The sequence below is a fragment of the Dermacentor andersoni genome, chromosome 9 (genome assembly GCF_023375885.2).
Source record: "Dermacentor andersoni chromosome 9, qqDerAnde1_hic_scaffold, whole genome shotgun sequence".
In the NCBI taxonomy this organism is placed as follows: Eukaryota; Metazoa; Arthropoda; class Arachnida; order Ixodida; family Ixodidae; genus Dermacentor; species Dermacentor andersoni.
The window spans coordinates 25861431-25933272 of record NC_092822.1 but is presented as its reverse complement, the minus strand read 5'-3'; the positions used below and the strand labels follow the sequence as shown (position 1 = coordinate 25933272).

At 45.0% G+C, this 71842-nt stretch overlaps 3 protein-coding genes across 11 annotated transcripts in view; all 3 read right to left on the bottom strand.

The window, feature by feature from the left end:
* The window catches only part of LOC126527343 (uncharacterized), a 23730-nt gene extending 17781 nt beyond the window's left edge, over positions 1-5949 (bottom strand). For 2 of the 4 annotated variants that reach the window (XM_050175135.3, XM_050175139.3), the window contains exons 1-2: positions 5171-5948; positions 1972-3844 (exon numbers count right to left, since the gene is read on the bottom strand). In XM_050175135.3, coding sequence (XP_050031092.1) covers positions 1972-3809 — 1838 coding nt within the window. In that variant the 5' untranslated portion in view covers positions 3810-3844; positions 5171-5948. Of the gene's footprint in view, positions 1-1971; positions 3845-4558 lie in introns of all 4 variants that reach the window. The other 2 variants (XM_050175138.3, XM_050175136.2) reach the window with 2 other exon arrangements.
* A 5593-nt stretch (positions 5950-11542) lies between these two features.
* LOC126527345 (uncharacterized) lies at positions 11543-35839 on the bottom strand. Of its 6 annotated transcripts, none has more exons than XM_050175141.3 (12): positions 35562-35836; positions 29556-30921; positions 27659-27840; positions 26004-26044; positions 23403-23839; positions 22255-22352; positions 21679-21710; positions 20014-20144; positions 18614-18711; positions 17219-17250; positions 14538-14686; positions 11543-11822 (listed from the first exon to the last, which is right to left on the bottom strand). In XM_050175141.3, the coding sequence occupies exons 2-11, from the start codon at positions 30797-30799 to the stop codon at positions 14543-14545; spliced, it is 2439 nt and encodes an 812-aa protein (XP_050031098.2). In that variant the 5' UTR covers positions 30800-30921; positions 35562-35836; the 3' UTR covers positions 11543-11822; positions 14538-14542. The 6 variants fall into 6 exon arrangements, with proteins under 6 accessions (XP_050031098.2, XP_050031099.2, XP_054924648.1 ...); XM_050175142.3 differs by having other exon boundaries at positions 18614-18708; XM_055068673.2 differs by having other exon boundaries at positions 27659-27837.
* A 6886-nt stretch (positions 35840-42725) lies between these two features.
* Positions 42726-69155, bottom strand: LOC126527338 (uncharacterized). The gene is made up of 8 exons (XM_050175129.2): positions 68461-69155; positions 64598-66727; positions 57269-57426; positions 55706-55737; positions 54452-54582; positions 52076-52173; positions 51474-51505; positions 42726-43105 (listed from the first exon to the last, which is right to left on the bottom strand). The coding sequence occupies exons 2-8, from the start codon at positions 66700-66702 to the stop codon at positions 42977-42979; spliced, it is 2685 nt and encodes an 894-aa protein (XP_050031086.2). The 5' UTR covers positions 66703-66727; positions 68461-69155; the 3' UTR covers positions 42726-42976.
* Positions 69156-71842: the final 2687 nt, after the last annotated feature.

The following is a 71842-nucleotide window of genomic DNA, read 5'->3' as shown; positions in this document are numbered from 1 at the left end:
AAGTTGTTTATCAAAGAAAGTGCCAGACTGTGGTGTTACTTACTTTGTTACTTACTCTGAGTGTGGTGTTACTTTGTTTATATGTGCCCTACTGGGAGCTTCTCCACACTATACAGTTGCTTTCTGAACAGGTCACAGCACTCGGCGAATTGCAGCACAAGAGGCACATGGAAAGCACACACGCAACTCTGGCTCCCTACTGGAGCCATGTACAGCAATACTTAGTATGACGCATGTTGTTTTTGCACCATAAACCTACTTAGCCTTCAAATTCAAAAGGCAGGGAGGTGAGAATAAAAGGACTCTATAACAGGAGTCGGGTTGATGAGACACGTGTCTTTCCCCTAAAGTTCACTGCCAAAATTCCCAAAGGCAATGCCCTTGGCATTCCCCTCTATTGTACCCAAGTACGGTGGGCAAGCAGTGAGGAAGGACTACTTAATGTCATCATGGCACCAGCACGGCTGCAGCACATGCCCTCTGAACTCTGTGAAATCAGTCTATTGGTTCACAAGTTAAGTAGTTGTGACACTGCTATGCCGCTGTGCCATCTATCTGTCGTAACCAAACTGGTGAAGTGACCAGGCTGCAGCAAGTGGGTGGTGCTTTGTGGGCCCCCAGCAAAATTATTATTATTTTATTTCTTTTGTGACAAGAAACTTTCCACTAAGCAAGGGTTCGCTCAAACAGGGAGTATGCATTAAAGTGGGTTTAAACAGAGCAGATGTTTTTGTGCAAAGGACGCAGCAAATGCCCGACCTTAGGGGCGACTTACGCACAACCAGCAAACTGCAGATGTTTGGCGCATGTGCACAAATTTCAGTCTACATTGTTCATGAGAACCTAGCGTAAACCGAAACTTGTGCAACTGTGTGCAACGTGTGCAGTTTTCTGCACGTCTGCACGCATGTAGAAGGCCATGGGTACTGAGCGTAAGTCGTCGCTTAGGCCTGATCCTCGTAGACATCACACCCCATACCGTTACAGCATCGGCATCTGTCAGGAGAGAGAGCGTTTCCACAACGGTTTTCCTTCAAAAATGGGATGCCAGCAACATTCAGATCATCAGCCAATGTTGTCAATATCACGTTGCTGAGGAGAAACCGACAAGGAAGCACTCTCTCTCGAAAAGCATCAGTGCCAGGATGGGACAGGGTGGATAATGTCTGCACGAATAGGGCCTTGGCGGCACTGCAGAGTGCATGTGTGACATCACAGGGACCTGCAAAATTCTCGTGCCTGTGATCACAGATCCCAAAAGAGTTATTTGCAGAAACTAAGGGTTCTAAGAAAGCCACCCTCACAACTTCCACCCTACAACAGTGCACTATTAGCGATATGATTAGACTTTTCTGCTTCAAAACAAGTACCTTAGGAGTTGTAAATTCAATTCATGCAAACATTAACGGATGTTCACGAGCCAGTTTTGTGACACCAGTCACAAACTCACAAGCTTCTTGCCGGGCTGGTTGGCATATTACAGTGAAGTTGGTTCTTCTTTTACGCCCCAAAGCATGAAAGTCAATGTAATAAAACCTGATGTAAGCATGAAGCTATGCTGTTTTTATGCATATGTGATGCACAGTGATGTGCAAAACATGTCTCGGTGCCCATTTAAAACCTGTGACACAATCGCGAGCAGTTTACCTGTGCCCTCGGCATTAAACAACTAAATTAAGGGTTTCCACAGAAAGGACCTCCTAAGCTATAACAGACTCCATTGCAGGGACCCTCCATGTGAACTCCTGACCACCTGGGACTCTTTAATGTGCACCCACAGCATGGCGAGTACATGTTCGTGCATTCAGTCCCATCGAATTCAGCTGCGAATCGAACTTTGACCTTGTCCTCCGCAGCCATAGCCACTGAGCCACTGTGACAGGTGCACTAAGCATTGCTACACCATCAGTGATGCTAAAATAAGTGAAGATTGTCAGGCCACAGACAAAGGCATAAGGCATGCCAACTTACATTTCCCGCTGAAAGTCCTCATACAAGGACCCTCGGTGACGCACAGGGGGGACCTTGATTTTAAGCCGACGGCAGAACTCCTCCGCACTCATTTGAATGACACCCTCAGGCCGCAACCCTTGCCACACCAGGTCACACCGCACCTCCTCATGCGGTCCGTTGCTCCCCACCATGAAGTCCAGCGCCACTGCATCTCCTTTGCCAAGCACTTGACATAGTCCCTTTGTACACAGCGCCCCATCACGATAAAAAACACTACTGAGGAAATCCACCTTCATCGACTCCACGGAACATGCTTGGTCGTGGACCTCTACAGTAGCACTATAGTCTGTGACGTTTGTCACAAAACCAGTGGCACCACGGAAGATGACAATGGATGGCTCAACTGCCTGGGGCACCTGGCTAAAGCCGTCATCCTTGTGAAAGTCGTTGAACAAATGTTTGGGGTCCTTTGATATTGGCAACAGATCAGGGCTAACAGGACCCTGCAAGTACTGCTTCAGTCCATCAACTATTGTGTGCGAAGAGGCACAAGGCAGCTTCGAGCCGGCACCTAGAATGTCATCCTCCGTCTCACTGTCAGTGTCAGCAGCCAGTCGCTCCTGTATCAGCTCCATGATGTCCGACTCATCATCCGAGAGGAAGACCTCATTACCGCTTTCATCGGCGGAATCAAGGCCATCGCCTTTAGACCCAAACTCACTAAGCCAAACTGTCGTTGCCTGCCACTTGACCTTCTCAGAAGGCTTCTGGCTCGGCTTGGCTTCAAAGTGCACTCGGTCATTGATGGCAAACACATCGGGCAGGCTCTTGATGGTGTCACGTGGAGGCATCACTACATTGTTGAGGTGAAAGAAGGCACGGTCACGGTAGTTAGTACCAAACTTGATGAAGCCAAACTCAGGTTTAACCATTTGTATCAGTCCATCTCGCTTGATGATGGTGCCTGGAGCGATTTCACTGCCTTCAGTCTCACTTCCAGAATTGCATGGAGGCACATTTTGTATGTTGTGTATGGTAGTCACCACCCACTTGGCCCTCGCAGTTGTGTTTTTGTTGAGGTCGGCATCGAAACGAATCTTGTCCCCAACTGCCAGCACTTCTGGCAGCGCAGGCACAGCTGTCCCTAGATACCTTTCTATTTCGGCTGCGTGAAAAAATGCACATTCCTGTTCCTTTTCCAATTTGATAAAACCAAACTCATCTTTTAGGGTCTCTATGGCACCAATTCTGTTCACAAGCGGTGTAAACACTGTAGTCTGTGGTGCTGGTGATGACGAATCAGACGGCGAAGCTGCGCTTCCACCCTTAATACGCGACACTCGGCTAGCGCGAAACTTGGCCTCACAGTCATTGGGACCCACCTCCGCATCAACAACAACACCATCACCAAGCTGAAGTCCAGACGAAAGTAGACTCGAGTGCTGTCCGTTTTCAAATGAGCGCAGGCTGAAGTAGACGCTTGTGCTAATTGGATGCTGCACAGAAATGAACCCGTAAGTCTTGAACAGCCGATACACTTTTCCTTTCGCGCTAGTTAATGTGGTGGTTTCATCGTCACTACCCCCGGCAGACGACGACGTTCCAGCCTGTTTGCTGGAGGCCTTCGAAGTCGAGACATGCACCTGATCGTGGTTGCGGATTATGAAGATCTCGGGGAACTGTTCGAGCACCCTGCGAATGGAATCAACATTGCCACCGTACTTCATGCGGATGTCGGCGGGAAGCTGCGACAGGTGGCCGGTCAGCTTCTGGATGGAGATGCCCGGGTGCGACTCGACCCGCTTCCGGAGAAACTCCTTGAGCGTCTCACGTGACTTGCTGCTTCCGTTGAGCATGGTTGGCCAAGGTGTCTGTAGCACACTTTAATGTGCTGGAAAGGAAGATGACATTGTGTCAGACAGTGCAGAAGAGCTGCTTTTTGTTTGTTTTTCAAGTTTAATCCTACATGAACAAGAAATTGAAATAAAAATGACACTGCTGAAAATTACACAACAAAAAAAAGATTCCGCGAGGTTAACAAGAAGGCACTGAAAATGAGGATGCAAGCATTGAAAAATCATCTGCACCTGAAGTAGATGCAACAAAACTGGCAGCAACAATGCCAAGTGCATTAAGAAGTACTGTGCATGTAAGCATGACATACCAAAGAAGGGCACAAACACCATATTACGGACAGTACCGCGTATATATAATTTTTTCTCCCTTCGTGTGTTGGCCACTTGTAGTTTCAGTTCAGCAATCACAGCGATGCCCTAGCTTGGTTATGAATTATGTGTGGCTACATGTGCCAATCAAACACGTGCCAGTGTCAGAGTTCCAACATGCAGAGACGCAGAGTGCCGAGACGAACTAGTTATTCGTTCCAATAAGTGCACGAGTGATCGCACAGTGTTGCTATATGTTTACAGAAGGTCTGTTTTCAAGTAACCACTTATGCACGCCCTACGGTAAAAACACCGCACTTCTGTCCCCTCTTTTCAAATCCTTTTTTGGCACTTTCATACGAAAGTTATTAGTGATTAACGCTGTCGTTCTTGCTAGCTAGAAGGGCATTGCAGCGCTTGTTTAACGGAGAGTGACTTACCCGAGTAACGACGCAAGGGAACTTGAATAACATACACTGGCATCGCATATTCACGGTTCGAGAGAAATTTCAGGCGAACAACTTGTCGCAAAATTTAGTTCGGCCAGGCAGGACACGTTTTATTAGCTTAAATGAAAAAAAAAAAAAAGACACGGAACGTCACGAACGACGTTGAAAACAAAACGGCGTACGCTAGTGGGTTACGTAAAGGAAGGCCGAAACGCGATTTGTGCCGATCGGCGCAGAGAAACGTCGATCAACAGCAAACGCTCTCTTATACTGGCCTGAAGTCGTGAGCAAGCCGCCTCGCAACATACGGCTCGCGTTACAAAAGAGGAACCAATTTGAATTTGCGCGGCCCACCACGCATCAGAGACGTAAGCCTGAACGCAACAAGTGGCCGTTCGTTCGCCTGTTGTGGTTTCTGCCGAGCCAAATATCCTTTTTTTACTCGCCGGGGCCAACATAAACGGTATCGCCAGCGGCCGAAAGCGGACATATCTCGACTGCGAGAGATCTGCACGGACTGCAACGTGTTAGGCACGGCGGCAGGCGATACCGAGCACGCAGAAGATAAGGCGCTGCGTAGCATTCGTTCCAGTGCGTGCTTACCTGCGCGATGGGCGCCAGCCGAAGTAGTCATGGAGGGGGCCTCGAGCGCCCACGTGTTACCAATAGTACTTTTTTTTTTTTCGTGGACACGTGTACCACGCGGAATCGGCGACCACGACGGGCTGGCCCGAGACGCCACAAGTGTTCGCTACAACTTTCTACAACTGCAAGATAATGCAGATTAGCTTGAAGGGTCTTGAACCCATCGCCAGGCGGATGTGTCCGCTTACGCGTGTAATTTCCGCCGGCGCTTTGATCGGTCGATTTCGCCAGGTTGCCTGCACACTTCCGGTGCGTATGGTTCTGGTTTTGCTACGATATGCCGTTGTGCGAAGAAGCCATGACGAAGTTCTACGGGCTTTTTTTTTTTTAATTCTTTATTTAGTATTGCGATGTGCCATGCGACGTGCAGAACATAAAGGTGGCGTCATGGGGCACTGTTATCTCACGCACGATCGGAACGTTTAGAATTGTAGCGGTCCTGGTTGTCCTACATGGTTCGAGTCACGCGGCGAATGTATTGATTGGCAATTTTAGTTTTCGCTTTTCACCTCTCATTTCGGTGTCTGATTTTAATGTCAAAAAATGTTATATCCAAACAAGCTGTTCGACCACAGCAAGAGCCCGGCAAGCCGACCCGTAAACATATATCTACGCGTTTGCTTGAAAAATGCGACACCGTAAGGTCAAGCAATGTGTTGCAGTGTTTTCGCTACCGTGAACGCCTTCGATCAGAACTAGTTTATGCACCACGGCACAAATAATTCTACCAGTGCAAGTGCATATGCTACAATGAAAATATACTTTCTTTTTTCATATTAGAATACAAACTGTACAGGCTGTGCACTTCGTGATGCAACGTGTATATTATATACTTAATGCGCGTCATACAAACCGGCGCTCGAATGTTCATATGGCTGTGTTTGTTCTTTAATTGAAGTGTTGGGACGACAGCGAACCTACCGCGTACTGCAAATGCATCGATCCTGAAACGCAAGCGCATAGTTTGGGACAGTTTTGGAGACCGATTGGTATAGTTTAGGCTTCGCTCACGCCGACACCACGAAGCGCACGGTCGTACAGTACATAGAGCGAAAAATTTAAAATCATGATTTTCCTTGCAGCCGACGTACCACAAGCGACAATTAAAACAAGAACATTTTTTGTAGCAACACCGGGCAGCTAGAGCATGTTGTATGCTGCAGAGCAGCCAAAAGTATGGCGATCAGCACCAGTTTTCGCATGCATTTGGGCAATTTCAAAGCGATAACGCCAACTTACAAACAATGATTACAGTTTCTGCCCTAATGTAATGCACGACTTTCTTCCCACGTGAAATCACGTGAAACCATTCAGAGCGTTAGCAACGTCGATCCAGCGTCATCGCCATTGCCATCAAAAAAAGACGACGCGCCGCTTTCAGATTTCGTTAGCCTCTATCGTTTTATTCGCAAATACTGATTTAAACGAGGAAGTTATTTTTCATGCTAAGCTAGCAGCAAGAAAGTCTCGTCACGTGATTTCGGCGCCTCGGAGCCTTGCGTGCATCACAGAGCGAATCGGCGAAGTGGTTTTCAAAAGATGAAGCGCCAACAGTGACCGCACACTAGAAAGGAACAAACGCCGGACAAGGCGCTACTTGCAACTGTTTAACAAGCCTTGTCCTGTCTTTGTTCCTTCCTAGTGTGCCGTCACTGTTGACGCTTCATCTTTTGAAAGCTATGCACCAACTAGCCCCACAACGCGTTTTACTGGCGAAGTGGTTAGTCTAGGCCACGGTGGTGTAGGCGTGAGCCACCACCTCGTTCGCGATGGTTGTGGAGTCGTTCACGAAATGCCGAATGCCAAACACAGTGGACGGCACGGAGGACAAAAACGATAAAACGCTGTCGTGCTTTACGACGGTGAACATTAACTGTAAATAAATTTCTATCCTTTGAAGGTTAGCTCTACAGGCCTTACATTATATTGCATGCGCCCCCCTCTTAATTCGGCCTGCCGGATAATTCGGTCGATACTGTTGGTCCCGTAGATATTACCGGAAGTTGGACTATTAAAATAGTGCGGCTTTTGCCCTTAACGTGAAGCAGTGACGCGATTTAGCAAGTCCCCCACTTCTTTGGAGAAGAAAACGTGATTCAGCTACGACTCTGGTGCAATTTAAACTCTTTCAGTTGTATTATTACATTACAGTGTCCGTTATGCTCATTATCAGTGTCGCTAGTTTGCTAATCAGGTGCACTGTTACTTTTAGATGTTACTGTAATAGCGTAAGAAGAAAGGAAAGCGGAGTGGCTGATAGAATCTTCCAACTGTAGATATGTGGATCGAGAGTGCAAATCCTTACAAGGCATTGCGACTATATTATAATGTTCTTGCAGTGCACTTTGAGAGAGAGAGAAAGAGAGAGACAGGAAGTTAGCCAATGTAGACAGACTGGCTACTCTGCTGGAGTAAGTGGGTAAAAGAAATGTTTAGATTCCTGCATAGGCAATGTAAAAAGTGACAAATCCAGTGTCCCGCATGTATTTTTGCCTTAGAGAGGAGCTTCAGCTTCGAGCTCTCTGTGTTTTCTATTTTCCACAATTTCCGCAATCAGTGTCAAGAACACTGTGGGAAGTGGTCCTCTGCAATGAGGGAGCCAAACCCCACCCAGCAACTGGGTCCTGAATGACCACGTCGTTATGCTCCCGACGTGAGTGACTGCTTTGACCCAGCATGGTCCCAATCAAGTGTCTGATGGCTCCTCCACTGAAGATATGAGCTCGGACAGCAATTTTGCCTTGGTGTCAAGCTGACGTGTGAAGAAAAAAATAAGAAGGACATCACCAACCAGTCGGGCGACAAAAAGGCAAGTGGTAAGCGGTCATATGCTATCGCATACGTACCAACGACAACAGACAACCTCAACTCACTGCATGAATAGGTAGAGCCTGTCGAAATACTTTGAATGAAATGCCTATGTTCAAGTTGAACAAATACATATAAATGCTCGAAAGAACATCCTTTGGGTGGAAGTCAGTACACAGCTAGACCATTCTCGAAATACTGAAAACACTCACTCAAATGGGAAGCATCCCTGTCCCTGCATTCCCCATGTATAGCACGAAAGCGACAACAGGCGCCATCTACAATGTGGCCATTGAGATTACAGACACTGACTCTCGCGAAACTATTGTCATCGTTGACTCCTGTGCCCAGCTTTCACCATTTTGGACGGTCCCAATGTCTGAAGCTAGAGTTTTAGTCGGAAACTTTGCCAACGCATGTCAAGGTTGGATATGTGAGGCAGCCTTCTGTCCTCAGTATGCTGATCAACAAATGCAGAGACTCGTGGTAGTGACCACCTACCAACTTACGTTCAGTTTACCTGGTTTCGCTACTCAGCCTCACGTTGCATCCGTCAAACAAACTGGACTTTATTTAAGACTGGAGGTGTAATGCAGAGCATTACACCTCCACCCAAAATAGAGAACATAATTACACCTGCTGTGTGGGACAAAACCAGAGAAGTTAGTGTGCCGAGACACAGATCATGTGTCGACACACAATATGAGGCACTTCGTGCAATCCATCACCGCAACAGTCGCCATCAGATCTTTTGAACAATATCCAAGCTCAACGACAAGTTCTTCAACATCTCGCCAAGCCTGACAGCGTTAGAGCACATTCTGTGGATCCCCACACCCAAGGCAATCTCTAAGACCTGGCAGGTCATACGAAATCTCCAGGGAACTTCACAACAAAAACACCCATTCCATGCCGTGGCTCTTCCATCAATGCCAGACTGAATTGGAGGTAGCAGAGGACTACTGTAAACTTATTGTGGACACATCTGATGCAGTGACTTCATCTCTAGTAACCATCGTGCCTCCGTCACCTGATGAGCGACTCGAAGTACCTTTTACGATGCAAGAGCTTGACACTGCAATTGTTGTTTCCCAACGCTCATTGGCACCAGGACCTGACAGAATCACATACGCTGCACTCTGCCATCTTGGCACAGAAGCACGACGTACCTTTTTATCTTTTTATACCACATGGGAGTCAGCAAATGATAGTTGGAAATGCAGTCGCATTGTAGCGTTGCTTAAACCAGGGAAGTGCCACAACAAGCTTTCCTCCTACAGACCAATTGCTGTAGCCAGTTGCGTCGGCAAAGTAATGTAAAGAATGGTTTTGTCAAGGATGGAGTGGTTCCTTGAGAGCAATAATTGCTTTCCTCATTTTATGAATGGATTCAGAAGAGGCAGTTCTTCGCAATGACGGCGTTGTCGACTTGGTCTCCACTGTTGAACAGGAAAGGAGTCGCCGCCGATTAGTGGGAGCTGTTCTTCTGGATATTAAGGGTGCATACAACAGTGTACTCCATTATGCAATTATTGATGTGCAGGAAGATCTAGACTTCAGTGGCCGACTATATGCATGGATTGTGAGCTATTTCAGCGGCCCCATCATGTATATGTCGACAAGTGATGGCAACACCAGCCATTACCCACCGAGGTATTCCACAAGGAGGAGTTCTCAGTCCAACTCTCTTCAACGTTACATTCATTGGCCTTGCATCTGAATTTCCTAACACAGTGAAGATTAGCTCACATGTGGACGACAAATGCATATGGGCATCTGGAGCCATCAGTCTCCAAATGCGTGCTAGGCTTCAACCTGCAGTGACAATCACAGCCAAGTATCTGTGGCGTGAAGGCCTCCAGCGCTCAACAGAAAAATGTTCGATGATTGCATTCACATGGAAATTAATGACCAAGTATCCCATAATTGTTAACGGAACAGCAATATCTACAGTAACACACCACAGAATCTTTGGCTTGGCCATAGACCAGAGACTACCTTGGTCAAGACACGTCGCCACACTAAGTCAAAGCTGCGGAGTTTCATTCACGTCCTTCGCGTCATTGCAGGAACAAGATGGGGACCCTTGGAGTCGTCATTACTTCAATTGTATCACGCACTATATATAGGCTATATGCTGTACAGCATACCAGTGCTCTCAAGCATGGGGCCTAGCTGTATGCGCATGCTGGAGAGCATTCAAACGCAATCATTGCGGGCATGTTTGGGCCTCCCATGATGCATGTCAACCAATGGAACAATAGCAGAAACTCGTGCTTGTCCTATTCCTGTATACCCAACACAGACACCATCCTTTGTCATCACTCCCTGCCACCCACATTGCAGCTTTTCAAGGACTCTATCATGTCGCTGGAATATTCTCCCGCCTGTATTCAGAGAATACCTCTGTGGGTCCTGCCTAAATGTTTTGCTACCCTGCAGACGAGATTATTTGAGGTCCTTGGCCTAATGCAAAGAGTGTAGCCCAGATAAAAGTGCCGCTATAGCCTTTCTACAAGCCACTGGGCTGGACGCACGCCTTTAGAGATGCCACGTTTGAACTTGTATATACGCACCTCCTCCTCCTATCATCATCATCATTCACCAGCCCTTTTCCACCCAGTCCCTTTTCCCCAATGTAAAGTAGCAGGTCAGAGCAAGTTACAGCTCAGGCTGATCTCTCTGCCTTTCTGTAACTTAAGTTCTCTCTCTTTGCCTTCAACTTATGTATTACTAACATCAATTATTTTTGTAACAAGATCGACACAATTGGCTTTCTTTCCTACCGTTGTTTCTCCTGTCTTTACAAAATGCTCCTCATATTTCTGTCCAGTAAGCTAGGATAAATTTTGTCAATGTCAAACCCATCATCATTTGATGCATGTCAGCCACAAGTCCGTTATAGCAGCTCTGCATAAGTTCATTGCAACGGCTGGAAGGTTATGCTGCTAGGGGTGCCTGTTGTGGTCAAATCCTTTTCTTCTTTGTGAAGTATGCCCTATCGAAATTCTGCTGTGCCCATGTTACAAAAAGTTTCCTTTTTGAGTGTTCCTTTCTTGATTAGTGTGTAGCTTTCACCACCAACAGCGAGGCAAATCTTCCTCATGGATATGAGCCATGCTTTGAAGCCACAGTATAAGAACGACCAAGAGATTTAGACTGTAACCACTATTACTGTAAAACGGTTTTAATTTGTTGAGTGACAGCAGGACGTAAGTCTCAAATTTTTCTGACGCTGCAAAGGACTGGAAAAACACAATATTTGAAAAATGACACATGGCTGCACTGAGCAATCCTCAAGTCCTCTACCACAGTAACTTTTTTTTTTCAAACTTCTTTACAGCACTTCATAATCTAGCTCAAATACCCGTTCTTTACTGTAAGTGCAGATAAACGAGCTGTTTAGACACTCAAGTGACCTCGTTAATTGGATGACCGACCATATTACATGTTTCTCCTGAACACTGGCTGCAATGTTAATCCTGTAATGCCCAAACACAGTTCCACATCAAGAAAAATTGGGACAGATTGGCAACATTTATTGCAATTGTAGAAAATGAAACAAGAACATTTTTCTTTTTTTCATTTATAAATACTGTACTTTGCTTTTAAGGTAAACAACCTAACAGACACAAATGGCATCATGCAAGAACAACAAAAAGAAAGCTGTTTATCACAGAGCAGTGGTGGTAGTCGCAGCAAAGCTTTGGAGCAGATTTGAGGCACTGCAAAAGTTCATGCTGAAGTGCCACTGACTGCTGTGGAACAGACCACTCCAGCTTGAGTTGTCACTCAAGTGTACCTGAAAGTGAACGGTCAAGCGTTACTGCTTTCACCACATGAAACGCTCTGCTGCATGTCAAAAAGTGTATGTATGGTGCATTAATGTCCTGCACATAGGTCTACCTTTATCTCACGTATGTTCTGCAGCCTACAAAATGTCAACAGATGGAAATTGTCCATGCAAATTTAATTATGGGGTTTTATGACAAAGCCATAACCTGGCCATCAGAAAGTGAGGGCAACTGTATATATATTTTTTAAAGACTTAAGTTTCTGCATTTCCCTCGGCATAATGTTACGGGAATTTCAGAAATTCAGCCTATAACATCATGCTTGGCAGCAGGTAGCTTCACATCTGCTATTAACAGCCGAACTATTTAGGTTAGGTTGGAGTTGCGGGTCGATTTCGGTCAGCTGGAGTACTTATACACACAATGAAATGACGGCTACATGGGTAGTATTGAATTCTGTACCCATCAGTGACATGGTGGCTGTACCCATTGATTCAAGCTCAAGGCGTTGTGCCCGACAACAGAACATTGCAACCACCGAGCTACTTATGAGTTAACATTTGCTCTGCTAGTTTTGGTTGGTGCTGCCAAATGAGGACAGGAGAGAGTGCAGTTATCCAGACACCTCTCTAGCTGCTCACATTCATGACCCAAAAGTAGCGCATCACATGTGAAAGAAGGATACAGAAATGTGTCATGTAGTTCAAGGTAGCTTTAAAAGGACATTAAAGAAAGTTTACACCACCTGTATTAGTAAATCACCCTTCAACAATACCAAAAACATCACTCTTACAATGTGAAGCATCCTGGTAAGCCAGAAAATGCTCAAAAAAGAAATACTGATGGAAACGACAACTTGACATTCCTGCACCAGCTAGCGGTGACATCAGGGAGTTTAATGGCCCCTGCTTGGGCCTACGTAATCGTTTATCAGTGAAGCTGGACTGCACTGTGTTGTAAAGGAGCCAAAGACTGAAGATGGAAATATGCAGGAACTTTTACCGAGCCAATGTAGCCCAAGCAGGAAAACACGTTTTGAATTCCGCTACGTCACACTGACACACCAGTACCGAGGCGTTGGTGTGACATTCACAAAATAATTTTGACCTTCATTTCCTCCTATAATCGACCCGTTATTGCGAATCTAACAAAAATAGAGCTTTTAAAGAACACGTTGACTTGAAAAATTATTTAGTCTCCCTTTGTGCTGTGCCACTGTCTCGTACGTTCATGTTGCATAATATGATGTATTTATTGCCTGGAAGGTGTTGCAGACAGAAGCGTATTTACTACCTAATCATCATAGTGACACTTTTCTTTGAGCAGCAGCCACGGCGCACAATTTCACCTAATGACCAAAACCTAGTGAGTCTCCTACTGCAAGCTCAAAGGTGCACAAATAATGTGATTTGGCATAACCTTACATCTGTAAGTTCTAAACGTAATATATGAAACAGTCATTCTGTAGAAAGCTTCACAAATCAAAAACAGCTTCTCTGTTTGGCTGCCGGCACTTAATTTAATCACTGCACAGGTTCCCCCTACTGGATGTTTCTGCAACTGCCCTCAATATTACGGATATTGTTTTCTGCTAAATTAAAGCTTATTTAATGGACTGTTGCTTCATAAGGTATACAAAAACTGAACACGTATGAAATTTATTACCTTTGTGGCAAATGCTTGGAGATAGGCAGCTAGCATGCAAATACACACCAAAACGTAACGAAGGGATGGACACAAAAGTGCTTCGTCCATGCCTATTCACTTTGTCTTACCGATTTTCACACCAAGCTGGCTATAATGAATCACTTATTCGCTCAATTAATCGCTTTATCAAAACATGATGGAGATGTCAGGCTCCTGAAAAATTAGGCATGAACTAAGCCAAAACTTGCAAAGCTGGAGAAATGTCAATGACGTAACAGCAACACCAAGCACCAGAGTACAAGAATAAAATAGGAGTGTGGTTAAACATAAGAACTACAAACACAGATGCTGACTACTGAGTGAACCTAATTGGTCAAAGATCGTATTGGATAACGAGCATACAAGGTGAGTGGGTTTATTGGATACTACATCGCAAGCACTTGGCCACCATCACAGGTCCAAGAAAGTTCAGAACAGAAGAACCTAAGGGCAAAAAAAGCAACGAAAGTAGGAAATAAAAAGTCGAGAAAATGTGTCTTCAGTCCTTTCATTTATACACGCTTCCCAGACTTGGGTGCTTTGTGCTGTTCTTTAATCATTACCTTCAACCAACTCACCCAAATTTCTATGCTGTCCAGTGTACCGGTAGGGCAAGGTGAAAATACCAAAATGCTACTCTTAAATTTGTGCCTTCTGACATTTCCACATATGCTGCATGCACAAGGAAATGGGGCGGAGGCTTGTGCCGTGAATATGAATTTCATAACGATGTTGACGCTTGGTTGATAAAGAACTATTTAGGCTCAAATTGATATTTATATCAAACAAAATTTTCTTTCAGTGAAGCAAGTAAAGTGCAGATTTTAGTGACTTCTTTTTGCAATTAAACCTTGATATAACCAACATGGATAAAACAAATTATTTGATATAACAATCTAAGCCTAACTTTTTTTGCCAATCATATCAGCATGTAAGAAATTTTGTGTCGGATGCAAATTTGTTATAACAAGGTTCAACCAGCTGCATGTTAAAAACTCCCACATTTGGCAAGGATGTACACTGTTCTGAAGGCTAACCTCAGTTAACCGCTGTAGTAACCGCTGTAGTTTTCTGTAGCAATCCCCCACTGCACCAGGAACTTCAGCCGGATGGCCTGCAGCACACTGTGAATGACTTTTGGAATTTCTTTCCAGAGCTGCGTAGACACCCTATCCATTATTTCTTTCTGAAAGAAAAAAAGACCCAATGCTTGCTTTCAACAAATATATCCCTATCGACGATAACACTAGAGATATTGTATTAGTCTAACACATTGTTCTATTAATCTTGATCACTGCACTGGTCTAACAAATTTGTTCCAGCTTAAATGGTTTTGTCTTAGCTTTGAGGTGGTGCTCATTAAAATGTCCCTGAAACGGTTTGGACAAATTTTGTAGACGCATAGAGTACAGCTACAGTAAAACAGTGCCACAATTTCAGTGAAGCGTCCTATACAGAGTTACAGATGATTACAGGTTATCCTCCTCCCTAGCCATGTTTTTCCTCCTCAACTCGTTCGCCGAGTGACCGGAGCTAAGCTCCGCCTTCACTGGCTCCGCGTCATGGGGAGACATCGTGTCATCTACTTCCGGTGCCTTGAAGCCAGGCCGCAAGCCCTCTCCAATCTCTCTGCTAGCCACCTGGCCCTCGATCCCACGCGAGAGCTATCCACACGGCGCGTGTTGCGAGCGTTCTGTTGCAGCGCTGCGCATGTCCGGCACTTCGTGAACCACAAACGAGCAGGGTGGTTTCGTGGATGGGTGGAGGCGTGAACTAAGCCCCTCCATACTACCACCGCTGTGAGGAAGGGGTTTTAGCGTAAACGTGAGTGGCCTGCACGGTGCAGTCACCTGGTGGCGCAGAGCTGCTATTGCTGTAACAAAGTGTAAAGCATTTTAAACATTTAAAAAGACAGCGTGTTCACAATTAGGCTCCTGCCGAAAATTTACACCAGCAGCAAAGTAGAATGCACTTGATTACTGCTATATTAGCTCTGTGTTTGTCTGGGTGAACTCTGTGCCAATAGATGGCTGCACCGAGCAGGCCATTCACTCATGCGCCACCGCTCATCCAGTAAAACGCCCAGTCCGCTTCCACTTGCGTTTACCAGAATACTGGACACGCTAAATCTCTCTATTACGGTAGTAATCTTCGAGCGTTAAGTGACTGCCGCAAACGCGTAAATCCTGGCGCCGATCGGATACCGACAATCCTATGCACTGCAGCCCCTCTGCTCCGTCTGTTGCCTTGCAGAAGGACACAATGTCGCAGCTTGACATGTCGCCCATCGCTACGTTCACATCCCACAACGCAACAAGGGCGAACCATGATGCTTGAGAAAAGAAAGCTCGAGACCAACACTGACTGTGCAGCTCGCGTCAACATGGAGCACGTTGTAACACAAGCAGACGACACTTGCTGTGTGCTGGAAGCACTTGAGCGTAGTGATAAATTGTCGTTCTGTATGCTCTTTCTGCTGCTTTTTTTTTTGTAGAAACAAATCAACCAACATTGCAACTATTACGAACAACCTTTATTTACCATAAAGTTGAAGATGCTATCGATGACACAACCTGCGTAGCTATTCGGCTAGCTCGCCCAACTGACGTCAGTTGGGCCAAGAGCATCAATTGGGATTGGGTGGCTGAAAACTCAGGCGAATGGTGCTGCGGCAATCAGTAGCGATGCACATTTCTAAGACCTTATGATAAATTACCGGTGTGCTTAAATGTGTCACTTAATGACCAGAAGGAACTACCCTAATGACTCAGTATGTTTGTACAAAATCAACAAAACTGTTTCAGGGCTATCTGGGTTATGCAAGAGTTTATACAAGATTTTTCAAAAAAGAACGTATTAAAATGACAGAGATAACGGGACGATTTCTTGGTAATGCATTGTTTGTTATATGGTGGACATTGTATGGTTATATAAATTACAAGCTCGCTAGTGAGCAAAAGCATTAATTCAGTTTGAATTACCAGTGTTATTTGGTGCACTGTAATTGCAAAATTGAAGCTATGCCCATTGTGGTGTGCTAGGACAATTAGTTCTAGGTGGCCAGAGCACCTTCTTGTCAATGTAACCTCCTGTGCGAGTGCTAATAGTCCTACTTGGTTAGTCTAATTATCTTAAGTCTAAAACCAAATAAGTGTGGACTATTTGGTTAGTGACATTCTGAAATGTGCAAGGGAGCTATCAGGGAACTATTAACTGGAACAATGTAGTATTTCACAATTTTAAGAACAGATGTGTCGAGACTGCTGCTAGTTTCAGAATTTTTGCTAACCAGTCACGACCTCGCAATTGCCTAGATTTGATTTTTTCAATTCCAATGTGTGCCTTAAAGTGAATTAATCATTAAATTTGTGGTAGTTAGGTAGTTGGCCACCTGAACTTCCTCACAGGTGATTAAAAGAAAGAAAATCAGTATTTATATTGGGGATAAACCTATTCCTGATTCACATTCAGTACCTGAGAAAGTGCCAAAGCACACATACAATTCTAAATAAACATTGAAGAATAACAGGAAAAAACCTGATATTAAACTCCAAGACAATCATGACAAAGTAAATGAAAGCAAGAATTTCTTAATATATTCTATATTGTTCAGGAAATTAATCTTTCCCATCGTGGTTCTGTGCCTAGAGCATCAACAATTCATCAAAAGGAACTTTTTTTCTTATAAATGTACCCGTAGCAATGCAAGATTACTCACCTCAAGAGCCTCTTCGTCCTCGTGGCCAGCTCCTAAGAAAGATTAGAACAAAAAGATAGCACGCCATTTTACAGGGGAGCAAACTTCTGCATATCGTAGAAGGTTTCCAGTCTGAGGCAGAGTTTCGTTTATACCTAAGTAATATTGTTTAATAAGGAAGTTGTTATGCTTTTTACTTCAAGTAAATTCTGTCCGTGTAGCATCCCAGTTTAATGTAAAGTTCGTTGACTTCTAAAGAATATTGCTTAATGAATGTGTCATGCATTTATTTTGTTCTTGACGTAATAGTTCTGCGGAAACCCGCAAGGTGGAAAGGAGAAATTAACAAAGGGAAAATGAGACATCCACCCAAACGTAGCTAAGTGCTACAAAGGAAACCCACACGGGTTCCTCGAAAGGAAAGCTTCACAGTTGAATAAAAGCACTTAGCTACGTAAGGGTGGATGTCTCATTTTCCCTTTGTTAATTACTTCTCTCCACCTTGCGGGTTTCCACAGAACTATTACGTCAAACTCTTGCCTTTGCTTCAGAGTTGTTGATAAATACGACTTCGCCTGCCATCCGCTACCCGCCTGGTTAGCTCAGATGGTAGAGCGGCTGCCCCGGAAAAGTGGTGGTCCCGGGTTCGAGTTTCAGACCAGGACGAATTTTTATTCAACTGCGAAGCTTTCCTTTCGAGGAAACCGTATGGGTTTCCTTTGTAGCACTTAGCTACGTTTGGGTGGATGTGTCATTTTCTCTTCATTAACTATTTTGTTCTTGTAAATATGTTATCTATAGGCGCATGACTTTTGTTTTTAGGTTTTGTATATATGTTCTGTATGGGGACATCGGCATTACTGCCTTCATGGTGCTACAGGTTTTTCAAATAAAAAAGAATAAATAAAATGTGACAGTGAGAATAATCAAAGAAATATGAATATTGCCAGCTTCTGGATGGAATGGTAATGCATGTCTAGAAATGCAATTAAAACCAACATTCGGGAGCCAGTTAGCTGGCACTCAATAAATACAAAACACTGATGGGAACACAGGGATAAAGAAAGAGCAATACAATTATAACGGCCAGCAATAACGATCATATGACACACCAAGTGGCCAATTTCAGTTGACACTAAGGCATCCGAAACATGTATGAGGCGATGACAAAGGTCATAAACAATGGAAAATGATATGAAACGTTAAAAAATGTGCTTTCCAGTGTTCTTTAAACAGGCACCCAGTTCTTGGGACAAAAGCATTTTCGCACTGCGCCTTCATTGGAATGCTGCTGTGGTAGCTCGGAATCAAGCCTATGAAGCTTTCGTAATGAGTAGAAGTAGTTCATATCCACTGAGCTAGTGTTGCAGGTAAATTGCATGCCTCCTTTTTTTTTTTTTTCTTCTTCGTACTAACCTGCAGCTGTTCCGGGTGCTTCCGCCACCTGCAACGGCAGCTGCTCCGGGTCCACTATTGTTTTATAGCTCTCCACTGAGGGACCGTTGTGATCACTGCTGTTGGTGAGCAGGCAAATACATTAGCATGTATAAGCATGTTGCAACAAGAACAGCAACATCGGAAGACAGGCTCTAAAATTTAACTCCACCTAGTCTGCAAGCTCCGCTGACACTATGGGAATTGCAACAGCACACATACTGTAGCCTGCTTGGAGACTAGTAGTCTGTTACACATTTGTGGTCTGTTAGACTGTGTAATCATTAGCGCTATGCTCCATGCTAATGACAGCCAAAAGCACAAATGTTTACAGTAAGTGCAATTCATCATGCACATTATGTTGACATTTATACGAAACGAAGGTTTCGCAGAAAAATAAACACATCAAGAAATTACCAGCAGTGTGTGAACAATGGAAACCACCCGCTGGAGTTAAACCTTTTTTTCATCTACTGCTGATATTATACGTCCAAGTACATATGCGTTTCGCACTGCGATTTGTGGTGTGTACTAATGCAAAAGGACAACACTCATTTCAAACATGAACCAATGACTATACTGTCCATGGTCACTCGTCACTTGAATGCCAGCTGCAACAAAACTTCAATTTGAATGAATTGGTCATGAACGAGTAATACAATTGATCTCGGAGATAACGAAATCGAAGAGGATAATGCAATAGTTCGATATATCAATAATCTAAAATATGTAAATACGCCTGTATGAAGCTTATCTGAAAACCCTGCATGTCTTGGACAGGCTTCCAAGACAGTGAAAAGTGGGAATTTGCCGAACAGGTTCTCTAAGGTCATGTCAAAGACAATCTTTCTTGCATGCAAATGTCACAAGTCACTTGTGCTGTGGAAATGGACTGATCGTGAGGCTAACTATGCTAACCCTAAAGCCCTTGTCGCCCGAAATGCCACAGTGCAGTTCACCTTGTGCTTTGAAGTGTTTGTTGCATGTTTTCTTGTTTAGGATAGCTTGGAAATGGACGAAATGTGGAAGCAAACAGCCTGCATAGATGTGTGCCCAGACACCCTTCTTGCTGCAAATCATGCATGAACATGCCCGGCCATGCACCTGCTGCAATATGTTCGCCGATAGCAGCGTAACCTCTGGTCACCCTGGATATATATCCGGGATCAACTTGCAACGGATATAACGGAGTAAAAAAAAATATTCAGGACGATGTCAGCATGCAATGAATATATGCTTATAACGAACTTCATATATAAAGATTGTATTTTCGTGTTGGATGCAACTTCGGTATAGTGACGTTAGTCTCGTGACCATAGATTAACTGCATGTTAAGGTTCCCGCAGTTGGCAGAGCACGCACAAGCCGTCCTGAATGCTGACCTCACGCCAATTGCTTCCTCAGGGATGCCGAAGCGCCTCAAGGATTCAAGCTTCACCCTCTGCATCACTTGGTGAATCTGGCCTTGGACTGCCTTCTTCATGTGTGTGGCCAACCTTTGTAGGGTTACTTCCTAAAAGAAAAAATAAACAACACTTGCTTTCAGCATGTATTCCTTGCAAAAAAAAAAAAGAATACTACTGCATCGGAGCCGTCAGTGAGCACAGCCAGCTATGAGAATGCAGCAGCAATTGTATTCGAGTGAGACTGTGAGCGAGACCCCTAGTACTTCTGAAGGGTTATGACAACACGCTTATGACAGTTTTGTGGTTCTAACACATCATTCTATTATTCCTTAGTCCCCTGCAGTGGTCTTGCAGAAATTTTGAACTAGCCTATAGGTTTTGTCTCAGTATTGCTATGGTGCCTAATAAACTAACGAGATTATGCAAATTTTTTCAACAAAGGAAACCTATTAAAATGACATTGTGGGAGATACGGGAACAGTTTTCTGGCAATGTGTTATTCATTGTAGCAGACATCGGACACGTCTTAAATTACTAATGAGCTCGCCAGTCCACAAATTCACTAATTAGCTTTAATTATTGGCACCAGGAATTTCACTGTAATTGCAGAATTGAAGCCATACTCATTGTGGCATGCTAGGATGATAGTTCTGGTCGGCCAATGCATCTGCATGTCAACGTAGCCTCCTTACATTATAGTGTCAGTGCTAATAGGCCTAGTTGCCTAATGAACGCTTGGTGTAGCCAATACAGAATGCCAATACAAACTTCAATAACATAGTAAACTACCGTACTTTCCGGACTACAAGTCATACCTTTGTATATGTCATACCCCCTACTTATCGAGAGTAGGGGAGAAAAAATTGGCATGTAAGTCACGCCTGTCTACAAGACGCACATATTTTAACTCGGGTGGCATCATGAAACACAATTATGCACACTTGTACACTTCATCTTAAAATGGGACCCTTACCCATTTCAGGGCACTGAATTTCCATAAAAGAATATTTTTGTGTGCCCCGCAAATTCTAGCAGAAAAGGTTCAACCAACACACCTCTTAGGCACAGAAAGCCCACGCTTATCGCACATCACTCGAAGCCATCAAAGACATCATCCTTCGATTCAGTCAAAAGTTTAGCCACTTTGGCTAAACCACTTCGGTGACCCAGCATCACTGGGTCAGCACAGTCAGTCTTTGAATTACATTTACGAAGCGTTGCAGGTATGTCACTTGCATAGCCTCAGCATGCGTGGCACCACTGGGACAAACACACAAACTGTCACAACACTGTACAAGAGACTTTAACTGCAACAACTATCTATTTCACCATGAATTTTGATAATGGATCTCTCAGAACTGCTGCTCGTATCAGGATTTTTGCTAAGCAGGCATGGCTTCACAATTACTTAGATTCAATTGCAAAAAAAAAAAAGAATTTGCAATTGCAACTGTGCTTTAAAGTGAACTAATAAGTTTACTTGTGGAAGTAGGTAATTAGCTACCTAAATTTTATTTTTATGTTATTTGTCAAGTTAGTAAGGTTCATGACGTCGAACATCAATGCATGTGACACATGATTAAGAAACAGTATTTGTGCTTATTTTTACACAACTCCACACAGCAAAAGAACTCTACTCACATCAAGAGCCTGTCGGTCTTCGTGGCAAACTCCTAAGGAATATTAGGAAAAAATGAAGAAAATGTTATGCAATCATAACTATCAGTGCCAATAATCAAAGAAATGTGAATGAGAGGTTTTGATTTGTGCACGTGTTCGTAATATATGTCTAGAAACTCAATTACATGGGGCGTGGGAATGGAATAGTTGGTATTTCATAATTGGTAAACAGTGATGGGAGCACAATTAACCTTTCATGTGACCATAATCAGGAATAACAATCTGATGACAGAATGAGTGACCAATTCCAACTGACATTATGGCATGCAAGGCATGTCCGAGGCGACAACAAAGGTCATAAAGAATGTAAAATGACACAGAATGTTAAAAAATATGCACCCCAGTGTTCTTTAAACGTTTAAGTGTGCACCCAGTTCTCGGGACGCAAGCATTTTCACATTGCGCCTTCATTGGAATGCTGCTGCGGTAGTTCGGAATCAAGCCTATGAGGCTTTCGTAATGAGCAGTAGTTCATATCCACTGAGCTAGTGTTGCAGGTAAACTGCATGCACTCTTTTTCTTTTTCCTCGTACTAACCTGCAGCTGTTCCGGGTGCTTCCGCTGCCTGCAACGGCAGCTGCTCTCGGTCCACCATTGTTTTGTAGCTCTTCACTGAGGGACAGTTGCGATCAGAGCTGTTGGTGAGCAGGCAAACACATTAGCAGCTAGAAGCATGTTGAAACAAGAAGAGCAACATGGGAAGACAGGCTTCAAAATTTATCTCCACCTAGTGTGCAAGTTCCGCAGAGACTATGGGGATTGCAACGTCACACATACTGTAGCCTGCTTGGAGACTAGTAGTCCGTTAGCCTGTGTAATCATCAGCTGTAATTACCATGAAGTTGTGTGGCCTCCTTGAAGCATATTACAGTGTACTCCATGCTCATGAGAGCCAAAAGCAAAAATGTTTGCAGTAAGTGTAATTCATAATGCATACTATGCCGAGATTTAAACAAGGCCAGAAAAATAAATACCTTGAAGAATTATTTTAAAAAATGGAAACCACATGCTGGAGCTTAAAACTTTGTTTTTCCTTTTTTTCATATACTGTTGATATTACATGCTGAAGTAAATGTGTGCTTCATATCATGCTTTGTGGCATGTACTAAAGCAAAAGGACAGTACTCACTCCAAACACGAACCAATGCCACTACTTCCCAGTCAGCCCTCACGGAAAGGCCAGCTGTAACAAAACTTCACTTTTGCTCTATTGGTTATAAACGAGTAGTCACTTTTGCTCTATTGGTTATAAATGAGTAGTACATATTACTGAAGAAATATCGGCAAAGTTCCAGGGCTGTTAACTGTCTATCCTTATTAATAATCCTTAAACAGCATCTGAACAGATAGCATGAGCACCTGGTGGTTTGCGCGGATACTACACAAATCCCCAGAATGTGGCTTCCAAGTTCCAAGTGCCGTCCAATATGAAGGCAGGCCAAGGTGCCTCGTTGCGGGCTCTTAACATTCAGAGTTTTTCATTACTTTTGGTGAAAAGTAATCTGAATTTTTTTTTTTTCGCTTTGATATCAATTATTTTTTTGCTGAATTTTGTGATGCACAGTATCTAGAGTATAAAAAACTTGGCCGCTTAAGCGGTCCAATATTTTATAGCACTTGGCATTCAATGATCAGCGATGGCACCTTCATGCTGCAATGAACAAGAAACAGTCTGTGGGACTTGCCTCCGCCAGTCAGCAGATGGCAGGGATCCCTCATCGCTGGCCCTGTAGGCATACAGCATCTCTAGAAACTCTTCTGGAGTGGCGTAAGGCACTCCCTGTGGCTTCTGCCCCTGCCAGGCCGCATTGCAGTGGATTAACAGCTCACAACCTGTGCTTCCAATCATGTAGTCTAACATGATCTCGTCACCCTCAGATAGAGCGCAGCGGAGGTCACCCGTGATGTTTCTGCCATCCCTGTAGAGACAGATTGCCATAACATCTATGGAATTTGAGATCCCCTCCAGTTCAAATCTGACTCTTGCAGAGCGCTCTTGGACTCGCTCAACCACTGCTTTCGCATTACTGTGCACAGACACGCGGCACCCCGGGGAGGATAAGCTTGTCTCAGTGGATGTCCAGGGAGGTGGACCACTGGAGTTGCTGCTGTTGTGGCTAACCTGTAAAATGTACAGTCAGATAGTTCTTTACGCAAGGCAAACAAATCAGCATTTGGTCAATTATAGTTAAATGTCAATATACCTAAGTCGCTAAAGTTGGCAGTTTCCTTCATTACACAGTAGACTTCCTTTAATACGACTTCAGTCAATTCAATCCCGATCGAAGGTCCCGGCTGGTGCCCATGCCTTTCTATGGGCCTAAACTTTCCTTATTTCGATCATGACCAGTAAGCACGTACGCGCCTGGCCCCTATGGTGATCCCAATAACGACTCCTTTAGTGGCAGTGTCTGTCTTGGCGAAGCTGAGGGGACAGTGAACGCATTGAACACACCATCTCCTGTCGAAAACGTCTATTTTCAGCCTGCCCTAAGAAAATTTTCATGCAATAATGGTAGCTCACAATGTCTGATTACGGTATTTACTCGATTCTAACAGGCGTCTTTTGTTTTCCAAGGAAATTGGGCCGAAAATTATCTGCACAGTGCAATCTGATATGAAACCAAAACCGCCTTCACGGCGTTTGTGCGTTTTACCTCATAGCACAACTGTAAAGCGGTGAAGCTGACTCTAAAACCGTGCGGCGAAGCTGACTTTAGAAAACCAGCCGCCATTCTAAAAAAATCGGGTGCGCATTAGATGTAATTTACTTTGGTTAGGAGCTTTATGTCTTACGTTAGTTTTCTATTCTGAAGACATAGGCAGTGGGCACGCGTTTGATTCGGAGGCGTGTTAAACTCGAGCAAGCACAACCAAATGAATCAGCGGTGCGTTTGGAGTTTTTTTCTTTTTCTGAACTTGTTTAATTCGACCCGCCGGATAATTCGATCATTTCGTTATATTGAAATTTCACCTTTTAGGCAAATAAGTACAGTCGCATGCAGAGTCTTCTTACTCGTACGGAACTGGCCGCAAAAGTTTCCGAATTATTGGGCAATCGGAAAAAAATTTCTATGAGAGAAAAAAATAATTTTTGTTGAATTTGAAAGTCGGCAGCCAAAGATGCGATTTCAAGCTGTGCCGACGATCTCTTCACATAGGCAGTACGAAGCCTGTGACGCTTTCGCGTCCACTCCACCCCACGGCTGATATTGTTGCCCACAGAGGGATGACACTGGTCAGGAAAAGTGAATGCAGGCAGAGGGGAGCGAACGCTTCGTCTGCCTGTCGCTTCAACGCATCTCTGGAACTCGAGATTACGTGACCTCCAGGTACTGAACTCACAGGAAAGACAGCGCACACGACGTCTCGGATGGCCCAGCTTTTGCACCCACCACAGATTACCTCCAAGGTAGCGTGCGATAACCGCGCATTCGCTCAGCCGCGCCGTGCACAGCGACGGCCAGGCAGAAGAAGCGTGCGCTCGCCCCCCCTCCCTCTCCACCAACTCTCACAACAATACCACGCACTTGATCGCATTACCGTGTGCCACTTCCCCTGCGTGCGCATCAAGCCACTATCCTTCTCGGCTCACGGTCGCATGCTTTCCCTCGCACCCAAAGCATACGATGCACGATAGGATCTTAAACGAGAATAAAGGGGGTTAACCGAGGGGCCCGATTTTTATTAGTCATATTATGATATGAAGGTATAATATCGCAATATGAAATGCGAAGGTTGTGGGATTGTTCCCCACCTGCGGCAAGCTGTTTTTTCATCCACTTTCATTCCCATTAATTTATAGTTTCTTTATTTCATTCATTAAGCACAAGTAATTTCCCCTATGTTGTCCTTGGTGTCAGTGTTTGTTGGCTTCTTATGATACGATAGGATCTTATTGCACTTGGACTTCCAACATGTCGGCGAGAGTGTCTTGTTACTATGTTGCTCCACTTCGGCAGCCACTCTGTCAGCGCGCGATTTGAGAATTGCGTTGGCAAGCAACCACATGTATTTTAATGATTTGATCATCTGTGCCCGTGGCAGTTTCCATTTACTGCGTCAGTAATTCTTTGCGGTGGCCATTAAATTGCGTTGTATTGAAATCGTGTATAAACATACTTCGTTTCATTGGGGTTCCAAATACGTGGTATTATATGGACAGGAAGTTATAAAAGCTTTAATACTTCGTTATATCGAGAATTTCGTTATATTGAGGTTTAACAGTACATGGTAAACATATACAGTGTTATATACTTAACAGACAAACACAAGCAGCTACTTACACATCCACTGTCCAAGCCAAGTTTTTCTAATGCAACAGCATCTGTAACACACCCAAACAAAACTCACTAACTTCTCACACTGATCTTTGCCAAAGTCGGAGAAGACTTATCACTGCAAGACAAATGTAAAGAAGGCTGGTGCAAGGATGCACTAACTTAACAGGTATAGTAAAAGAAGCCAGAATGACTGCGAAGTGACGCAATGCGGATAAAGAAACAAGATGAGAAAGCATTCCTCTCTGTATCGCCCCAGCTGACATTAAAACAGTGAATTTATCACAATCCGCTCCACCCATGTTTTACATGCTTAGATGCTGCAGATAACTGCGCTGATTTCAAGTTTTTTTATAAGTGTGTCTTTTTATGGAGCAATGCGCAGTCAGCTCAACTACAAAACTGCAAAGAAGCTATGTGGATGCATCATTATGTTCTACTCAATCAGTTGAGAAACTTATGGGGCTAAACCAGGTGCCACATTCTCAGTTTATCACTTTCAGCATCAGTAGTTTCACCTTTGCATAATGTGGCATCCAATGCCATGGCTCATTGAAACAATGGGCATTCTTCCCACTTGCTTAGCCATCAGGTTACACTGAAAGCCATGCTCCCCGAAAGCTATGTCAAGAATATGGCCCCAGCAATGGTAAAAAATAAAGAGGTGTGGCACCTCTTACTCTGCAACTAAACCTATCTTCGGGCTTACCATCATCAAAAGATAAAAATATAATACCGATCATATTAAAGACAAAACTGGAAGAACAAGAAGCAGCTTACATGTCTGTTCTTGTCATTCTTTATGTTGATAGCATTAATCATTTACTTTTACTTACGCAATACATTGAATTTAGCTATGTGGCTGCACACCGGAAAAAGCCTTTAACTGCACTCGTAGATGAGGAAAGAACCAATGCAAGATGAGCACTAACCATACCAACTGACCCTCTTTATGAATGATGCACCTAATTTTTTCCTTCTTGTCGAGTTTTGGTTCTGTGCTCCAAATTTCTGGCCAAATGTCTTCAGCCAAGATTGATTGACAGGCAGCAAGTGTCATTTGTAGTATCAGAGCAGGAACAGAGGATGAGGAAAAAGAGGTTTGGTGTGCAGTCAGAGGGAAAAGACTGGTGCAAGGTCCCCAATTGCAGTGCTATCACAGGGAATGTACGGTGCAAGGTACCCAATTGCGGCGGCATCACAGGGAATGTAGAGTAAATGCAGTGTACATCTCCATTCGACATTCCAACAAGAACTGTACGTACAGGTTCCAAATGAACCCATAGGTGGCTTAGGATGAAGCTCACTTCCAGTGTTCTGGCTAGTGTTGCCAGAACACCAGAACAGTGTTTCAAACAGTGACAGACTTGTTTCCTTTGGCTGCACCCGTGTGTGGCAGCTGCAGCAATCTCGATAATGGAGCGAGCTAGTCTGTAATGAAATCATCACGCACCGACCTCCACGACACTGGAGAGTAAAACTAGTTCATAAAAGCAAGTGTTAAAGTAAATTATTTGGAACGGTGTGTCGCCTGCCAGTGTTCTTTTATTTTAGGGTTTCAAGGCTCTGGTTCTTCATTTAAGGAAAAAAAAATTATCAGTTGAAAATCTCCTGTTGGTGCTTCTATAGCACACTGCAAAGTACATGGTTCCTTTGCTTACCATGCTTATTGCTTGCGTTGCCTTTCGTGGGAACAGCCACAGCTGCCTGCCTTTCATCAGCAGCGGTGGTGGGCAGGCCGTCACTTGCTCGTGTGACCCACTGCTTTTCGCCGTTGCTGACAAATGTGGTGTCAAAGTGGAAGCCTTGTCCAGCTGTCCTCTCGGAAGTAATTGTGTATCTGCTGCAGAAAAGAAAAGAGAATGGTGGTAGACAATGCTGTCAGATGAAACCGAGCCATCAAGTGGGTCTGCCACGAAATCCCACTTAGAAACATGAACCTCAATACAACACTAGAAGCAATTTTGGATTGCAAAAATACTGTATATAAATTTGTGCAAGCATCCATACCTGCACGTACTTGCATGCATTTGTGTTTGTTCATGCACAGAGGTGTGTGTGCGCGCTTTGTCATATGTAGGACTAAAGCCATTAAAATCTGGCAGACTAGCAAACTAGGGTGCCTAATGTAATATACGAGGAGCAAACTGGACATGCCAGAATCCATAGTAAAACCAGCTAATGTTCTAATTATGATTAAGCCACCTTGTAATATTTCTATTTATCTGCACAACACTGATCTCCACGCCTAAAACATCTACTAAGGTTTCTAAAAATTTAGTGAAGTTCATCTCAGCTCAGACTAATGAGGTAAGAAGCGGAGAAATCACTACACCAAAACAACATGTTCCTAAAGGTTGAAGTTAGAAACATGGAATGGCTCAATGAACTTGAAATGTAGTACCTCAAGCTACAGTTTTAGTTCTAAAGATTCTAGTTCAACCAGCTCTTCAATATTTTCTAATGTGAGCCTTTATGACTGTTTGGTTGTAACCATTCCTCCATGTCTTTCCTTATTCTTGTGAGCTGTCTCTTGTGCTAGAGCACATGTTTGTCAATACAACAAGCCCAACTTCTGTTCTGCTAAGCTGCATGTCAGATGTAATTCTTCATTACAGCTGAGCAGTATTCTTCGCTGTATCCTGTACACACACTTTGCTTCACACAAGGCTACAAAAAAATGGATTTCACTTGTACCGGATATTTTATATATGGGACGGATGATTTCTCAATGCAAGTATTGTCCATCTCCTTGTGAAAAGCAGCCATCACATATTGTTTGGAATGCTCGGCTAGAATCTGCATGACAGTCAGTTTGATCCCAGTATCTTTTCTATGCTATTTGATGCCGTTATGGTTAATGAAGAAGCATGATCTGCCCATTTCCCCATCTTATAACTGCTGCAAAAGGAGCGGCGTCCCCATATGACTGCTTCTCCTAAGCATTTTATGGCGCACAAAAAGAAAAATACCATGTTACAGCCATATCACACGACTATATTTAATAGCACTATGCATGAGGTGCCTTAATTCGGAATGCGGTTCAAGCACTGCCAAATGAGTTCATTTTAGTGCTGTCCAAAATTTCAGCCATAATCCAGAGTTCTAGCAACTCAGTATGGCGTCAAATTTGCACTCATTTCCACTTGTCCAAAGCACAAGGTTCAAAATAAACATGCAGCGAGATAATTGCAGTCACCACCTGTGCATTCTTCCTCTGTAGCTTTGTGCCACTTATGGGTTTGATGACAATGTTTGTGTTTATGAAACTTCGCTCATTATGAAAATTTCTGCGGAGCATGCTTGCTATATTTGGTGATCCTATACTTCCGAGTTGATTAATTTGGCATCAAGCTATCTGCCAGCCTTCTGGTTAAACTCAAGTGGTAGAGAAACTTCTCCGAAAAGTTGCTGGACCAGTCTTTTGTATACCAACCAGAATTTTTCTTTGACAGCGAACCATTGTCTAAGTTTCCTTTGTTGCTTCATGCTACTCAAAGGAGGATGATGATTTTTCGCTGCTGCGAGACCAACCTCTGTAAACATGAATGTACTCACGGCGGCCGATCAGTGCTGGCAGGAGCAGGATGGTGGCTTGTCGGCACAGGGACGTTGTGCTCCCAGGACTCCTTGGAGGAATGGCCGTCATCGAGTGTGCACTTCGGCTTTTCAGGAGGGTTGTTGCAACTAGGTGGCAGAAAAATGGGCTTGTTCTTCGTCCCATTGCCCTGACTTGCTGGGGCACTGTGTTCCATGGTGGAGATTTTTCTTCCACAGTCGACTAAATTCAGCTCTGCTGGAAGCGCTTCCCTTTTTTCAGTGTCACTGTTCTTTACAGCTGGCACCGACATCGTTGGTGCAACGTCAGTATGGAACACCTGACTGTACTTGCTGCTGTTAGCAATGATGGGACCAGGAAGGACATTTGCTGAAGCAGGTAGTTTGGGGTCGTTGGAGAGTTGTGGCCAGGCTGAGTGCATGGCTGATGCACCATTTTCAAATGTGCTCCAAGGATTCTGAAAAGGCACACGGGGGTCGGATGTGAACGGCACAAAAATGAGCTGATTTGCGAGGCCCTTGTTCACACTGGAGCACTCGTTGGCAGTAGCAATGCCTCTCCAGTTGGAGCATTCATCTGCATTGCCCCTGTAGCTGGTGCAGGTTACCTCTTTCTTTACATTACTCACTGCATATCCTGTAGGCACCGTGTCGTACACAAAAACTTCACTAGATTCTTCTCGTCGGACTGTGGTCACCGATGTTACCTGAAACTCTGTGCAGTTCTTAATAGCCCGCGCATGAAAGCAGACCTTGTCGCCGACAGAGAAAATATCTGAAACTTTCTCGGATGGCTTCAAAAGTGTTCCAGGAATACAGCTTCTGTCAAAGACTGCACAGAGTACATCTCTTGGACCAAACTTCAGAGATCCACCGTCTCTGCTGACGCAGCAAATAGTGCCCACTTTATTCTCTAATTTCACATTGCTATCTGCACAAGGCATTGACACACTCATGGTGCTGGCGGCAGCTTCATTCTCAGATTCAAGACGTCTTACGCGAATCGCTTGGTAACGTACTTTAAAGTTTTCTGGACTTACTTCGGCGTCCAGGATTACTCTGTCATTTTCCTTTAGGCCTAAATTCTTCATGTCATTTGGCCTCGGGTTTAAAATAGTTGACCTGTGTACAAACACAGATCTACGTGGTTGTTCTACTGTGATGAACCCATAACCGTTCATGACACGTGAGACGGTGCCTCTGAGATTACATAGGTGTGAATCTGTGTCGCAATCTGTGGGCATTTTAGGCTTTACTGCCACTCTCTCCTTGTTTCCAGCGCTGTAGACCTTGTCAGGGTACACCAGAACAGCAGGAGCAGCAGCTGCAGCACAATGCAGGCATTCGATGACTTCGATGTGGCTCACTACAAAAGAAGAGAGGATCACGAATGCTGAGCATTGGAAGCATATGTGAACATTAGAAGAATAGGTTGTGCGGTTCCAATAAGCATGCGCTGGTCAACACTACTTGTTGCTAAGTGCGTCATCAAAAATGTCACACTTTTGTGCTGCAGTGCTGCTACATGAGGAGACTTCATAAGGATGACTAGAAAACAACGACTCAATGCAAATTAATGTTCTTGTCAAATGGGTACATCCATTTATTGTGTGCATGGTTGTAGGCCACATAGAAAAGAAATCGTTTTTACTAATGTCTGCCTTCCATGGTCAAGCTTAGTGTGCAACAAGAGGTGTGGATGGCTGTTGACGGCCACCTAGCTCTTTCATACGTATGGCTTTGCTGCAAGTGTATCAGCTGTACAGTATAATCTAAATTTCAGTACAACTTTAGCCAGCTCTGCTCTATCTCACAAGTAACTTGCACCATTGTTGAATGTACGATGCATACTGACCCTTCCTCCGCAGGGCATAGTTCCAGACGTGACAGCCTTGTTATTGGCACGGTTGACTGCACTTTTTGAAAGTTTTGAGCATCTGCATTTTTGAGTTTGTTGAGCATTAACATCAAAATACTCTGTTGTTTCTCTCTTTATTGTTTATGAAATAACCATGAAAATATCAATACTATTGTGAACTTCTTAGGGTGGGTACATGCAAAGCATGATAGGTGACCCTGTCCAATGGCTGTAAACATTAGAAGAGAGAGCAGTCATAACACGGAGGAGGGTTGTCGTGGGTTTAAGCATTGCATTTGCGAAAAATGGCTTTGACTGGATGTCCTAAGAGATCAAAGATGCTACATTTTTCAAAATAGGCAAGGATGCTGGCTGGCTCTGATAGTGTTTGGCACAGTCAATAATAACGTCAATAACAGAGCTAATATGAATGCAGTTATCACAAAAGAACCACATTGTTTATAAAGGCCATCTAGCATTCCTTGTACATGTGGGTTTCCAAACATCATAGATATACTAGTAGGGCAGCAAGGAGACAACAGGTGTGGAGCAGATCACACAGTGCAGATGAATATGCCTCTAGGGGCATAAATTGTGCCTGCTGTGTGCTATGGAGACTGCAAGTAGCTACTGAATATCACTGCAACACTTTCGCATTAAAAGAGTACTGGCATTAAATGTGATGCCTTTTGTTACTTTCCTTTTGCATAAAATGATACAACCCAACTTCGAAACCATGAAAACCATCCTATTTACTATAACTATTTTTCCAGGAACCAATACCGGTTGCGTTTATTAAGGTCTATGTATCATGACACAAAAGGTGTTCATGTATGTGGAAGGTATTGCGACATTTTGACACACGCACGTACACTCCACTCCAGCTCGCTCCACGGTCCATTTTAATCGGGCTGCTCAGTGAGTAGGGCTTTTTTTTTTACCTACACTGGCTATACGAGTAGCTTGTGCAGGAAGTTGCCATTTTTTTTAACTGGTGTAGAAAAAAGTGTAGCTCCCACCACCTACACGAAGCCATCTTTTATAGCGGTAGTATCGCATGAAAACTACACTTTCTACAGAGCAGCACATGACAGCATGGCATCTGCCTGACACTACACTCAACTGTATGAACCTGTGCAAAGTGTAGGTAAAAATTATGATAACTCCACTCAACAGTTTTAGCATTGTGCCACTTGCTCATCTCCACGTATATCACACAATGTATGTTGTTTACGGCAATCGACAAAGCAGACAATTCACGAAATGTGTGCTTTATTGGCCTTGTAATTTGCTTTGGTTCTTGATGCGACCAGTATAAACCCTTATTAACCCGTATCGGTCGTTATCAACCTGATCAGACTCAATCCAACTCTTATCGACCCTTATATTAACCCTTAGCTGTCGTCATGAACCTTATCGGACATGTCCGACCCTTATCAGCCCGTGCCGATCGTTATCAACCTTATCGGAAGCGACCCGACCCTTATTAAGCCTTATCAACCTTATCGGACTTGATCCGACACTTATCAATCCTCAACGATGCTTATCAACCTGATCACAATTGTTCCGACCTCTATAAGCCCTTATCGCCTTTTAGCACTTTATCCATCCGCGTCGAACCATTATCAACCGCGATAATACCCATATAACCCCTCATCTATCAACTCACTGACCACTTATGTGTCTGTGCTGCGCGACAAGACAGAACATGCAGTACAACACATTCATATGGCTCATATACGTGGGACGTTCTGAAAGTCATCTTTTTTAAAAGAGAAGTTTGTACACAGGTGAAACAAACAATCAGCATAACAATTCACGCCTGTTGCTGGTTCAATGACAGAAGGAACATCAGCGGAGGAGGAATGACTCATGCCGAAGAAGAGAGAGCATCAGACGGCACGTATTTACAACTGCTTGTAGGTACAGCGGGGCGTGGCACTTGCGGAGACGACGGACGTTTGCGCGCATGCGCGAGTAAGAGCGGGTGCGAGAGAGGAAATGTGGGGAGTTTTGCTCCTTGAAAAATACAACTCTGCCTAGGTACTACGGAGGAGTTTCTTGGCGCGCCTTGTATGCGCTTTTCCCTAGGCGTGCCGGGAAGTCGCAGGGCGCGGTAGTGCTGAACTTAGCATCGCAAGTTGGCGGCTCGACGCAATCATGTTTATTCGATCATGTTTTTACTAATGAAAACAGCGTGTCATTTCGCATTATTGGCGGCGCCTCCAGGACACCAAAGCGGCAACGGGTACATCAAAGCTGGAAGCAGGGCGGCCCGTGGGTTGGGGCCGTAGAGGCCGAACCGTGCCAGGGAGTGTTCGCATAAAAAAATTGGCTGTCCGCGAAAGCGGACAACCGATCTTATACTTCCCTGGCACGTGCAGGCCTCTGCGAGCCCCAATCCACGGACCAGTCCGGCTTCTAGCTTTGATCCCCCCGCTATTGGGTGCCCCGGAGATCCTGCGCCACCTGCTTTAATGTAACCTCAGATGCTCTCCTGAGGCCTCCGTTTGCCGGTTACGTGTGCCCCCCTGGAGCAGTGCTTGTAAAAAATCCGATCTATCGTCGCAACGAAAAAAGCGACCCGCGACTTATACAACACCAGTCAGAACATTGTCCCTTCAGACACAGCGATCACCAAGCGGCGTCCGCGCCCACTGCCTCACCGCGCGGGCAGCCAGCGGCGGAGTGTATAAACCAACTCGACCGCACTACGCAATGCCGGCATGTCTAGGGGACAAACGAATACAACGCGCTCTAAGAAACCACCTCCGTAGTGCCAAGACCGAGTCATATATTCAAGGAGCAAAAGACCCCAGATTTTCTCTCTCGCGCCCGCTCTTACTCGCGCCTGCGCAGAAACGTCGAGCTCCGTCAAAAGTGCCACGCCCCGCTGTACATACTAGCAATCCTAAACACGCAGACCCCGGCATGCCCGAGATCGAGAACAAATCACGATGGCAGACGGGCGTGTGCTGACAACGTGGTTGGAAGTGCATGCTGTTATCCGGTATGAATGGGCACCTGCTCCGGCCCTGCATTGAAAGCCGCACTCTCAGGACGTCGCTTATCAAACAATGCTGAGGTGGAGCAGGCTAGCTGTGCGACAATTCATTGCATCGCAGGGCACAGAGTTTTACTAGAGTGGTTTCTTCAAACTGATTGCACGCTACGACAAATGTCTCAATGTTGGTGGTGACTTTATGGAAAAATAGCGCAAGCCGTACAGTGCACGATGCCATGGCGTACTTATTTATTTATTTATTTATTTATTGGTAATAAAGTTTCCGTGTGAAAATAAATGACGAAACTTATACTTTCGGAGTATCCGTTGTATGTTCGATCGTCTTCTGCAAGACACTACTGCTGGGCGTCACCCGTCAGCGACTGTTTTCCTCTGTGAGTAGACATAAAATGCTTACCCATTAAAAAACCTATATAAAAAATAGCCCTATTACTTAGGGGCCCAGGGGGCTACCATTAAGCGAGTCGGGCCGATCGAGTGTCGAGAAACGTCGCGAGCTTCCGCTTGGCCACCTTGTGCGTCATGACGTAGAAACTGATTCGCCAAACGAATGCATATACATGGCCAGTGCCTTCTCTATTTATAGAGGAGGCACTGACATGGCAATACCCAAGCTCTATGGCAATACCATAGAGAAAGAAATTGCGATGCTGCGCGGTTGGTAGAAAAACGTTCGCTCCCAGGCACACCAGTATTTAGCCTGTAGTTTCGGCGTCCAGGGCCCCCATCACTAAAAATAAATTAGATGTATAATGTTATGTTTTTAGTCTAACGCAAACTCATATGGCGCCATGCAGCGCTGCAATGATCTTCGTCCGATAAGATAGCGAGCCGGCCGATAGCACGATGCACCGAAGCGAGAGCTTCGCGTCGTCGTGCGCGGCAGCGATATTATAATTTCTCTGCCGCTTTCGACCCTCATATATAGAGCTCTTTATGCACTGAAACTTTTTCGACTGTGCTTCGAACAAGGAGCTTTATTAGATGTGTTCTTTAAAAAAAGACCGTTAGCAGCACGCTCGATATGCAGCGGCTGAAGCATTACTTCTGCGCAGCATCATGCATCAACATATTAAGCCGGCTGGCACATACAGACAGGCTATGTGTGAGCGATATATCTTACCTCTTATCGGCTGATGGCCCAAGACGGTCGACCGAGCGAGCTAGGCAATCGAACTGGAGGCGCGTTCCCTGGCTCGCGACGTGCAGCTGCTGCGCGCCGAGCACGTGACCTCGATCCTTGCATGCGCGCGGGTGCTCGCGAGGCAAGCATTGCGCTTGGGCATATATCGTGCTCCAATGAAGATCGTGAACCCCACTGCGGCAAGACAACTGCTGTACTGCGCCATCGAACAATCCCACAACCAGACATCGGCGCGGTTATAGATGTCAGACAGACAGACGCTCGTCGTCTCATGGCCAAGAATGATCCCCTTTACTGTATCGTCGTGAAATATATACAGCCAGAATGGTCACATGACTTGTGTGAGGACTGGTCCAAGAAATGAAAGCATAGCGCTTATCTCACCGCGTGTCTGTGGCTCAGGCACACACAGTGCGTATCGGGATGACGTCACAATAGATAACTATAAGAGATCGAGGTATATACCTGTAGAATATCAATGTCACAAAGAATGCATATATGCTTGCCCACCCGTCGAAGAGTCTACGATTGTTTGAATAGATGTTTTTTCGTAAATTCTTTTAATTCTTTGTTGTTTTCTCTTCCTTTGATTCTTCCCCAACTTGGTCGCCTCCTAATAGGAGATATGCGAAATTTTGTAAGCAGGCTTTCCGACACAGCTAACTTGCCCTAACCAAGGTGGCCGCGTTCCAGGTAGTGAGTGTGTTCAGGACCCCAGACAAGTTCCAGGCCTGCATTTTTGACACTCAAGTTAGCCAAGAAAGAAAAAGAAGTACGTTAATTGTTGCATAATATATACTGTAGGCACATATATTATTGACGTGTTCAGATAAAAATAACGTGCGCCAGGCGTCAAGCTCATGTATGGACTTTCTTTTTGTAGTACTTCACAATAAAATTCACTTTCCGAACACTCCAACTCTACAGCAGAACTGGTGCCCACGTGTTGGTACCTTAATTGCGATTCTAACCGGAGGTCCGCCATCGTGTTAAGGTCAAGTAAAATATTTGGGAAAGCGTGCTTAGGCAATTTTTGCGTATATCTCCATCCGAAGCTTGTCCCATCTGAAATAGTGGGTGTGAGCCAGAAGCCAAAGAAGCTGAACTATAGGCCGGCTCTTAGTGGTCCACTTCTCCCGATCCTTCCTGTATCAGCTTTCATAACTGCCGCTAAATTTAGGAGACGTGTAGTCATGCAAGCCTCTTAGATCCTATCATTAACAAATTTAACTGCTTATGGTTACCGACACCTCCTATTTCGTTGGAGCACAAACTTCTGCCGTAACAGAAAAGTTGGTCCTGTTTACCAAATTCCGATTTCGAATAGTTACATTAAACTATCACCTGCATCGATATGGTCTGGCGCCCTCCTCCTTGTGCTCATACTATGGTGACGATGAGACATTAGAACACTTGTTCCCCCTGTCATGTCGCAGTTTTTCACCATTAGGAAAACAAACTGATAGAAGGACAATTTCATGGTGCTGGATTGAATATAACGATTACCGATATACTATCTTAGGGAGCCTCTTCTCTGGGACATTATCATAGGGACGTTGGTGCAGCTGTTGTAAGGCACAAGCAGTCGAACCTCGATCATTCGAACTCGAAGGGGCCCGAAAATTGTTCGAATTAAAAGAAAGACTTGTTCTTGAACTATACGCGTGCACCATAGCCCGATGCGCGAATGGTGCGAGTCGTGAAATATCGCAACGCGCAAGCACACAGCGAGCGAGAACCACGAAACTGCCCCCGCCGGCCAACGCTCGCTTCCCCCCGACAACGGCAGAAAACGAAACTTCAGGGAGCGGGCAGCTGGCGCCGGGCCGTCAGGGCGGGCGCGCGCGGAGACGGTCGAAGGTGAGGGAGTTGCGAGGGAGTTGAGAGAGAAGGCGAGGGGAGCGTAGTTGCCAGGAAGAGCGGGAGGGAAGCGGATTTGCTTTCCCGCCTGCTTGATGGATGGCGCTAGGCTTTACTATGGTTACAGTGGCCACTATACTATGGTGTATTATGGTGCACTATGGTGTAGTATTACAGGAACGCTACTATGGTGGCTATAAGGGGGCAGTGTGACGGGCGACGTCTCTGTGCATGCGCCGTGCGAGAAAGATGCGCGATGAGCGATGAAATTTTCAGGCGCCGCTAGGGGCGCTGAAGCGCGCTGGTGTGCAAGGACAAGCCGCGGATTGGCCCTTGACAGTTGGCTGGTTCTTTATTCTATGCTATGAGTGTAGCGTCAGCGAGGTCTGCCGGGCAAGCGTAGGCGTGTTTCCCGCGCTTTCTGAAGGTCGATCGTGATCATTAGGATCATTAGCTGGGAAGCGTCGCACATGTGCCACTGTGATTATTTTGAGGTGCCTAGCGCGTGATATATATTGTGCTGTACCTGTGTTATGTATTATGTATTAGATAACGCGATGTGCATTCATGGCGTCAAAAGCGCAAACATGTTTTGCACCCGGGGGCAGAAGCGGGTACAGAACGTGCAAAGCCAAAGGGCCTCCCTTTCCGACTGCCTAAGACGCAGCTCGGCGTGAGTTGTCATCGCGAAACATCAAACGTGCTAAGGCATTGACAACGGAGCGTGTCGTTTGCGAACGGCACTTCGAATTGAAGTACATCGAAAGGGCCTTTCGACCGGCATGTGATAAATGTGGAAGTAGTCGAAATTCCACGTGATCATCCGCAGCTGACTGACGACGCTTTTCCTACTGTCTATCCGTATGCCCTCCAATATACTTCACCAAGAAAGTGCTTGTCAAACGGAAAGAGAAGAAGTTGTGCGACCAAACCACGCTCATTAAAGTGCTAGAGGATGCATTCACATTACTTTTTTTTCAACAGAGGAGCTTTATGCTTTCAGTGTGCATTATTTTATGCAGTTCTTGAGCAGTTTAACACTACGCCTAAGAGGGGCGTGAGCTCCATCGCAAAGAGCTCACTGCAAAAATTATCCAGTTTGTGGTGTTAACTAGGCTGCGCACTTTTTCACAAAATCTTTGAACAAAGGCAAGGCTCTTCAAAGGAATTGCGCCAAATATATTTGAACTTTAAGGAGAGTGACGTAGAGCCTACGGCTGCGTTCGATCTGATGTGTGCATGTGGATTACCGTGCTATGTAATGAAGTGTTTCCTCTCGTCTTGTGGACCTGTACAACAAAAGCAGAGATGGAAAATCTTTAGTGCATGTTGAGGTTCGCCAAAGCGCCCGCATATGTACATTTTTTTTTTTTTTTACAAAGCTAAACCTTTTAAAGGGCACGTTGGCGTTGCATGCGGACGCGGAGAGCGAACTGAATGACGCAGTGATGCGTGCAGCTTCATCGTTGTTTTTGTCTGTTGCGTGTACGATTTTCTCTGCGCCTACTACAGGCTATATTTGCGGCGGATGACCGAATTACAAAAGTTGAAAGTCGGCGTTTGTGTTTGAGTTCACGGTCCTACGTTCGCTTGCGCTAACACCAAGCCTTTTAGTAAAAACTAACTCGTCCAGAGTGGCCTCCAAATGTGACCTCCCTCGTTTTTTTTTTTTTTTTTTTTTTTTTTTTTTTTTAAGTCGCATGGCTATAGATATATGCTGCGCCTTCCGGTGTTGCAAATAACACATCTTTCCATTTTCTGCTCTCCGAAAAAGTGCCACCGTCTTAATAGTGCATCTCTGAGCTGCAAACATTTCGTGATGTTTGCACCGCGCATCATTTTAAAAATTCAAATGCGAGGCAAAGTGAACGCAACGCGCGGGCTAGCTGCCGTGTGCTGCAGACGACAGTGTGTGGAGTCTGAGCATTTCTAGCGACCACTACTCCGGACGCGTATGGTAGGTCAATGCCTGGCACTTGCGCAACGCGGGAAGTTGGCGCGCATGCGGGGGGCCGGTACGACAGGAACTGTGGGGACTTTAGCTCCTTGAATATATGGCTCTGCCTTGGCACTACGGAGAAGTTTCTTAGCGCGTGTTGTATGCGTTTGTACCTAGGCGTGCCGGCAGAACTTATATACGAAGCTGGCGGCTGGACGTAACTATATTATTCAATCAAGTTTTTTTTTTTTTTTTTTACTATTTGAAACACGTATCATCATTACGCATTATTGGCGGGGCCTCCAGGACACCAAAGCGGCAACGCGTGGACACCAAAGCTAGAACCCGGACTGGTCCGTGGGGTGGGGCTCGCTGAAGCCTGCGCGTGCCAGGGGTGTTACCCGGGTGTATAAGAACGGCCGTCCGCTATCGCGGACAGCCAATTTTTGATGCGAACACGCCCTGGCAATCTTCGGTCTCCGCGGCCCCAACCCACGGGCCTCCCTGCTTCCAGCTTTGATCCACCCGCTGCACCTTGGGTGCCCCGGAGATCCTGCACCGCCTGCTTTATTATAACCTCAGGTGCTCTTCTGAGGGGGCTCCGTTTGCCGGTTACATGTGCACTCCTGGTGCAGTGCTTGTAAAAAATCCAATCTATCGTCGTGATGAGAAAAGCGACCCGCCACTTATACAAGACCAGTCAAAACCTTGTCCCTTCAGACACAGCTATCACCAAATGGGGCGTCTGTGCCCACTGCCTCACCGCGCGGGCAGCCACGATCGCACTCCGCAGTGCCGGCATGTCTAGGGTACGAGAGAGAGAAGTGGTTCTTGTGGAGAAAGGAGGAAAGGCTAGCACTATCTTATGTAACCCATGCGGGAGCACGGCTCAGCGCCAGTAGGGGGGACAAACGCATGCACACGCGCTAAGAAACCTGCGTAGTCGAATATTCAAGGAGCAGAGGCCCCCAGATTTTCTCTCTCGCACCCGCTCAAACTAGCGCCTGCGCAGAAACGTCGAGCGCCGCGATAAACGCCCCGCCCCGCTGTACTTACTAGCAATTGTAAAGATGCACTCCTGGACGCGCTGCTCCACCTCCACTGGTGATGCTAGAGAGTTAAGAAGCATCTGGTCCCAGTAACCTCGCTAAAGTCAGCGTGGGTACTTGAGAATATGCTTAGTGGCGTAAATGGCGAGATAACTGCATTTTTAAAAATTCCTATATACTTCGAGAAAGACTAAATCCCGAAACAGACCCTAAAACCCCTAGATCTAGGGATAACTCCCTAGAGTTTGCGCTACCAGTACGAACAAAGCGGTTGGGCGCACGATACAATTTTTCGGCGCGTACGTCACTGTAGAGGCCGCTCTCATTGGTCTCCTCCGCTTGCAGCTCACTTGCCGCCGTGGCGAGCCACGAAAAATCGGCCCAGGGCTGATCCCTCCCGCGGCGCCCATTTTGCCGCTAGGGTGGCTGGGGCATTACGGCGCGACGCAGAAACGGCGACCTTGCCGTTTGAGCAAGGCTGAAATTTTCGCCACGGTTCTTTTTTTTTTTTCTTAGCGTGCGGCGTTGAGGGGTCTCGCCTAAACTTTTCCTCTACTCAGAGCAATGCTGGTCAAAGGCGAAGCCGCGTGATTTGGCGCGCTGCTGAGAGCATTGTCGGAGCGCGGCATGTTCGAATTAACCGTCGCAAATGATTGCGTGTTCGAACTGCCGGGCGTTTTTGCCCACTGGAATACACATAACTTTGACGGGGCCACGGTGTCAGCTCGAATAAACCGGAAGTTCGAATTAACGAGATTCGATTGTAATGGAATCAAGACGATTTCCTTGCTAAATTCTAAAATTTTTATTACACTTCTTTCTTTTTAGCTATGGGATATTTCTCAAAAGTGTTTCTTTTTAGACTCGTTTAGTTGCTTAACTCACCCCGATTCTTGGCCAATACACCCCCCCATAGTGGGTATGAGTCACTCTTGGAAGCAAACAAACAAACAGCATAATTCTGTTTATATTCTAGTCACAAATCCATGCCGGTAAGTATCGGATACCCAAGAGCATTTCGTCATATATGTAATGGATTCTTTGACATATTTCATTTTCTTTGATACTAACTACTCAGTATTTGGCACTGGGTGTGTGTCCATTCTAAGGAATACCTTGTGTCGGTGCTGTCTGTGTGGGTGTATTTATTTTGCCATGTTCATGCTGTTTGCACAAGACCTTATTTACAGAGTAGCATACAATCTGTACGACGCATGCAGTGATTATTGGAGCATATCAAACACTTGAGAGCGCTTAATTTCTCATCACATCAGCTCCCACAAAAAGAGAAGACAGACTGCTACTCACAGCGTTCAGACTGTAAGGCGTGCGATGCGATTAAAAGCCATCTCGCAAGCATGCAGTAGTCGCCGTACGTGGGCTTCGAGTTGAACTTGTTGCATATCGCAGCTGTTGTTCGTGCTACAGGTTCGACAGTGGTCGTCGCGCTTGTCACAAAAGATAAAATTAAGAGATTGGTTTATTACACTAACCACTGTAGCTGATGTAATAAAATTGATTGATTAATTGATTGATTGATTGATTGTCTGTGCCACCGGTGGCAGCAGTGCGCTTGGGCTGGGTGAATGACCAGCCGGCTTCACTTCATTGCACCAGCCGTTAATCTTCTCGTTGTGCAGGCGCTTATCTGCTCTTGTGAGGAGAAATTGACATATTTTGGCACCTAGCGCCTAAAAAATGGCAGCAACCAAGGTACCGTGCCATGTGGTTGCAGGATTACCTTATAAGCTCATTTATCTATTATTTGTTTTAATACTGATATTTTCACTGTTTTTGCAATCACCCTCGGTTTATACAGCGGTATATGCGAAGTTCCACTATTTTGCAACATATCGTGGCCATAATTTTGGATAGAATGGATTGTTCTCACTGGATTATTATGGTAATGAGTGTCAGCAGTATGTGTGATAATACGAAACACATGTGAAATATGACAACTTCGTGGCAATGGGCTGAACTGTTATAGGGTGCACAAACCTACACACGGAGACAAAGACAAAAGGGCAGACACAATGATTATAAAGGTGCACTATTTGTGTCTACATTTTGTCTTTATCTTCTAGTGATTTTCGAATCACCTTGCTACAGTGAATTGGCAACTCGGTTAATTATTCCTTTTATCATTAGAGGATGGAGCTGCCAAGCAACACGGAAATGAAAAAATGACCAGAACCAACATTTGCAAGACTGCAGAAATGTTCGTCACATTAAAAGCAGCACAAGGCACCAAAGTTCGGGTATAGGAATGTGATCAAGAACAGCAAACACAGGCAATTTCGACCAATAGAATTTTATAAGTCAAACAATGTACAGGTGTGCAACGTAGCATACGCGCTAGTGTGAACGCAAGAGCCCGTGGCAGCGCTCCGCCGAGCATCGCCATCGGCACCTTGTGAAGGCTTGGCAGACAGCTCACTATAGCGCACGACACCCCGGGCTTTTTTCTAATCGCCTTGGTTACGCCTGCGCCGCAAGTCATGGGCTTTGTGTTGCCAGTTGACTGAGGTCTGTTCTGAATGCAGACCTCAGTCAACTGCTCCTGCAGCAATCCCCAACAGCCTCAGGAACTTGAGCCTTACTGCCTCCAGCACCTGGTGTATGACGGGTTGGACGTCCTTCGTGATGCGTTTTCTAAGCTTCTCCGCAGTTTCCTCCTGAAAGAAAAAATAACCAGCACTTACTTTTAACCCACATATATCCGCAAAGAAATTATAACTCTGGACATTTTTACTAGTCCAACACATTATTCTGCTAGTCTTGGTGACTATTTTTATTGCTGGAAGCTGTACTAGTGTAGGCGGTTTTGTTTCATCATATTTTCTGGACTATAAGTCCAGAAAATATGAGTCCAGTCTTTGTATAAGTCACACACCCCACTTTTTGCGAGCTTCAAGGGGAAAAAAATTGGTATTTAAGACATACCGGCAAGTAAGGCGCACTTATTTTAACTCCGCCGGCATGATGAAATGCTATTATGCGCACTTGTACACTCATTGCAAAGTACCCTACTTATCCATTTCAGGGCACTAAATCTCTGGAAACAAAGTTTTTACAAGCCATAAATTCTAGCAGAAAAGAAACTTAAACCAACACTCCTCTCAGGCACAGAAAACCAACATTTATTGCGCTTCACTAGAAATCACTGAAGGCCTCATCCTCCAACACAGTCAAAAAGTACAGCTACTTCGGCTGGCAGCATCGCTGGGTCATCGTCATCGGTTTCTGAATAACACTTACGAGCTGTTGTAGGCACACAGCTGGCGTTGCTTCGGCGGCATGGCGTGCTCGGGGAAAAAAGAAAACACTCATATTGGTCGCGCCATATTACATAGTTCTATACATATATGTTGCACCATTGTACAAGACGCACCGATGAAAATTTGGGGGAAGAAAACGTGACTGATAGTCCTGAAAATACGGTAGTTTTGCTATGGTGCCCATTAAGCTAACAAGTATATTTTTTTAATAAAAAAGAAAATATTGAAAAAACAGCGCCAGAGGTAAGGGGACAATTTGCTGGTAATGCATTATTCATTATGATAGACATCAGATGTATATATTAAATCACCAATGAACAAAATCACTAATTATATTTTACTTATCAGCTAGACGATGCATTGTAATTTCGGAACTGATGCTGTGGCCATTGTGCTGCGCTATGAGGACAGGTAGTTAGAGTTCTAGTTGGCCAGTGCATCAGCTTGTTGACATAGCCTACTAATACATTATAGTGCTGGCGCTGATAGGCCTGGTCGACTAATAAACGCTCGGTCTGGTACTGGTAGTCTAATAATACTAGGCCAATAGCAGCAACAGTAACCTAATAGACTATTACATTAGTGACACCCCCAGCTATATGAGGGGGCTTAGTGAAACTATTAGCTGGGCCAACAATGTACTGTAAATATTTGCTTATAAGGTGAGGATGCAGTTGAGGGACCCTATAAAATTAACTTAATTATGCACATTAATAAAAGGGGTTACAGAGTAGCCAAGGAGTAATTCAGACTCGGCAGGGATTGCCCAAAATAGCAAATAACCAGAAGCCCCCGAAATAGTCAATGTGGGTTATAGGTTAATTTTGCCTTGAGGTGTGACTTCACAGCTACACACGTTTCGCCTTATGGTGAGGCTTTACAGCGGTATCTCGAGTCTAAATGCGGTGAAGCCACACCAGAAAGCGAAATTCCCACTTCTGTGAAGTTACACCTCAAGGCGAAATTTTCATGTAACCGCGCACCGCCTTTGCTGTTAAATTCATCTCATTCTCAATGTGGGTTATACCTTCAAAAGATACGGTGCTACCTCAGCTGCCAAGTTTATTAGTTGCTACGGTTTGCACGGACATTTAAAATCTGCATCACCGTAATTGTGGCACTGCTGCCGCCATATAGAAACAATAAGTCAATCTATCAGCCTCGCAATGAGGCAGGCTGGGTGACTTCGAGGCTAAGGAGTCTGGGAAAAAGCCTCGCCTTATATTCGAAGAAATACAGTATTTCGCAGTAAATTTTGAGATGTTTCGAAAGCTGTTGCTGATCTTAGGATTTTCACCTTCACGATTACCCAGCTTTAGTTTTGCAAGTGCAACATGTGCAAACAGTATTTTTGAGACTGAATCTAATATGAATTGAATAGTGTCAGAGCAGAATCAAATATTGAACACTTTTCAAATTGTTTCTGAATAATGAGCAGCCGCCATCACAATATAAAACAATGCTCATGTCCTAGTATACATAATGTTAGCAAGTCTCTATCATTTCGTTGCACATTATGAAGCACTGCTTATTAAAAGCACAAGTGGAACATTAGGAACAAATAAACAGTTCATTTGCGGACATGGGACTCTTCAGACAGTACGAGTGATCTCTGTATAACTGGCAAAATCTTCCTCCCTGAATGACGTAGTTTGCTCCACTAATAAGTTGTCATGACTATAGTATGTCCATGGGTATAAACATTTATACTTTCGGTAGAGATTTATGTTTATTGCACACGATGACAAATCGACTTAAAGACTGAATTTAACAGGACACTATTTGATTGGTTATTTGAGAATTTTGAAGATTTGCATATCCCTATTTAACTAATACCATACAAACTGGAATATAAGTTGAGACATGTTCTTAAAAAAATAAACAGGCTAAAGTCACCCCTGTCTTATTAGTGGCCCTTAGCAGAATTTATCCATATTAAAAGGCTATGGCTGGCACGGCTTTTCTTTCTTGTCGCTGTGTATTGCTGTGTGCACTCTTCCAATCAGCCTCGTGCATGGTATGGTTTCTTTTTTTGTCTAGTGAAAAGAACACCACCTACGCTCATTGAGAGCAGACTTGCCGAACAACCACTCCAAGACACTGCAGGAGAAAATTGACTGGCGCCCCCTACTGAGGCCCCTGAGGCATTGGCTGTTTGCACGGTTAGCCTCGTGTCCTTGGCTGCTTCGGCTTGGAGCCTAATCGGCGCTGATGGACCCTGCCTGCTCTCACCCTAGTTGTAGTTGCTTCACACTGTGTTTCTTCCCAGGCGGTTCATGCATTGAGTATGGCTTCATCTGCTGAACAGAAAGTTCATTGACCCTTCGCCAGGTCTCTATGCAGCCCAGGTGCAGTACATTGCCTCTGAAACGGCGAATATCACGAATATGCCACCAGAAATTACAGATTCATCGATGACAAGCCAGTCATCAAGGGATCCTAGCAATGCCAAGCACAATGAAGCGGATCCAGGTTCTTCCCCACCACCAGGAGACCTCATGGAAGAGAATCCGACTATGACAACCACTGGCGGACAGGCTAGACTTGGACAAATTTGACGGTGGCAAATCCAAAGTTGTGTGCCGCAAACGGCAGGCAAGTAAGGCCGGCTGCGATGACTTGAACTCTGCCAACACTGGGTGAGTCGAGGGCTGTGCACCGAACGATCATCGCGACAACAGACTTGCTCGCCTCCCCCACTACCGCTGAGAGACGAGAAGGTTATCCTACAACCACTGGGTGACCTTAGCTAGCATGCTGTGGACCAAGGCAGGCCTGGAGATGGAAGATTGGGGGTACCTCATCCTTCGGACTAGACTGGATCAGGATCTTATGGTTGTTAGTACACCGTTGTTACAGGTGGCCAATGCCCTACTTAATAAAGCCACGCATGTTGGGCACCTCAGGCCCTGGTCAAATTTGAGGGCCTCTGACTGCCTCGGTTTGTACGCTTCTTTGAGGCGGAGATGCACTGCTATCCGCACAGTCCTGGTCAACCGGTGTGCAGGACATACATGAGGATGGGTCACCACACTGACCCCTGCTCCACACCGGACATTGTGCATTGAGAACTGTACGGAGTCGAGAACTTTACTCCCTCGCATTAATGTACCCCTCACCACAAAACCTGCGACAGGGATCATCCAACCAGTGCAACCGGACTGCCCAAATTGACAGCAACAGCCCTTCAATAAGACCTAGGTTCAGACCTAGGAAGGCGTTCACATAAAAGAAGTGGATACTCTGATCAAATCCACTGGTTTCGCTCAGCTGACCAAGTAGCAGCAGCAGCCACCTCATGCCTGCTCGGCCTTGCTGGCACGTTCAAAATTCCAGGTCCGAGTCCAGGCACTACAAAAGGCCAACACCTATAGCCGACCCAGGGTCAAGCGCCAGATCACGGTGCAGCTCCCATACAAGACCACACTCGCGGATGCCAGTCACCCACCCTGCAGTGAAGTGTCAAGCTCCACTGATGCCACCCCAGCCATGCAAGCAAGCCTTGCTTTCTAAATCTCTGGACACCCAGCAGCTCATAGATCAGCTGTCCTTGCAGGCCCCGGCACCTTCCACCGCAAAAATTGCACCCCAGGAGGTAAGCGGGGCAGAAGGCACTTCACAACTCAACACACAATTTCTCCAAATTTCCACCCTGTCCTTCCGAATGTGGGTGAATACCGAACCCCTCCGTGCACTCAATTACCTCTTGCGAATGCACAGCAGGAGACTCAGTCACTCTGGCAGAAGATTACACAGGTTATTGGCCGACATGGTAACACCTATAGAGGGTTTCACCACTTCGGCCACAAATACATGCACTCAGCTCGCCCCCAGCCATAGGAGAATAATCCACCCCTATTCGTGACCGCTACTTGGCGATGATGAGGATGGAGGTGACGCATAGCGATGGCCAACTAACAGTGTAGAAATGGGATTGCAGGGGGTTCTGTCAAAAGCGGGGCTCCCTGCAGCAGTTCGCAGTCACAATCAAGCAACCTCCCGATGTGATTGTACTACAAAAACCCAATTGCACCCTAAAGCTAACAGTATATAACGTCTAAATGAGGAATTCGTCCCTAGTAGGCGCTCTGGTATCAAAAGACTTGCGTTCCTGATACTTTAGACACAGATATCCTCCTCCAGATTCTAGGAATCATCACGCAAGGCAGACTTAGCCAAAGGCTTTACATCCTGAATGTACTGTATAAAGTTTTTTTCCCTTTATAAAGCATTTTTTTCATCGCCTATTTATTGAATTAAGACGCCTTGGATGCGCACTGCTGGTGCACGGGGACTTCAATGCACGTCACCCGGTGTGGGGCTACCCTAGAGCTACAGCCAAGGGGATGCCTCTCTGGAGTGTCATCTGTGACCCCCGCTTTACTTTGCATACAGAGCCAGAGCTTCCCACACCGGTGGGAAAGAGTGTTTCATAACATGATCTATGCCCGGGCTTTACCTTCTCTAGGTATGCCGGATCAGCCATTGCGCACAGCCCTCTTGACAAGCACTTGGGGAGCAACCACTACATTGTGGCCACGGTGCTACCTCTCCGGAGGGTTTGGCAACCTGAACACAAGGTCCAGATCCCGAACTGGACATTGTTTTGGGTACGCCGTCAGGATCCCTCAGTCGAGAACGGGTATAAGCAATGGCTTTCTGATCTTAATGACGATAAGGAAGCTGTCAGGCGCAATAACCACAACTGAGAATGCAGAATCAGGGTGTGGGCCCCCACCTCCTTCATTTGTGCAAAGCACGTTGCAGGCTTACACGCAGTGTTGGATCTGGAGGACGATCCCAATTGCTGTCCCCCAGATATTGGACCTTGTCGTTGGGTGCAGGAGTTGGCTGAGGTTGAGGAGGACTTTGAGATGAAAACTGGAGGTTTATTTACATTATTTACAGTGAGAGTACAAAGAAATTAACAGTCATAAAGTCATTACGGGCCGGCAGTAACTCGGACGCTGCGGCCCGTGGCAAGAAGCTCGAAAGAGATGAATGAAGGAATGCTCTAGGAATGCCCTCTTGCTGCTCCCGGTCTCTGGCTTTTAACCCTTTCTGTGTCTCGAAGTCACGTCACGTTCGGCCAATCGGCGACCCCGCTCAGGTGGCGTCATTTTTGGCCAATGGTAGGCGCCCGTGCGATTGTGTCACACCCGGCGCACAGAGTCGCTCCTTGGGCCCCAATTGTCCGAGGGCTTACTTCTCTCTGCGGTATTGCCTTCCCTGTCTGCAACTGCCTTCAAAAAGGCGGATGGGCGGATTGCTGCCAGGGCTTCACGGTGCATTACAGCCGTCTTGCCTCAGGACCCACGTTACCTGGAACAGTGCCAGGCTCTCGCTACACTTTCGGGAAGTGTCAAGCAGTGAATAGCTCTACCTGCGGTGCACCAGGTGGGGGACGCCAACTCGTTTGCACATGCCACGCTTCGGGAACGGGGTAGATGTGCTTCTGCGCTCCTTAATTAGCTGTGGCACGATTCGATGTGGTCTGGTGAACTCGAAGGAGGCTCAGGAAAAGGTCCCGTATCTAACAGCAGGTAGAAATGGCAACGCCTCAATAGAACGCTTCGCAAGCATGTTGATCTTCTATCAAAAGAGGCCGAGGACTGTGCTCACATTCTTACTCACAATAACTGCCGTGGCTCTTGTGACCGGCTAATCGGGAAACCCAAGTGAGGCCAAGACTTGGTCCTCCTGAGGGCCCCAATAGACCCTATTAACAGCAAATCGCACTCCTCCCAGCAACTCTGCACTCTCATTCACGCCTACCACGACGACCCAGAGTGGCTCCAGCAGCATTCGTCTCCATTAGTTCCCCGCTGACCTACTCAGATTACCGTCATTCTGAGAAAGCAGATAAATTCTTGGAGGATCACCGCTGAGGAGGTCTGCATCATTCTCCAGGATTTAGTGAGCAATGAGCAGCGGCATGCAGAGAGTTTTCAGCAGCGTTCAAGATAATATGACTTTGCCAGAGGGAATGGCAACATGGCCGCTTTGCGCCACTTCTGGATTTCTTTAAAAAAAGTGTATAGTATTGGTGGGGAGGGGGGGTCATGAAAAGAAAAACTGCTGGTAAACGACAAACAGTCGTCTTATGAAGACACTTCTGCAAGTTTGAATGAATGAAACTGCAGTTCCAATGATGGATGAGCGATACCATTGTGGAAATAAACATTTATCGATTTTTTGCTTACTTTTAGAGAACAGCTCTCAGGCGCCCGTTCCTGCATTTAGTGTCGGCGTCCATCGGCGTAACTGAGTGAATGAGCGCGGTGGGGAATAAAAGACGGCGATAGTGAAGATAGCGGGAGAAGAAAAGCGCAACGAAACCATGAGGCGGGAAGCTGAGGAGGAAGGTATGGCGAAACTGTGAGAAGCGTAATGCCGCATAAGACGGGCTCTGCGGCGGCGACCGCTACGAGATGGCACCAGAGTAGTGCACCGTCATCTGTTCACCGATGGCATGCGGCAAGCAAGTCCACTGATACCATATCTAGAGACAAGATGCTGCATGAACAGAGGTCTGTCTGCAGTAGCAACTGTTAATCGCACCCACGCGTCACTCATGCGCTGCCACTCGAAATCTCCCAATTAGTGAGGCAGTCGCGCCACACCTCTCTCCATTTGCAATGTGCTGCATGAGAAACATTGTCTGCGCCAGCCAATATATCGCGAAATGAAAACCCGCATAGCGCTGTGCTCAAATTTCACATTAGGGAGTATTGTAATCGTAAGTAATTTTTGTCTTTTTTTCCTCCTTAACCCTTTAAGACGGTGAAAAAATGAAAAAATAAAACTTGCGAAAAAGCGATTTTTTGTGTGTGTGTGTGTGGGCGAGTGAGTCTTATGATCATATAATGCATGACCATGCAAAAAATTTTTGTCAGCAAGGTAGAATTCGCTAGGATTATTAATTTCATTACACTAACAAAAGCGGGCTTCACAGCACACAAGTTAGTGTACGCTCCCAACATCACATGCAAATGATTCTCGTGATCATATAAAGCAAGACCATGCGAAAAAATTGCCAGAAAGGTGAAGTTTACTAGGAAAAACAAAATGTTTTACAATGTAATAAAGGTCGGCTTCACTGCACACAGGTAAGTATATATGCTCCCAACTTCACTCTTCAACAGCTTCTAATGTTATTTACAACAAGCACAAAATAAAGCACGCCACTTGGAAGAAGCAGGAAGCAAAACAAGAGCTCAAACCATTGAGCGTCTGAGAAGCGCTCGACAATCCGGTCTCGTCCGTGTTCTTGGCAAGTTCTTGCTTGATGAGCTGGGGTCATCTTTCGTCTTAAAGGCTTAAGGTAAAGGGTTCACCTATATTCCAGTTTTTATGGCAAGTCGACTTGTGGAATTTGTTAATGAGCCGCCTGAACGTTGCTATTTGTCGTGTTAGTAATGTTCATGAGGCCAAATATTGCTATATGTCAGAGATGATTTTAAAAAAAAACAGTATTTGTCCTGGCAATAAACATGTTCCTGAATCTTAGACAATCAACATCTGAGAAAGCCACAAAGCTGGCAGTCAACTCTAAATAAACTTGAAGAATAACATTAAAAGACCCAGAAGTATTTCAGAAAAAAATTTATTGCTACGTAAAAGCAAGAGAAATATCTCAAACATTTTCACTTTTGTTCAGGAAATAATGTTTCTTATTGTCGTTGAGTCACTGCAGCATCAACATTTCATCAAAAAAATTTTACTTGTTTGAAAGCCCACATAGCAAAGCAAGTTGACTACTCACATGAAGATCCCAGTAGTCCTCGTGGCCAGCACCTGAGATCAGAAAGAATAGAAGGCTAAATTGATGCGATGAATAACAATCACTGCAAATGATCAAACAAATATGAATGTGAAAAGCTTCGATTTGCAAATGTGTTGCTAATGTACATCTAGGAACACAATCAAACACTGCAATGGAGACCGTATAGTTGGTATTCCATAATCACCAGACACTGATGGGAACACCCTGTGGCTACTTTCCAAGAGAATGAGAAATAAAGAAAAAAGCAAAGCAATGATAACGATCAGCGATAATGACTATATGTGGTGCGCTCAGTGGGCAATTCCAGTTGGCACCATGGCATGCAAGTCATAACCGGGATAAGTGACAAAGGGTGAAGGAATATAAAATTAAGTGAAAGACTATAAATACGACTCCTGGTGTTCTTTAAGCATGCACGCAGTCCTCGAGGCACAAGCGTTTTCATGTTGTGCCCCCAGTGGAACGCTGTTACGGTGGTTCGCAATGAAGCCTGAAGTGTGTGCCCAGTAGCAATATGGTCATAGCCACTGTGCTACAGTCGCGAGTAACTTGCATATGTGTTTAGCCTAGTCAGTACCAACCTGCAGTTGTTTCTGGTGCTTCAGCTGCCTGCAATTGCAGCTGCCCCGAGTCCACTGAAGTCTTTGAGCTCTCCACGGAGGGACCGTTGTGGTCGGAACTGGCGAGGTGACGAAAAACTAACATCAGCAGGTGCAGGCACATTGCAACATAAACAGCAACACTGGCAGACAGGCTCTAAAATTTAATGCCGCACCTTACAAATTCCACTGACAATGAGGTTTGCCAACACAGCCCAACAGGTTGTAACTTGTACGGAGACTAGTCTGTTTGCTTGCACATATGTGGTCTTTTAGCCCATGTAATTGTTAACAGTAATTTCGATGAGGCCATGTGACCCTCTTCAAGTGTACTATTACAGCCTATTCAGTGCTCATGCCACTCAAAAGCGAAAATGTTTGCAGTAAGTGTTATTCGTAATGCATACTATGCTGACACTTAAACGAGACAAAGGCTTCACAAGTAGATAGAGCCTAGGAAAAATGATACACAGCGACTAAACGAGGGAAGCCACTTGCTGGAGTCTAAGGCTTTACATGACACTGTTGATATTATATGCTGAAGTAACTAAGGTTTCACACCATGATTTGTGGTATGTACTAAAGCAAAAAGACAGCACTCGTATCAAACGTGAACCAATTTCACTGCTCAACAGTCGGCCCTTGCTTAAAGACCAACTGCAACAAAACTTCGCTTTTGATGAATTGGTTATCAATGAGCAATAAGTTGATGCCAAATGTACTGAACTGGAGGGTGTTGCAAAACAGTTTGCAATATAAAATATGCCTAGCTAAAGCTTACCTGGAAACTCCACACGTCTCGGACAGTCTTCCAAGATCAAAAAAAAAAAAAGGAAATCTACTTATTTGTTTCTCCAGGGTCGTGTTAAACACACAAGAGTTCACATATACTTTTGCACAAAAATTGTGCAAGTCACTTGCGCTGCGGAATGATCTTTGTTATACTGATTGCAATGGTAACTACGCTAACCCTGAGAGCCTGCGTCGCCTGGACATGAGACCACCGTGGGCCTCACATGTGGTGAAGCGCTTGTGCATTTTTATTCAGCCTAAGGTCGAAATGGACGCAGCGCGGAAGAAAACCAGCCTGTACGGATATGCGCCTTGCCACCATTAGCGCACTCCTACTGCATATTACACACGCAAATGTGCCCAAACAGTCTATCGTCATATGTTGGCAACGAGTCAACCAGACAGGCTGTTGGCTCATGTTTCAGTTTCGGAACTGACTGCCTGTTTGAACCAGTTTTCCTTGCTCCTCGTCCGGCCTAAGCCTACCCATCCCTTGTGCGTCGCAAGGCCCGCTGACACCTCACCATTCCTTCGTCCTCGGGCCTTCCCGTCTGGCCGCTGTGTCAGTGACTGCGAACACTACATAGATGCTGTTAGATTCAAAAGCGACTTTCAGCTTCCAGAACAAGCAAGTCTACCCCACTTACACGTAACCCTGCGAGCACAAATGAAACATGTCCAGCGCCAAATGTGGTCCCACGAATCACAAAGCGAAGAGTCCTGCCCCCTGCAACGATGGTCTCTCTGCAAAGTGCACAAAGTGGTCTTCTTAACCCAAAATGTAAGGTGGAAATGCATCTTAAGTGGGGTTTCTAATCAAGCATTAGTTTCCGCTGCTAGCAAAACCCAGAAATTGCGTTCACGGAAAGCCCTTTACAAGAAGACAATTAAACCCGCCGACGTAGGCATCCCATGCCCGTAGTCACTCAGCGAAAAGACTGACTGTCATCCACGTGTTTTTGCAGAACGCACATGGGATCGGGAGGCCTTTTACGTTATTGAAGCAGAGTGGTGCTACATTTCTTGCTGATAACGAACCCCCACATTTTTCACAATCTATTCCATAAGTGTAGCAAGCAAAACTGAGATACACCCTGGTCATTCTTCTTTCATGGCATTTACCGCCCTTCAGATTCAATCGCTTGTTTGACGTCATCTGACGAACAGTGCCATTTCGAATTAACTGGCATTAAATATGACCAATGGCATGAGAAGCTCTGTGCAGCATTCGATGTATCGAATGTGGTGTCGAATGGGAGCCCGATACATGCGTAGTACAGCGCTGCACTTAAGTAGACAACAACTCAGTGTATCCGAGTTTGACATATTCAGGATCGACTCATTACGGATTGTTGGACGTAATTAAGTAAACCTAAAAAAAAACATTTCTAGCCGACATCAGCAAGTAATGAATATGTGTTCTCATAAAAAACACTGTATATAAGGGAGATACTCCCATGACGGATGAAATTTCATTACTGCAGGGTTTGACCATTCCAAGGTTTAACCGCATGTTAAATACCCCTTCATTTGGCAGAGCATGTGCATGCAGTTCTGAAGGCTGACCTCACACCAGCTGCTTCCCCAGTGATGCCCATGCGCCCCAGAAACTTGAGCCGGACTGTCTGCAGCTCCCGTTTGATGACATCTTGGACTGTTTTCGCGATGCGTGCGGTAAGCCACTGCACGGTTTCTTCCTGAAAGAAGGAATAAATGACAGTTGCTTTTAACACATAATATTCCTAGCAAAAATTATAAACTAGAGATTTTGTATACTATTCTCTTAGTCACTGTATTTGTTTTGCAGAAATTTGTAGTGCTAGCTTAATAGGTTTTCGTCTTACTTTTGCTGTGGTGCCCATTAAGCTAACTGGTTTATGCTCAACTCTCGATCAAGCATTCTTTTTTAACGAAGGAAATATCGAAACGATGCTGTCGAAGATATGAAAAAAATTTTCTGGTAATTCATTATTCGTTATGGCGGATGTCGGATTTATACATTAAATTACTAATGAGTTGGCTAATCCACAGAAGCTATAATTACATTTTAATTAATAGCCTTAAGAGTGCGCTGTAATTGTAAATCAATGTACCCTCCTTATAGTACATTATAGTGCCAGTGCCAATAGGCCTATTCGACAAAAGGACACTTGGTCTTGTACTGTTAGTCCAACACCATAAATGTGTCAGTAACCTTATAGACTATTAAGTTATTGATGTCCCCAACTGTGTGATGGGGCTTTTGGGAAACTTAACTGGAACAACATTATTTTACAGTAAATATTGAGAATGAATGTCTCAAATATGCCGCTAGTCTCGAGATGTTTGCAAAGGAGGCGTCACTTCACAATTACCTAGCTTCAATTTTGTGAATTTCAACATTTGCCCTAAAACGAACCAATAAAAGCCAATTTGTGGAAGTTTGCAATTAGCTTCCTGAACATAATTATTTGTAATATTAGTAATGTTCTCTACATGCCACAGATGATTAAAAATACACCAGCATTTGCCCTTACAATAAACTTAGTCCAAAATCTTAAACAATTAACATCCTAGAAATCTACAAAGCAAGCAGACGGCTCTCAACAGCCTTGAAGAATAATAGAAAGGACCAAAAATTACATCACAAGAAAAAGCATGGCAAAAAAATTCTTTAAATTTCAAATTTCTTTAGAAAATTTATTTTTCCCATTGTGGTTAAATCACTGCAGCATCAGCAGTTAATCTAAAGTAACTTTTCTTGTTTGAAAGTCAACAAGTTGACTAAACAAGTGGAAAGGAACGATCCTGGCATGCAGCAAGACAAGTCAACGAACTCACATCGAGATTGTAGTATTCGTCATCAACGTCACCTGGAAATAACAATGAGAGGGGGAAGAACAAGATTAAATGTGAACAAGGCTAAAAAAGATGCATTATTTCGTACCTGCTGTCAAGATTTTGAGTGAAGCAAGATTTCAGCTTCTACGCATAGTATGAGGTCTCATGTTACTGTTGACAAGATGTGTTCTACTCTATGTTATCCTGTTTGCATTTCATCTGTCCAGAATAGTACATCATGCTTTTGCAGCTAATCAGTCCACTCTGAATATGGTATTGAAAGAGTTGGCTTTCTTTCAATTAAATTATGAATTTCGTTGCCTTATAATATTAAATGTGCCTTTTCTGTGCCATCGTCTGAACGCCAGCTTTAAGAAGACACTTTTTACCCGCAGCATAATTTCATATTAAACATGCAGTTCACCAGATACCCTAAGCCGTGTTACATTGTTTTACCGAGTTTTTCTTTTTGGTTTACTAAACTATTATTGTTATTATTGCTTGCATAAATGTGTGACCTGCTGATATTTGTACTGTTAACAGTACTTTGCAATCACTATTAATTTAGTTGCTGCTGATATGTATTACTATTCTTTGTAGTTTACTGCAAGAGGTCCCACTAAGGAGTCTCGCTCTGGGTCCTCTTTCTGCACATTATATGTGCACTAGTTTATATGTAATTGTAGTGAACACCAGAAATACTTAACTGCAAACAAAAGTCTCAACATCAAAGATCAAATCATGGGGTTCAGTGCCCCAAAGCAATACAAGGGCTACCAGAGACATCACAGCAGGAGCTTCCTTCACACCAAAATAATGTATCAAAAGCAAAAGCTCTCATGGAAATAACAACTTTTAAAACATGCTATACACATCTAAGGACATTTCTGGCTGAATGTGTGCTTCAAGCTTGAGTAATATGTGTAAAGTGTTTCAGTAAAACAAGTTGGAAGGTAGAAGACTGGGTCGTCTACCAACAGTCCTCAGAAAATTGAGAACTCTCGGTGCCAGAATGTCGTCACGTAGGCATGGGTTCACTTATTTCATTGCTTTTTACAATGGTTTACATCACGCATGTCTTCACAGCGGCTCTTTTTAAATACATGCAGACACGAAATACTTTGTATTCTCACATCTGGCAATTTGGCATTCCCGTAGAGAGTTCTCAAATCAAGACTCCATTCTGCAAACTTGATAAAGGTCACAGAAGAAGCGAAAATATGTGATCTGTCTTGTGGCTAGGCGCTCATCATAATTCTAAAGATGCGAGGAACATGGTGAAGATAAATTTTCAGTGGACAGAAATAGTGCCTGAAGGGGTTATCTCGACCAATTAGGATTCTTTAACAGGCACCTAAATCTAAGTAATACGAGCATTTTTTTATTCTGCCCTCAGTGAAATGTGCCCATGGGGGGCTGGGAATCGAACCCATGAGCTCATGCTCAGCCGCAAAATGCTATGGCTACTGAGGAGCCCAGCACACACGCGTACAAGCTTACACAGCATATATACATTAGGGCCAATTTTCTTGCTTCAAAATCTGAAGCGTGGACTCTGCTTACCGTACTCCTCAGTCAAGTCATCTCTGCCAAGCAAGGCTGCTGCCGGTTGCCTTGTTCCAGGCATGTCAGAACACGCTGCCAGCTGCCCGGGCAAGGTGCCGGCAAGATCGGCACCGACGGAGCCTTGAAATGCTGTCGCTTCAGATGTGCCTGCAGTGCTAAAGAAAGAAAGAAATCAACAGTAACAGAATAATGAGTTGGCATGCATACATAGCTTGAAAATAGAAAGGAAAAAAAGAAAAGGCGCAGCTTCACCCTTCTGCACCTTTTCTTTTTTTTTGGCTATGGCAAAGTATTAGAACATAACACAAGGTAAGGCCCATAGCTTTGCTGGCAACACAAAATGTAGTAGGCATTCGCTTAATGACTAAACATGTGTGGTTTCATGTGCCTAAATACATACGCGAACAGGGTTTACTCAATGGCCACGAACGCTTGCAGTCGCAACACTGGCATAACAAAGAGCGCGTTAGTAGAGGGAGCATGCATGCTTGTCCCCAAGGTAACATTCCATGCTGTCACCCTTTTTACCATTTCACTGTATCACGTCTCCAAAACTCAGCAAATCACATATGCCTTCCAACGCTGGGCCCTTTAACATTACCTCGATATGCAGCTTATTATAACAGTAGCACACTGTGTGCAGGTAACCCCTCTTCACAAAGACCACCTGTCCTTCCAGCAGCGACAGTGATGCTCATTTCAAATGTCCACAGCCTCATACAAGATATAGGTTATGTCGACAGTTAGGACGAGGACAGCGTGCTCCTGCACCGTTAAATTCCGTAATATGTACGACATCGCTCACACCAACACCTACCATGCACCAACAGCAAGTATTGGACAGCAGTGGAAACTACCTTTAACCTTCCTTCACAAACAAGACGTCATTTGTTTGGGTGACTTTAACTGTCACCGTGAAACTTGGGGCTATACTAGTAGCACTCCAGATGGTAGACAGTTCCTACAATCAGCATATGAAGCACATCTTTCCCTATTAAATGACACAACAATGCAGACACACACAGGGAACCACATGGGCCGCACAAGAGAATGGATATGGCACAACACAGGTGGAACACTCAGCAGTGACCATTGCATATTAGAGGTTATCGTACCCATTGTAGAACAAGGGCTCGTACAAAGACTCGCTGCCCACGAACACAGCTCATAGACTGGCATAGATTTACACGAATGCTGGCTGACAGTACCATCGACTCTCTGCAAGAATGGGAACTACTCCTCAAGCAAAGACATAAAGCAACCATGGAGGTGGTGCAATAAACACAAGTCCAACAACAGGTGGACTGTTATCTCATTGCTCTTTGAGATAGCACCACAAACTAGCCCGAGCCTGGAAAAAAAAATACAAGAAAAGCAAGCATCTAAAAGAAAGGTTGGTCAATGCTACTGCAAATAATTGGATGCAGATTTGTGAAACTACAGGCAGCAACATGCGTACAAGGAGAGCATGGGCACTTTCCTGCAGCCTCCTGGGCCATCCAGAAAATAAGGATCACCAGGAAGCACTTCAAGACATTTCAGTGAGTGACCTTGCTGAACGCATTGCAGATCACTGTTTCCCTATAGCCACCTGTCAATCAACACTTCGGCAACTCCCTGAGCTGGAGCCCCAAACAATCGTTGAAGTGGACCAACTGTTCACCATGGGCGAGTTAAAGGCTGCCCTCAGTACGAGTAAATGTAATACGGCTCCCAGAGAGGATGGCATAACAAATAAGATGCTACGCAATTTCCCAGACAACTACCAACATTTACTGGACATGATAAACATGGCATATATGCACAGGATGATCGCTTCCGTGTGGAATGAGGTGAAAGTAATGCTCATACCGAAGCCTGAGAAGCCTTCGACTTCCATCTTGAACCTACGTCTTATTTCCCTAACCTCGATTGGATCTTGAACCCTGATTACAATGGATCCAAGAGAACAACACTAAGATGGATGCCAGAGTAATCAGTTTTCGCAAACTTATGTCAACGCAACAGTCGGCAGTTGACAAAAGCAGCAGTCAACTACAAGTTATTGTTGGGCTCGACAGTATGGGTACCTTCGACAATGTTTCTCACAAGGCTGTAATAGAAGGTGTCCGTGATACCCAACCAAGACAACTCTTTATCACTACATCAGGGGAGTTACACGGTGTGGGCGTGGGTAAACAAAGTCACAGCATGGACTGCAAGGCTCTGTCCTGTCATCCACCCTGTTTTCACTCGAACTCTACCACCTCTCACACAAACTCTGGCATATATATCTTGAATCCACAATTTAGGCTGACGACATCACACTCTGGGCATGCAAAGGATCCTCAGCTCAACTGAAAAAGACCTTACAGTAGGCCATAGACACCATTAAGTGATACCTCTCCACGATAGGGCTAACTCTACAGTACCAAGTCTGAATACTTGGTCATCACTAATAGAGCAGGCCCTCTGGCAGAAGAGTATTCGCAAACAAATTTCTCTTGCAGCAGGCCACAGACACCATAAAGTAATTCCTCTCCACAAGAGCGCTAACGCTCTACAGTACCAAGTGCGAATACTTGGTCATCACTAATAGAGCAGGCCCTCTGGCATAAGAGTATTCACAAACAAATTTTTCTCACAGTACACAGCAGTGCGATACTGTGAAGTCAACACATGGAGGCGCTTGGACACTGGCTCCAAGACAATGGCGGTGCTAAACCTCAGATGCATCGCATCACAGAGCAACTCTTACAAATCAAATGGCTACTCAAATGCATTACAAGGAAGGTTAGAGGTCTCAAAGAACACCAGGCACTACAAATCATTAAAGCCATAGCAATTCCCATAGCCATGCATCAATACTTGCAACTTATGAAGATGCAGAAAAGTAAACTGGAAAGACTCTTCCGCTAATTAGTCAAGACGGCACTTGGTCATTCAGCGATACTATCGCCTCGGCCATCACGCGCACACTGATTCATTGGCTTGTAGAGCAAAATCAGATGAGCTGACTGGCTGGTTGAGCACTACGTTACACCAAGGCGATAATATCGCCAAAAGCGATCGTCTGTAAATACGTCCCCTGGTCTCCGCAAGTATGCCCCAATGCCAGGATTGAGGGGTTAGCCGCACGCTGCTCTCAACATCAGCCAGCTCACAAAGGAGGCACAACATACATGGTTCCATAGCACACCTCAAGGCAGAGCTCTTCTCGGCGCGCTTGGCTATCGGTCATCTAACACACCAGATTGCACAACCACACCGCCCGCCTTGGGCTATGCTAGACAATGCAGGGGTGAATCCTCTTCCACTAAACAAGAACCCAGAGATACACGTTGAGCAGACAAAGCATCTAAGACAGCACAGGAAGACTCTACTCTCTATACTGACGTCACTTCAGGACAGAGAGGGTGCAGAACACGAGTAGCGACACCATCAACAGCGTTCCTCTAGGGGCTACACGAAAATGCCACACTGCAGACTCACACGGAACTTCTGGTCATTATGCAAGTGGTTACTGCACATTTCTCACATGGCAGACATGCCATCATTAGGACTAATGGTCAGGTGGCATGTAAAGCCATTATCGCTAACTGCCTGGCATCAGACTTCCACCAAATAACGAGTCAACGTTTCACAGGACATTCAAACAGTACAGTCAGTATACAGTGGATTCCTGGTCACGCAAGAATTAGGAGGGATGAGACGGCATATGCCCTCTGATATATATGCCATTGATATGCCATCTCCAATGCATCTCTTCCAGGCTCCCCTCTGCAATGGCAGGAGCAAGTCTATTAACAATGAAACCTCAAAAAAAAAAAAAAAAAGTGGACCCTGAAGAAAACTGAACTCTCGCATGGATATAGACGGGAGAGACATACTGGACAAGCTCCAAATGAACACCGTTCTCCGCCAACCACCTACTCCAACCATGACAAGGCATTGCTGTAGATGTGGGCATCACCGCACTGCTAACGCCACACTTTATACACAACATACAGGGGAGGCCGGGGTGACCCTCATGTTAGGCATGCAGTGACTTGCCGGACAATGGCCACGTATTGTGGGATTGCCCGGGAAGCTGTGCTGCCGTGCAAGAGTAACTGGCCTCTATTCGACCTTCAGAACGGCCAACAACCCTGGAAGAGTGGCTTACGAACCTCTCTCTTCAAGGCATGCAGGCCCTGGTCACGCTTATCTAGAAGCTCAGCCTGGCCAACTGAAGAGACAATATATAGGTCCAAACTTGGTTTTGTTTTAATGTGAAAGCATTAAATGGCTCATGAGGCGTAAAATCCAGCGCTGGCGGCATGACCGCACGATGGTCCAAAAAGGCTATGAACCCTCAACCTTTGGTGGATGTTGAGACCACCACCTTTGGTGTTAATTAAGGTGAAATTAATTAAGCCACAGTTAATGAAGATATCGTTAAGGCACTCAAACCCACGGCCTTTGGCAGGAGTTGAACCCACGACCGTTGGTGTTAACATAAAGTTAATGAAGGTACCATTATTTTGAGTTAATTAAGACACTCAAATCCAAGGGCATTGGTGTTAATTAAGGTACAGTAAATAATATATAGTTAATTAAGGCACTCGAACCCTAGACCTTAGGTTGGAGTCAAACCCACGATATTGTATTGTGACATAATTAATGTCTAAGCATTGGTCACAATGCTCTCGCATTCATCCACATAGGGATAAGTGCCCCTAGAATTTTTTTTGTAATCAATAATGATTGTTCTTTCTCGCTCTCATATTCCAAAACTACACCGGACAAGCCACCATCCTGGCTCCAACATCCCTGTTGTCAACATCAGCAGCCAAGTAGGTAGCCATCACTGACTGTGCACATATGTACGTTACACTGCAATTTGTTTTCTTTTTATTTCATCTTGCTGATTTGTCTTAGAGTTTGGCATCGAGAACAAGAAAATAAAGCAAATAAGTTGTGCTGGTGGATTCCTTTCTCATTCCTAATCACAAGTCTGCACTGTACATCTCTGTGTGTCTTTTGCATGGCATTTCAAAGATTACATTCTGGGTAGCAGGTGATGGATTGATGTGGTTTAACATACCTAAACAACACAGGGGCTATGATAAGTGCAGCAGTGACACGCACCCAAAGCTTGGCGAGTGTTTTTGCATTATGCCCACATTGGAATGCAGCCATCAGGAGTTGAATCTGCAACCTCGTGATAAGAAGTAGAATGCCCTTCAGCCACTGATCTACTGCAGCAGACATTGCAGGTGCTCTATGTGGTGTATACAAGTGGCAAAAACCTTCAGAATTCAGCCAGTTTTAGCTTGTCCATAAGTGTATTACCATCTGTGGAATACTGGAGACAATGGTGATGATTTATTGGCATCCCCTTTGAAACGGAGCAACGACAAATTGATTAATGCTTCTTTCCGTTTCAAATCCCAGCACTTCTGAAAGGTCGGCATTTCCTACAGGTCTCGCTGGGTGAATACCTTCACATTCTATTCGGATGTGCTGAGTTGTTTCTAAATTTATGCTACAACACGCACATGGCTCATCCTGTTGTGAATATTTGCTCCAGTACATTTTTGCCCTTAGGCAACTAGCTCAACCTCAAATCGCAAGGCACTGCCCTTTGTGTTATCATACAGATTTTTCGTTCTAATTCCTTTCTTCCCATTCTTGTAAATCTTCATGGTCTTTTCTTGTTTTTAATGCAAAAGCATTAAATGGCTCATGAGGTGAAAAATCCGGCATTGGCAGCCTGACCACACAATGGTACAAAAAGGCTATGAACTCTTTACCTTTGGTGGGAGTAGAACGCGCAACCTTTGGTGGCAATTAATGCAAAGGTAATCAATGCACAGGTAATTAAGATAAAGTTAATTAAGGCACTCGAACCCACGACCTTTGGTAGCAGTTGTACTCTCAACCTTTGGTGTTACTTAAGGCACTCTTAATGAAGATATGATTAATTAAGGCACTTGAACCCCCGACCTTTGTTGGAAGTCGAAACCTCGACCTTTGGTTGTGGGAATCAAACCCACAGCCATACGTTGCGGCATAATGTCTAAGCACCACGCGGTGGTCACAATGCTTTCATATTCATACATGTAGGAATAACCATGTGCTCCTTGACATTTTTTTTTTTTAGCAGCAGCAGTGATGGCACTGTTTGGTGGAGCTTAGTTTAACCAAAACTATTATTGCAATGACAGGCAATGTGCTACACAGGTGTTGATGATGTAAAGGAGTGTGCAACACTGTAATGATACTACAGTGGCTTTTTCAAAATTTTCCTTCCACGAGAACAGCATTTAACAACAAAAAACAGTTTCTGGCACTTTGTAGTTGGACTAACTGCCACAAGATGCCACGAGTGCTACCGCTGTTCACAACTCCAGTGTTCTGGTATTCTGTAAACTGCAATACGTAGTACATATACGAACAAGCTAAAACTCTGTTGGTAATGGCCATTCATAATGTTACACATTATGTAATAGAAGCAAGCAAGCATCATTTCATTTACTTTCGTTCCGGACCAAGGCATTACAGAGTTGAGTGGGTGGTATCCAAACAAAAACAAAACACGTCTTAGCAGCGTAGTAGAATTACAATAAGGTGTGAAGAGGGCTTTCTTGAATTCGCTGGCATTGACGATCAATGGCCATTACCGCAGTTCACGTTCTACAGCAAAATTTCAAGCAATTTCATTACTCCACAAATAGGTACTCATTTTAGTTGAAGAAAACAAAATCTAATTATGTTTTAGTTGAAGAAACAAACCTAAATATTGTGCATTGTTGCCACTGTGCTGTCACAGTACAAAGAAGTGGCTGTATGTTTTTGGATAAAAACTACCAAAATAATTACAGCTGAACCCCAATGTAACGAATGTGGATCTAACAAATTATTGGGTACAATGAAGCAAATCTAAAATGCCTCACACCGATTTCAGCATGTAATGAATATGTTATCACGGCTGGCTCAAACCAGAAAAGGCCATTTTGAGTTCTCACACGTACAATAACTTTTGTCTTTCTCTACCCGGAAAGCATCCTCTGTTTTGCCCCCTTCGACAGCATGTGGTTAGTGTAAGCCAAAACCAGCAATAATTACTTTGCCCATGGGCTGAGCATATGTGTCAATATGCATATAATAAATGTTGGACACAACGAAGCTGATTTCATGTCGGATGCTGCTTCCATTCTAATGAAGTTTGAATGAAAGAGCAAATGGAAAGCGTGTAGAAACCAAGTGCTCACTTGCAAAGAAACTGAAGGACCTTCTGAAATGCTTGCTCAAAGCTTCACTGGAAAACAGCCTAATGCTTCTGGCAATCACCGTGATACTCACCGTGGCATGGCAATGCCGACAGGAGCAGGACATGTGGTTTTCTGTGTGGCAGCAACGTCAACTACTCCAGAGGACCGACTGCTGTCGAGTGGGACTGCAGCACAGGGCTTCCAGCCCGATGACACATCAGAGTGGACGATGCCACCCTTGTGGGAAGTAGAGAATGCTGTTGGTAGGCAGACACTGGGCTCCTGCAGCTGAACCGTCGTCTGCTGTACTGCAGGTAGGTCAATGCTCTTGGTCGGGTAGAGCGAAATGTCCTCTCCAGGAGTGGAGAGACACTTTTGGCAGGCAACAAGGTCGTATTTGACCGCTGCAAAACCACTGCTCCCCTTCTCGTCCCTCACAGAGTCAAGAAGGGAAGAAAACATGTCCTCACTGCGATTCACGTGTGGTTTCACAGGGCGCTCGCCTGTCCACACAAGAGTTGCGAGCCAGAAATTGCTTTCAGCTTCAACAGCATCGACAAAGACATCCACCTTGTTTTCAACAGCAGGGCCTTCCAACAACTTCCTAAAAGACTGGATCTTCTTGCCCTGCCCGTACACAGTGTCAATGAGCGTTAACACAATGGTGCCATCACAATGGCATTTTACGTGCCCCAGTGTTTCAGACTCAGCATGAAATGTGCCTCTGTACTTTGAAATTTTTTTGCGGGCGGAGAACGCTACACTGACACGCTGGTCAAGGTGACAGCCACCACGTGCATGTTTCTTCCTGAGGTCAGCACAAGATGGTTTCTTTTTTTTATTCTCCTCTACTGCAGCTGCAGTCATGGTAGGCAGCTTGTAAACATTATCGAACACTTTGGTAGACTGGCTGCGCTGGACTGTGGTCACCATGGTTGGCTGCCATTTCTCTTGCCTGCTCAGGACAAGGTTTTGCTTTACATCAAAGCACACCTTGTCGCCAACACTGGATACCTTGGGCAGTGCCTCTGTGGGTTTCAGCAAGGTCTCAGGAATGCAGCTCCTCGCAGCTGCAGTTGTGGTAGGTGCCTTGTAGGCACCATTGAACACTTTGCTAGACCCAGTGCACTGGACTGTGGTCACCATGGTTGGCTGCCACTTCTCTTGCCTGGTTGGAACAAGGTTTTGCTGTGCATCAAAGCACAGCTTACCACCAGCACTGAATCCCTCGGACAGTGTCTCTGAGGGTTTCCGCAAGGCTTCAGGAACGCACCTTCTCACTGCAACCGCAGTTCTGGTAGGTTCCTTGTAAACATCACCGAACACCGTGCTGTGAGACCCACAGCGCTGGATTGTGGTCACCATGGTTGCCTGCCACTTCTCTTGTTTGCTTGTATCATGGTTTAGCTGCGCATCAAAGCACACCTTGTCACCAACACTGAATACTTCAGACAACTTCTCTGTGGGTTTCAGCAATGTCTTAGAAATGCAGCTCCTCATGAAGAAGGCACACTCTGCACCTTCAGAACCAAAACTGATGAGCCCACTGTCGTGTTTAAGCAAGTGAATGGTGCCAATCTGGTTTGATATGTGCTCTTCATTGCCCACACGAGGCGCCACGACAGGGAGCAAATCGTGCACAGGCCGAGATGCGTCTTCATGAATTCTCACATTCGTAGCTTGGTACTGGGCACTTGTGCCTAAACCAGTCTTTTTCACATCCATAATGACTGTGTCCCCTTCTTGTAGACCTAGTCTGTTTGGGTCATTTGGTCTGCCATGCTTGACGACTGTCCTGTGCACAAAAACGAGTGCTTCCACAGGATATTTCATCTCAGCGAAGCCATAGCCACTCATCACATTGGAGATGTAGCCCTTGACGTCACGGAAATGTGTGATGGCGCCTGCCTCATCTTTAGCATTGAACTTGTGCTTTTCCAACGTGCCTGTAGACACCTGGTGGGCTTCCGAATGAGTATAGACTTTATCATCAGAGCCTATGTAAAGTTTAGTGGGAAAGTGACTGACAACTAACTCTATGGTTTCTCTTGTTGCCGCAAACCGTCCTCTGAATTTTGCAGGAAGTTGGGCAAGCATCTCTTCCAGTCTTGCAATAGGCACACCCTCTCTCCATACTGCAGTTTGGATATGTGCCAGTAATGTCTGCAGGGCAACAGCATCATCAGGCCCTGCCATGATGGGAGCAACCAGTAGCAGCTTCCTGCAGCAATAGAAAAGTACTTATACGGAATTGCCTTGTATAGTAATAACCAGAGCCAATCGTCTCTTTGTTTTTCCAGCTTTCACAACAGTGCCAAACATGCACTTCACTCTACATTTCCAAATAACCTCATAACTAGCAAATGGCACTATCACCTGCAGCGTAAACGTCGGAGGAGGGGGGGGGGGTAAAGGTGTTACTTAATTTGTATACTTGATATAGTGAATGTGCAAAATGACAAACTCTGTTAACCATGCCCACATAATTAAGCAGATATATATGCCATGTCCAACATTATTGGCATTTGTTCTATTCATTTGAACATAACAGCTTTTACAGAACAGAACAGCAGGAAGCAGCTGTAGTACCAGATGCTTCCCGAGCTTGACTATGGCATGAACATCACTGTGGCAACTTCACCATGCAATCAAAATTACTTCTTAGCAATGCAGGAATATCCGATACACTCGAAACACTTCCATACTACGAGATGGCAAGCTGTCGTATTGTTGGTATTTGTAGTCAATGGACCTCCCAATGTGATACGTGCCTGCTCTTCATGCTACCGGCAGGCAGGAAGAGGAAGTGCGCCTCAGCTGTTAGCAGCACGATAAGCATGCTGTGCACGCGGTCGTGTGCGCCACACGCACGAACAGCCAAAATCGTCAGGTGTGAGGAAGACAGCTTGTAGCACAATTAAACACATAGATTGAAAAAAGAAAAAAGGGGTTTCGAAGAGAGGGCGATGTTGGAGATGGAAGAGGTGTTATTTTCTGCAGTCCTTGAAGAGGAAGCTCTAGCTCGAGCCCAACACTGATGCTGCCTATTCAAATACATGTAAAACATAAAAATGCTGAAACATGAAAATTTCTTGCAGTTGAGAGGTAAAATCAAATTCTACAGTGATAGAGGCAGAATTTTGATTTAAGGGCTGAATTTTTTTTAGATGGATTTTCATAAATTGGTACAGTTGAAAAAAATATATAAGCATGAACTTTACATATTCGTAGCTCTGCACGAAGGACAGACTTTGAAGTTGTGTAAACTGAATCTATTAGAGCATCCAAAGCGTACACATTTGCGAATTTGTTACATTGCTTACATGGGTATTGCAGAAGTTCTACTCACATATTAGTGGTCTATCTGAGAGCCATGCATATATAGCACATAAATTTTGTCCACTTTAGATGAACTATTAGATGCAATTTACAGACCTATGATACCATTTTTCATTGCCGACTTGCAAACTTCAGTTTCGTTTTCTGAAAATTTCCTATCTTGAACATTTTTTTTTTTTTTTTTTCAAGGAATCCATCACCTAAAGCAAAGCTTCGCTGCCACCAGACACTATAATTTAACTTTTTTTTTACTTGAAATGCAATAAATCTTGTCAAATTTGGTTCTGTGGTTCCCGAGAGAAATGATTTCTCCTCCCCCATGTATTTAGCTAGGATCCGCCGGTTCAGGGGTGGTCCAGTGGGTTTTCCTGGTGGTCTGTATGCCCAGCTGCATCATCTTGACACACTTCCCTACTCCCCAAAACCGTTGCATCTCCAAGATACGTAGTGCACCATATATATACCAATGGGAAAGAGATGGTACGTACGTTGATCCGTTCACAGAAAAAAAGAAAAAACTTCGCCAGAAGCGTCGAGCAAAATGACAAAGCGCTTAAGGCGTTCTTCGATCGCGTGCTGTTTTCTGAATGCACGATAACATATTGCGGGTCTTACCTCAGTAATGAGCCGGTCTTCAGGTGAACTCATGCAGTATAACCGAGGCTCCCTAGGAGATGTGCTATAGATGTGTAGATAGCAGATGTCCGCCGTTGTGCGCCGGAAGGCAATGAAAGAGCGCGCGGACGCAGTGAACGCGTGGCCGATATGTAGCGTTCCGTGGTGCAGACGGCTACATATACATGCGGCAGCACCTTTCCGTCTTCTCTTGCGTGCTGTTTCCACGGTCAATTCGAGTAGAGAATGGAGGAATTTTCATTTAAGACCACCCACCGCGAGGACCAAGCGATGACACGTCGGGAATGTGTAACGCACCCACGTACGCTTTGAACGCACTGTGCGTCTTCGCGCCATTCACTTGTCGGACATCATCATCGCCGCAAGCTTGAATTTGCTCACTCGGGCGTCCCATTAATTTATAACCGCACGGTGGCTTTTCTGCAAGCGGTGTTGTTCCCATACAAGTTGGTCAACATAATGTTTGCGTCCGCCTGCAGTAGGATGCAGATTGAGCGTCACTCGAAATGTCGCAGCGGAGCGCTTTTGCTCGCACGTCGACCTCCACTTCAAAGCGGCGACATAGAATGGCGACATGGCGGCGACATCTCAATAAATTATAGAGTTAATATAACCAACTCAGTATAGTAACTCTATGCAAATTAAACCATTTCCGAACGTCGTTGCCCCATCTTGCGGTGGCTATAACAGCAAGGACAAAAAAAAAGGGTGGGGTCAGCCAGTGTCGATTGACGCTAAAGAAATTATTCCATGTTAAATGCTGATTTCATATGTTCGGATCATTGATTCATATTGTAATTCACGCGTGTTTAGCGTCGACACTTGGTTAATTGACCCTCTGTTTTTCACCGGTTGACGCTGGTGTGCGCCCCTAGTCCTGGTTTTCTTATTTCTCTTTCACGCTAACGCAAGGCATGGGGGTCAACATTTAACGTGTTCAAGGCGTGGGCGATGCATTTGCACGTCCGGCGGCTCATCCCTTTCTCCCTGCCAGTGCTCCGGAGCTGCCATAGAATGAAGAACGAGCTGCTTCCCTCCGATTGGCTCAAAATGCCGCCATTACCAAAATCGGCAACATGGCGTAATTTGAAAGTGTCCAGGACGTCCAGAATAGTGCCCTAGCTCTTTTCTGTCCCAAGCGTGCAGTTGCATGCTAGAGGCACTTCACTCAAGCCAACCTCTGCCTTTCTGCCAGTAAAAATTCTCTTTCCCCTCCATCCCGATGACGACAATTTTTTGGCATGCCCTGTGAAATGAGGCACCAACAAATAGTAACCTAGCTTGCTTGATTTAAGTAATCTAAAAATATGTATCATTCCAAATGACGTGAGGCTTGCTGGCCAGGTAGCAGCGCAGTAGTGGATGACATACGAGCACATGCCTCGTCACCTGTAGCTGTCCGCATCACAAGGATGAAGGCAATATCTATGATGCTTGTTTAGGGAAGAATGTTGACGAGAGGTGCATGGGCGCAAGCAAGTGTGATGGGCACATATTATCTAAATACGTTTATTAAAGATTCATACCCCTTGTGTTGCATCTTTTCTAACAGTGGCACATCCATTCTGGAGAATGTGCCAAGAATCGGCACACACAGTGTGCCCCAGTTGTCTGTTTCGGCACACTCCCAGTGGCACACAGCCAAGTTGTTTACTAGGCCAGACAGCTCCAAGAAGCAAGTTTGCTGTTCGAGCATAGTGACCCAAGTTGTCTATGTATGTCCACGTATACACCCTGCAAGGAAATGACGACAAGCACCAAATCCCACGGAAGTTGCAAAGAAAGCTTCGCTTGAAAAAGAAAGTCATAAACAGAATTACGCAGATTCAATGCATGTACATGTTGGAACATATATTTTAAGCAAATCTTTAGTAGAGCAGTATTAACACACTAAGTGGGCCATGAAACACTCCTTTTTTAACATAGTAAGAAAAGATTGCCAATCTGCTAACGGACACTCCTGTGAACGTGTGAGCTAACTATTACTGCAATGCATGCAGCAGGGAATTTACAATCTCGCATCAAACACGGTGAAAAATTGCTTGCTCTTACATCCGCAACGGCGTAATGCAGCAAGATCGCAAGCTGCTGGACCCACATTAGCTACTGGCCGATTTTGTGATCACGAGAACATTCTCTCTAATACAATAATAACTCACGTGAGTTAAAAAATGTAAGAATATAAATGTCTGCAATCTCAAAAAGACAGAAGAAAAGACATTTCGTCTTTGCGCTGCCAGTCTGCACACAACAGTTGCACGTTGCTGTGCCTGCTGCACATGGCCTCTAAGATGAAAAGTGTAACATAATTAATTTAATTATGGGGTGTAACATGCCAAAACCACTTTCTGATTATGAGGCACGCTGTAGTGAAGGACACCAGAAATTTCGACCACCTGGGGTTCTTTAACGTGCACCTAAATATAAGTACACGGGCGTTTTCGCATTTCGCCCCCATCGAAATGCGGCCACCGTGGCCGGGATTCGATCCCGCGACCTCGTGCTCAGCAGCCCAACGCCATAGCCACTGAGCAACCACGGTGGGTAAAAGTGTAACATAGAGAGCGCGACCGCCCTAGAGTGCCGCCAAGAGCCATCTCATCGCCAAGACGTTCAACCTCTGGGCGGGGCCAGCAGGGCATTGCTCCTCTGTGCCCCTAATTACTGTCTCCCCCATGTAGTTTCAAGTGCGCTAAAGCAAATGAAAGGAGAAAGGAACCTGCTCATCAGTCTAATTTCACTTGTGCTTGAAGGATTTTAAAATTTTTTGCAGCAGGAGATTTGTGAGGCAACATAATAGTGACGTCATTCTATGATTGGTTATAGAAAAGTGTTTCAGGGTCCCTTTAGGAACGAAAGAAATAAATACAGGAAAAAAATGTCCGCCTATATTGGCAAAGTTTATTGAGAATAAGCCCAATTTACGAACATTTTCTCGGAACGTTTCTGAGTAACACTAAGCAAAAAAACTGGAAATGGGCTTCAACCCAAGTCACCCGTGTCTTACCGAGTACAGCTAGCTAGCTCTCGCTATATGTGAACCATACGGTGTACATTGCATTTGCTTTACGTTAAGTGCATAATACCATTGCAGCTGGAGATCTTGCATCTGCCTGTCTCCCCTGACCGTGCTTTCAAGAGAGAGTCACACGCCAAACTTCTTCCTCATCGTGTGTTCCTGCTCTAAACGAATATCACAAACTTCTGCCTGAGTAGGCGTAGGTTCGCACCATCCAACTTTTGTGCGTCATTTAGGGAAGTAGAATCATAGGACCATTCCCTACTCTCTTTTTGCCGAAGATATAATCAGAAAAGAAAGACATACTTAGAACAACTCCCCTTGCATGTTGGCCTTTCTCTC

What these genes read in the sequence shown, in the direction of transcription:
- LOC126527338 (XM_050175129.2), bottom strand. Translation starts at nt 66,702, where the DNA reads ATGGCAGGGCCTGATGATGCTGTTGCCCTGCAGACATTACTGGCACAT. An exon ending in GGGGAAGCAGCTGGTGTGAG is followed by an intron (nt 52,174 to 54,451) that starts GTCAGCCTTCAG and finishes TCACCTCGCCAG; the next exon opens with TTCCGACCACAACGGTCCCT. An exon ending in AGGACTACTGGGATCTTCAT is followed by an intron (nt 43,106 to 51,473) that starts GTGAGTAGTCAA and finishes TTTTTCTTTCAG; the next exon opens with GAGGAAACTGCGGAGAAGCT.
- LOC126527345 (XM_050175141.3), bottom strand. Translation starts at nt 30,799, where the DNA reads ATGCCCACAGATTGCGACACAGATTCACACCTATGTAATCTCAGAGGC. An exon ending in TTGGCTTGGACAGTGGATGT is followed by an intron (nt 23,840 to 26,003) that starts GTAAGTAGCTGC and finishes TACATTTTACAG; the next exon opens with GTTAGCCACAACAGCAGCAA. An exon ending in AGGACGAAGAGGCTCTTGAG is followed by an intron (nt 14,687 to 17,218) that starts GTGAGTAATCTT and finishes TTTTTCTTTCAG; the next exon opens with AAAGAAATAATGGATAGGGT.